Below are 71,747 nucleotides of genomic sequence, written 5' to 3' on the forward strand. Positions count from 1 at the left end.
AAAGAAAGAAAGAAAATGTTCCTAACATCGTTCAAGGTTTTTGTTGATTTTGTGTTATGTGTCGAAGTACTGGGGCTTGAACTCGGCTTAGCATTTTTAGCTCCTGGCCTGAATCCACCGTTCCAGGCTTCCTGCTGGTTATTTAGAGATTAACATAGACACTTAGCTGGGCTGGCAGATCTCAGCCTCCGGTGTAGCTACAGGTAGGAGCTACCACAGCCAGCCTTCTTTCAGGGTTTTAGTATGGAAACTAAGGGAGTCAAGTACCTATTTCCGGAAAGTATGGTAGAGACTCCTTAAGTAAGAGCTGTAAACTACTGGCAGAATCTGCAGACTTAATTTTAAATGGAAATTCTTGCTATTCTCTACCAAATCAGAATCAGAATCCTAGGGTGGAGTTTGAATTTGTGTTTTAGGCTAATGCACTACCTCTCCCTAGGGGGTTGCAATACAATGCTTACTGTAACTGTGGCCTTGGGATTTTTCTCTCTGGATGAGTCTTTGGGGGAGGGGTTGTCTCTGGGAAGCTCATGCTTTTCAAAGTACTTAAGGGAGACTAGCCTATAAAGAGGCTTGGACTGTGGGAGTTTATTAGTATTAAATGCCAGACCTTGAAGTGACTTAAGAGGAAAGATTGTGAGGAACGGAGAACAGTGTGTGGGGGGGAGGAGGACTCACAGAAATTAGTGTCCTGATGGGTGTGCACCAGAAGGGCTTGAAGTTTTTGGGTAACTGAGGAAATGTGAGATGAACAGAGACCAGTCATCTTGTCTCTAAAGAGAAACTTGGCTATGTCATTTGATGTCAGAGATAGTCTATAATTAACCTAGTTCAACTTTAAAGATTTTGTTTTTGACAGTTGAAATAACTAAATGTTCAAGGGCCCATTTGCTAAACTAGATTAGTAATTGGAGATAACAGGGCCATATCTTCTGTAAATCCACGTTTGTGTTTTCTAAGCCACAGCACCTGAGCCTTTCTGTTTCGATACATAAAAGTGCACCATAAGTGCTTCCCTGGGGCAGTTTACTTTGAAATTCCCAGGTAGCACAGAAAGAGAAAAACCTTTACTCTTGCTGTAGTTAACTGGGGGCTGGGAAAGGCACAATAAATCAACTCTGCATTCTTTAGATTAACAATGAGCCAGGCATATTGTTTGCCTAGTTTGTGGGAATAACTGTAACACTATTTTGTATTTCTAGAGTGTACTTTACTAGGAGTTAACATTCCAGGTAATTAAGCTCCAGGCATTTGTGAGAGGAACAATATGCACCACAATAAACTTTTCAGAGGTACTCTCCCCTACATCTAAAGGTTTTCCCCAACAATGCCCACGTAAATAGGACGTTTGCCTCGCACGTGTCTAAAAAGGGCTTTACTCAGGCATTGTCTAAGAAAGCCAGCCATGCATGGGTGTTCAAGCCAGTAATCCTAGCTACTCAGGAGGCTGAGATCTAAGGCTATTGGTTCAAAGCCAGCAGGGGAGAGGGAGTTGTGAAACTATCTTTAATAAAGTACCCCCTCTAATAAAGTATCCTCTCCGCCCCCCAAAAGCCAGACCTGGAGCTTAGGAGCTCAAGCTCAAGAAGTAGTGAGCTTGCCTCCAACAAAATAAGCTCTGGGACAATGCACAGGCCCTGAGTTCAAGCCCCAAGACCAGCACACACACAAAAAAAGAAAAGCAATTATAATCAGTACTGTAAGCCTAAGGCAAATACAGGCTAGAAATACCTTCTATAGATGGTAAGGAATAAAAGGTTTTACCAATGCTTTTTACTTCACTCTGTAATTTTTCTATTTTTACTTTTTTTTTTTTGGTTGTGGGGCTTGAACACTGTTTTTTTTGGTTGTGAGGCCTGGACACTGTTCCACTTAGCCGCAGTACTACTTCTGGTTTTTGAGTCGTTAGTTGGAGATTAGAGTCTCACGGGGACTTTTCTGCCCACTCTAGCTTTGAACAGAAACTAGGATTACAGGCCACTGACACCTGGCTTTTTTCCTTTTTTAAAAAAGTTATTGTTAGGTTTTTAAAGTAGGTAGCCGGTAAAGCAGACCGCCACGTGGTATTAAGGCAGGAGAGGAAAGTTTATTACCCAACTGCTGGCCTGTGGCCAAGATAATGCATAGCTGGAGAGAAGGGGCAACCCCCCATTGGGCCCTGCCTTATCTAGGGCAAGGGAACAGGGGTGTGGCCAAGTGGATTAGAATCTGACCTCAGGGAAGGGGGAGGTAACTGCCTCCAGGTCTGCTGGTTACCCAGGTAACTGGGTGGAGACTTAATGAGGTGGGGTGCATCTGCAAGGAGCACTCCTGGGGCAGACCTTACAGTTATAGTATATCAATTGTGCACAATAATTGGTCCCCTGGTGACACCCATGAATATACATACACCTTGCTTGCATAGAATTTACCTTTTGGGACTGGGAATGTGGTTTAGTGGTAGAGTGCTTACCTAGCATGCATGAAGCCCTGGGTTTGATTCCTCAGTACCACATAAACAGAAAAGGCCGGAAATGGCGCTGTGACTCACGTGGTACAGTGCTAGTCTTGAGCATACAAAGGTTTAGGGACAGAGCCCAGGCCCTGAATGCAAGCCCCAGAACTGGAAAAAAAAATTAGCTTGTATAGAACTTATATTAACTCCTTCAGTATGTTCATTCCCTAATCTTCATTGAGAGGACCTCTGATAATACAGACTTGTGAGCCACCTCTTAAGAGCATTTCCTGAACTCCTAAGGTGGACCGACTAAAGGAGTCAGATTTGTCTTGCACATATTGCAAAATGACTGTAGATGAAAAGATATGCTTCCAGTATGCCCCTCTTCTGGTTTGTGAGCGTGCTCAGAACAGAGATACTATTTGTAGCCCCAGGTCCAGCACAGAGCTAAGACTCTTGGTTTTTATTAAATGAATAACTTAAGTGAATGAATAAATTAATTAGTAAAGGAGCTGGTAATGTAGTTCAGTGGTAGAGCTCTTGGCTAGCATTTATAAGGCCCTGGTGAGGCCTTGGGTTTGATCTCCAGGATTGCAAGAAATAAATATTAATTTTAATCAATGATCAGTTGTCCCTTGTGTCTTTCTACCCACTGACTCCATTCCTTAGGGCAAACTAAAGAGCAACAATTCATTTATCACAGAAATGGAGGGACAACGTTGAACAAATGGAGCAGTGGCACTCACTAGACATTATGTTGAAAATGAACTATACAACTTGTGGGCAGGGATGGAAAGGAACAACTGGGACAGAAGGGGTGACACTGACCAAAAAGAAATACACTCATTACCTGACTAATGAAACAGTAACCCTGCTGTACATCACCTTCATAATAATAATAAAATTATTTAATTAAAAAAGAATTCATTAATATACCTGACTAATGAAACAGTAACCCCTCTGTCCATCACCTTAATAATAATAATAAAAATATTTAATTAAAAAAGAATTCATTAATACCTTACATTTTATTGTGAGATACTAAAGAGCAAACTGGGTAAAAATGGAAGCACTAAGTGGAAACATTGCTTTTCTTGTTGAAATGATTTTAGCCCATGATTTTCATTCAAAGGGTAAAAGAAAGTTTCCTGGGAATTAGAAGCAGTACCAAAATTAAATAAATAGGTATCTTGTGTCCTCTTATTTATTTATTTTTAATTTAATTTTTATTGTCAAAGTGGTGTACAGAGGGGTTACAGTTACATACGTAAGGCAGTGAGTACATTTCTTGTCAAACTTGTTATCTCCTCCCTCATTTTTCTCCCACCTTCCCTCCTCCCTAATCTTCCTCCCTTTGTAAATGTCTTTTTCCCACATAATCAGTTGGTTTCTTTAAAAAAAAAATAGCAGAAAACTGGTATTTTCAAACACTGAGCCTATCTCTACAGAGGAAAAAAAAATGTAGTTCAAACACAAAGCAACCACGAATAGAAGTTTTTCATTTGAAGGAAATGTTACTTTATAAAAAACAAAGTCAAACAGTATCATTAAAGAGCTTTTTTTGTGCCACACACAGGGCTTGAATTCGAGGACTGGGTGCTGTCTGAGCTTTAGCTCAAGGCTAGTAGTCTACCACTTGAATCACAGCTCCACTTTTTGGTGGTTAATTGGAGATGAGTCCCACAAACTCCCTTGCCAAGGCTGGCTTTGAATCACGATCCTCAGATCTCAGCCTCCTGAATAGCTAGGTTTTACAGGCATGAGCCCCCAGTACCTGGTTTAAAGTTGTATTAAAAAAAAACTTGAATCTGATCACATGGGTCTTCTTTTTAAAATTTCCTATTGCTGTTAGGATAAAATCCAAAATTTGAAAATTGTTTGAGCAATTAGTATATATTAAAAAAAGAATGGCATGAATGGAAAACAGGTCTTGTCAGGGTATGAGTACTAGTGTGTATGTGGGGGGGTATATGCAGAGAGAGGGAAAGAGGGTGAATATGGTCAAAATATGTCAAGTACATGTGTGAAAATGGAATGATGATGCATGTTGAGATTAGTTTGGGAAAGGGACAGGAAGGATGAGTAGGTGAGTCTGACAAAGGAATCTTTTTTTTTTCAAATTTTTATTATCAAACTGATGTACAGAGAGGTTACAGTTTCATACGTTAGGCATTGGATACATTTCTTGTACTGTTTGTTACCTTGTCCCTGACACCCCCCTCCCTCCTCCCCCTTCCCCTCCCCCCCCAGGTGTTCAGTTCACTTACACCAAACAGTTTTGCAAGTATTGCTTTTGTAGTTGTCTTTTTTTACCCTGTGTCTCTCAATTTTGGTATTCCCTTTCAATTTCCTGCTTCCAATACACGGTTTCCAATATACTCAGATAAGATTACAGAGATAGTGTAGGTACAACCACAGGAAGGTGATACAAGAACATCATCAATAATAGAAGCTACAGATACACATGGGACGTTCAAAGTAGTTATAACTGTGATATAACAATTGTTTCCATAACATGGAATTCATTTCACTTAGCATCATCTTATGTGTTCATAAGGGAATAGCTATTGGGCCTTGTGATGCTCTGCTATGACTTGCCTAAACCTGTACTAATTATTCCCAATAAGGGAGACCATAGAGTCCATGTTTCTTTGGGTCTGGCTCACTTCACTTAGTATAACTTTTTCCAAGTCCTTCCATTTCCTTACAAATGGGACAATGTCATTCTTTCTGATAGAGGCATAAAATTCCATTGTGTATATGTACCACATTTTCCTGATCCATTCGTCTACTGAGGGGCATCTGGGTTGGTTCCAGATTCTAGCTATGACAAATTGTGCTGCGATGAACATTGTTGTGCTGGTGGCATTACTGTGATTTTGTTTGTGGTCTTTTGGATAGATACCCAAAAGTGGGGCTGCTGGGTCATAGGGGACTTCTATATTTAGCCTTCTGAGGAATCTCCATACTGCTTGCCAGAGTGGCTGAACCAGTTTACATTCCCACCAACAATGAAGTAGGGTTCCCTTTTGGCCACATCCCCTCCAACAATTGTTAGTTTTCTTGGTATATGACATTCTTACTGGGGTGAGATGGAATCTCAATGTTGTTTTGATTTGCATTTCTTTTATGGCCAGTTATGTAGAGCATTTTTTCATATGTCTCTTGGCCATTCTCATTTCCTCATCAGAGCAGTCTCTTTGTAAGTCTTTAGCCCACTTGATGAGGGGGCTATTGGTTCTTTGTGGTTTTGTTTTGGAAGAAGGTAATTTTTTTAGTTCTGCATATATTTTAGATATGAGGCCTTTGACAAAGGAATCTTGTATGCATGTATAGACATGTCAAAATGAACCCTCTGTACAACTAATGGGTTTTAATAAAATTGTAGGGGGTATATGAAGGAAAAAAATAAGAGCCAGTCACTCAGGAGGCTGAGATCTGAGGATCGTGGTTCTAAGCCAGCCTAGGCAGGAAAGACCGTGGCACTCTTATCTCTAATTAACCACCAGAAAAACAGGAAGTGGTGCTGTGGCTAAAGTAGTAGAGCACTAGCCTTGAGCTGAATTGCTCATGGACAGCACCCAGGCTCAGAGTTCAAGCCCCATAACCTCCCCGCCCCCCACACACATACAAAAGATACAAATTTTTAACATAAGCTATATCATACTTCATTTATCAGTCAAGAAATACTGATTGAGTGACTGAGTGGCTATTAAGTATTTTAGGGGAAATAGGTGAAAGGGGGGAGCAAAGCTTCAGTTCCCCAGGAGGTTAGGATTGGAGATGTGACAGCTGGATAGCAGGAAATGTGCCTGAGTACAAACATACAAATAAAGTCAATAAACAAGAAAACAGATCAAGTAAATTCCAGAGAGTTGGGTGTCTGGAAGAAAATAAAATGGAATCTTTGCTGGGTAGAAGAGGCTTTTCATTCTGTTCCCCAGTTCCCACTTCCTCATCCCAGGTATTTATACAATATCATTGCATCTCTCCAGGTTCTTGCTTTATTCTCCTAGAGGATCATTCTTCCCTGGGGTCTCAGCTGTTTAAAAATGGCAGCTTTTCATAAAGATTTATATTAGGGCTGGGAATATGCACTGTTGCTCAAGTGGCAGAGTGCTAGCCTTGAGCAAAAAGAAGCCAGAGAAAGTGTCAGGCCAAGTTCAAGCCCCAGGACTGGCAAAAAAAAAAAAAAAGATTTGTATTATATATATATATTTTTTTTAATTTTTTTTTGGCCAGTACTGGGCCTTGGACTCAGGGCCTGAGCACTGTCCCTGGCTTCCTTTTTGCTCAAGGCTAGCACTCTGCCACTTGAGCCACAGCGCCACTTCTGGCCGTTTTCTGTATATGTGGTGCTGGAGAATCGAACCCAGGGCCTCATGTATACGAGGCAAGCTCTCTCGCCACTAGGCCATATCCCCAGCCCAATATATTTTTCAATTTGTATATTTCTTTCCTTAGTAATGTTCATTACAATAATAAATAGTTGACCTCCCCCAGTAGCCTAGTGTGAGGTCCTACTAAGGGAGCAACTGATATTCCTAACAACTAGCAGATCCCTGAAATGGACATAAGAAAATTCATTTTTTTTCCTAAAAGCTACATCATCAAGTAGGGCTAAAAAGTCTTTGGGATGATACACACAGAAAGCACATTGAGTAAACCAAGTATGGTGGAGCATACCTGTAATCTCAACACTAGGAAGCAGTGACAGGAAGATCAAGAGTTTGAGAGCAGTTTGGACTTAGATCTTGTCTAAAAAATGTATTAGCTGTTATAGGTCACAATGAATTTTTTTTGGTGCTAGAGACTGAACCCAGGCATTGTGAAGACAGAACAGTGAACACAGCAGAGGTTTCCTGCTTTCTTTTGCTCTTAAGAGGTGGGTTAAAAAAATATATTTTGATAATGCCTTACAGAAAATAAGCAGGTAAAAAAGTATGTGAGAAGTTGTTACGTGAGATTGAGTGGTCAGAGGTTGCTCTGGGACTGTGATAATGATGAGACTTGAAAGCAACGATCTGAAAGGAATAAGTTTCCTTTCCACCATACATCCAGCAGTTGAGGTAGGAAGAAGTTAAAATTAGTTGGGGGAAAAAATAGCAAGAAAGCTAGCCTACGTGCCGTTTCATCAGAAAACAGGAAAGAAATGGGAGTAAACAGAAGTATCATAAAAATCTAGGTAAAGTTTCTCGTCCACTAAACTGTGAGAACTGCAGTTGGTTCGGGGGCAGAACATTCTCCACATTCTTCCCTTCAGGCATTACCTGCCTTCTCTCACGGAGGCTCCCTTAACTTTCAGAATTCCACAGCTATCAGACTTTCCCATCCTGTTCCAGTCCCCGCCCCTTTCCAAGTGTCTCAGAATGACTACCTCCGAGAGACTCCCCCCCCCGGGGGGGCCCCGCATTGTAAGTACAGCAATTCCCATCTGGCCCCACCGGGGTACTGTCCCATTCTGAGTCTCCACTTTATCGCCTAGTCTTAAAAATCGCGCCTATGAAAGTTTACTTCCCCTCCTCCCCCTCCTCCTCCCTCGGTAGATTATTAAAGACTTCTTAAGTTTTGATTTCATTTCCTCATCACTTTCAGAAGGTTTGCCCCCCCAGTTGGCGCTTACGTTCCAAATTGGAGAAAATGTATGAGATGCACTGGCCTGGACTGAGAGTGTATTCCTGTCGGGTTAGGTAGATATTTCTTTTTATTAAAACAACAGCAACTAACTTTCCAGCAGCCAGAAGGTGACGTCCTTCAGTTTTTCAAAATGGGAAAGCAAAGATTCCCACAATTCTCCGAAGGCAAATTTCTCGCCCCAATTCAAAATGGCGGAGGAGGGTGGGGCCAGTCACATGGTGGGCGTCAGAGCAGCTTTCCTTTTCCACACCGTCGCCCGCGCCTGCCCGCCGGCGTGAGGCGTCTGCTGTTCCCCTCCCCCTTCGGAAAAAATTAAAAAAAAAAGTCTCTTCTCGGAGTTCTGTGGAGAAAGCAGCTCTGATTGGCTGGCAGGCCGTGCGGGGTGCTGTGGGGCCGCGGCGAGCGCCGCATCATCACTTCCTGTTGTGAGCAGTCGTTTCCTGTCATTGCTTGGTAACAATGGGGAAGATAATGGCTGCTTAAGCTACGCCTCAGAGCAAACGCTGGGCAAGAGGCGGGTCTCCACTGGCCACTCGGTCAGAGGCGGGCTTGAGAGCTGCTGCCGGGAAGACGTCCAGAAACCTAAGTGGCGTTGGGTCGAGCTGAGAGTGTCCGCTCCTGAGCCTCAGACCGGGTAAGTGAAGATCTGAGAGTCCCGAGAAATGGGTGAGGAAAGACGGGCCGCCGCCACCGTGTTCTCTCAAAATGGCCCGACTGAAGCACTCAGCGGCGGAGGCTTAATGCCGCCTCCGGACCCCAGGCCCGTTTCTGTGGGGGGCTCAGTGGCGTCGCCGCCGCTGCCATTTTACTTGGGTTTTTATCTCTTATGTATGTCTTTCTCGCTCTCGGTCTCTCTATGGCGGGGCTCACTGAAGAAGGGCACTTCCTCTTGGCGGCTCCCTGGAGCCCGAGCCCGGAGTATGTCGGGGAGACGCTTTTCCACTTTCGGCCTCAGGAGTGAGAATCATATTGTCCCAGGTTTTTCTCTCTTGCCTTACTGGGAGCTTTCCCTCCTTGCTTGGCATTTTTACATGTCGGAGCTGGATTTGGGGAAAGGGAGGAAGTAGGGCCATGTTCTTCTTAAGTCAGAGGTTGGGAACTCTTGGGCCTTTAGATTTCTTCCCCCAGGATTTGCCATACCCCATTTTGAACCCTTCTGTAGAGCACTGCCAATTAGGAGCCCCCTCCCCCCGGGACCGCGATGACATCTTCTCTTAAGATCTAAGGCAAATGTGGTTTTATTCCCTTGCTCCTATAACCCTGGGGTATCCTTCTCCCAGATATCACTGGAAGGATCCCCTGGCAAAGAGGGGGAAAAGCCGTTGCGTGTTGTTTTTCCCTGGTAAGGGTGGGTGGGACTTGGGCCAAATTATTTTCAAGTTAATTTCCGTGTAATCGGCCAGCAACCCAACCCCTCCTCCCTTAAAGAAAAAAAAGGCCTAAGGGTCTTGTGCGGGCGGTACCTGCCACGTACGCCATAGCTTAGTAACTAGTATTAACCGGTTGGGCTTCTGCTTCCTGAATACTCAGTCCCTTTTTCCCTTATGCTGATTATTTCAAAATGGAGGAGACAGCCACGTTCCTTCCCTGGACAGTTTCACCATACTTATTCCACAGGTTAGTGTAGGAATCCGAGGCCTAGTAGACTGATTATTTAGGTCATCATTTTTCCCCTTTGTTTCGGGGCAAGAGGGTTTTATGTCAGATTGTCATTCAACGTTCTCAAGGCCCCACCTTTTATAATTTTTTCTGTAAATAACGACCCCACAGTTGCTGAATCAGAATTAACCAAAATGCTTTTGGATGTTTGAACAGTGGAAGAAACATAGTATCATTTATTTGACTTGTCTGGAGAGCAAAAGAAACAGTTTCTTGAGTCTTAGTAATGACAAAGTAACTCTTCATATTCTCACTCAGTCCTGGATGATTTTCTGAGAGTAGAGGCAATTATAGGCCACCTCCCTGATAAAATTTCTATTCTAAGCTGAAAATAAGTGTTTTAAGTATCCAGGTAGATGAGTCCAACCCCTTTTTAAGATAGAATTTTTCGACAACCCCTCATACGAAAAATGTCACAAACATTCTTTAGCCTAAGATGCCTTAACAATTTGTAATACTTTAGTCCCTGCCTTAGGCTACTCAAATAAGTCCTTGAAGTCGACTGCCAGAATCTGCAAATTACTGCTCTGATAAGGGAAGGCCTATTTTAAAAGCAAGCTTATATCAAAAAGTAGATTACCTCTCAACTTTTAAAGGAAATTTATAGCTAAATCCTGATTTTTGTCTGACCTTGGTGCCCCCCCATATTCTACTACTAACTTAAATTAGTTTGAGTTTCAAGTTAAATTGTATGACTTTTAGAATAAGTAGGCTATGTATTTTTAAAAGGTAATGTCTTCAAAGAAAATATAAAAAGAGAAAAACTAATGGATTCTTTTTTTTCCTAGAACAGAGTGAAGAAACTAAAATCCAGTTTGTGTTTCAATACTATGTCATAACAGTCAGGTAATTGATTTTTTTGCATCTCCTGATTTATATAGAATATATGCTTACAAATATTTTACAGGCTCTGTTTGGATGGGCTCGTTGATATATATTAATATATTAGTTGGTGTTGGGTGTTTTTCATGATGAGCATGGGTGCTTTTCAAAGTACCCATTCGAAGGTTAATGCTTGTCAGTGCCTGGAACTCATCAGGGCATTACCTGTGAATTGTACTCTTTTTTAAAATTTTTTTTTGGTTGTGGGGCTTGAACTCTGGGCCTGGGCACTATTGCTGAACTCTGCTCAACACTCCATCAATTTGAGCTATAGTGCCACTTGAGGTTTTCTAATGGTAATTGGAGATGAGTCTCAGGCACTTTCCTGCCTAGGCTGAACTTGAGCCATGATCCTCGGATCTCAGCCTCCTTAGCTAGGATTACAGCTACCAGTGCCTGGCTGTGAATTTTACTCTTAAAATATTACCTGAAGTTTGTCAGACTTGTGACACATAGAACAATTTTTTTGCTGCCTTCAATCATTATTGCAATGACGTAGGTATAAGTAAATAAAATACCTTCTTTCTCTTTGGTGTCAGTAGTGGGGCTTGAACTCTGGGCCTGGGCCCTGTCCCTGAGCTCTTCAAGCTCAAGGTTAGTGCTCTACCACTTTGAGCCACAGTGTGACTTCCAGTTTTCTGGTTGTTTATTGGATATGAGTATCCCAGACTTACCTGCCTGGGCTGGTGTTGAACCAGGATCCTCAGATCTCAGCCTCCTGAGTAGCTAGGATTACAGGCATGAGCCACTGGTGCCCGGCAATAAAGTACTTTTTAATAGCTCAGTGAAAAACTAATCCAAATATAGGAATATTTTATAGGAACACCTTGCATAGTGTGGTGATTTTTTTTCAAAAAGGCGTAATTGTAATTTAAATTCCTTTACTATCATCACCATTGTTAAGGTAACCATGTAACCTGATTCCACTAACCAGGACACTTTTTAAATCAAGAGGAACTTTATTGATTCCTGGACAGCAAAGACAAACCTAGAGTTTAAATCAAGAGGAACTTTATTGATTCCTGGACAGCAAAGACAAACCTAGAGTATTCAAGGCAAGCTAGGAATGGATAGCCAATCTAAATTCATAGCTAACTTTTATTGAATGCTTATGTGCCAAGCCATATGTTTAATATGTATTAGTTTATAATCCTCAAAGCCTCATAAAGGCATTAACTTTCTTGCAGTGCACACTGAGATTTGGCGATTAAGTGATTTATCCTCAGTTAAACTAGTGGAGTCTTCATTTTGTATACCAATACTGGGGATTGAATGCAAGTCCTCATCTCATTTGGCTTGTGTGGTGCCCTAATAATGTCTAGGTAGGTTATTCTTGCATCAAAAACTTTCATTAACTCTTCAAAGTATTCTGTGTTCATGAAGCAAGTGAAACTGCCAAGTCTTCATAGATAGAATTAATTAAAATTATTTGGAAAAAATTATTTGAGGGCTATGAATGTGGCCTGGTGGTAGAGTGCTTGCCTAGCATACATGAAGCCCTGGGTTTGATCCCTCAGTACCACATAAACAGAAAAAGCCACCAGTGGCACTGTGGCTCAAGTGATAGAGTTAACCTTGAGCAAAATAAGCTCAGGGACAGTGCCCAGGCCCTGAGTTCAAGCCCCAAGACTGTAAAAAGAAAATACTTGAAATTTGCTATTAACAAATAGTAACACTTTTTGGTTTGTCAGTTTATGTTTTAACTACTAGTGCTCTTGTTTTAATTTTATAAACAACTCAAGTCAGAAATTGTAAAAAAAAAAACCAAAAAAAAACCTTATAATAAGTCGGGTGCAAGTGGCTTACACCTATAATCGTAACTACTCAGGAGCCTTAGATCTGAGGATTGAGGTTCAAAGCCAGCCCAGGCATAATGTCTATGAGATTCTAACTTCCAATTAACAAAAAGCAGGACATGGGGTTGTGGCTCAAGTGGTAGAGTCTCAGCCTTGAGGGGAAAAAAAGCCAAGCGAGAGCAAGAAGCTCTGAGTTCAAGCCCCAGTACCAGCACACAAGCACACATGCACAGACACACTCAGATACACAGGAATAGTTTAATAATATATCTAGAAATGTTAGGCTTATGGTTATCTTTCGGGTGAGTGAACATGTAATGAGGCCTTTAATATATTAGATCAATGGACATCTACACTTAAGGAATAATGAAAGTATGCCTTATATTTTCCTTAGCCTTGTGAATTCGGAAGTAGAACACATGACTGTTTTATTTTTTGTTGTGGTTACTGGGTATTAAACATAGTTTTGAGCGTGCTAGGTAAATCATTGTTCCCATGGTTTATATAGAGTTGATAGCAAATTAGAAAATGAAGTCTTTTTTTTTTTTTTTGCTAATCCTGGGGCTTGGACTCAGGGCCTGAGCACTGTCCCTGGCTTCCTTTTGCTCTACCTTTTGAGCCACACAGCGCCACTTCCGGCTTTTCCTATTTATGTGTTGCTAAGGAATTGAGCCTAAAGCTTCGCGCATGCTAGGCAAGCACTGTACCACTAAGCCACATTCCCAGCACTGAAAATGAAGTCTTAAACTGAACCCAGACCCATAAAATGCTAGAATTGGGGGCGACTGTTGAGTTTTTCTTTAGTATTTCTAAGTCTTTAACATTTTTGTGTTACTCTTAAGATTCTGAAAACCTTCTGACCCATTGATTTTTTTTTTTTTTTGGCCAGTCCTGGGCCTTAGACTCAGGGCCTGAGCACTTTCCCTGGCTTCTTTTTGCTCAAGGTAGCACTCTGCCACTTGAGCTACAGCTCCACTTCTGGCCGTTTTCTATATATGTGGTGCTGGGGAATCGAACCCAGGGCTTCATGTATATGAGGCAAGCACTCTTGCCACTAGGCCATATTCCCAGCCCTGACCCATTGATTTTTAAAAGTATCCAATTTGCATAATCTTTTTTTCCCAGCTGTGGGGTTTGAACTCAAGGCCTGGGCTCTGTCCTGGACCCTCTCTGTGCTCAAAGCTAGCACTCTACCACTTGAGCCACAGGGGCACCTCCAGCTTTTTCTGAGTAGTTTATTGGAGATAAGAGTCTCATATACTTTCCTGCCCGTACCTGCCCCAGCTGGCTTTTGAACTATGATCCTCAGATATCAGCCTCCTGAGTTGCTAGGGATTATAGGCGTGAGCCACTGGCTACCTGGCTTACTTTTAAGTTTTGATAGTCAGTGTTAAAGTAGCAGTCATAGTTTTGCTTTTTTTTTTTTTTGCTTATTTCTTTTCTTCATTTTTTAAACCTTGAATATAGAAGTTTTCCATATACTAAAACCTATACATGAAGCCCTGGGTTCGATTCCTCAGCCACATATATAGAAAAAGCCAGAAGTGGCACTGTGGCTCAAATGGCAGAGTGCTAGCTTTGAGCAAAAAGAAGCCAGGGACCGTGCTCAGACTCTGAGTCAAAACCCTAGAACTGGCCAAAAAAAAAAAAAAAGTGTCATGGACTTACCTTCCTGGCCTGGCTTCAAACTATGATCCTAACATCTGAGTAGCTAGAATTACAGGTGTGAGCCACCAGCACCCAGCTAGCAGTTCATTTTTTGTTATTTATGTTTTTTAAGGTATATCAAGATACATTTAAGCTAGGTTCCTGTGGATGATGCTTATAGTCCTACCTACTCAGGAAGCTGAGATCTAAGCAGCCCAGGTAAATAAGTCCTTGAGACTCTTAACCTCCTGTTAACTAGCCAAAAAGCTGTAAGTAGAGGACTATCAAATGGTAGAACACCACCAGTGACTGGAGGAAAGTTAGAATTCAAGTTCTAAGTAAACACAGGTACATGCATTTGCACACATGGATGTATGCACACACAAATACCTCGATTTGGGGTATGTATTTTTTTTTTGCCAGTTCTGGGCCTTGGACTCAGGGCCTGAGCATTGCCCCTGGCCTCTTTTTGCTCAAGGCTAGCACTCTGCCACTTGAGCCACAGCGCCACTTCTGGCCATTTTCTATATATGTGGTGCTTGGGAATCGAACCTAGGGCTTCATGTATATGAGGCAAGCACTCTTGCCACTAGGCCATATTCCCAGCCTGGGGTATGTATTTTTGAACTTGTGATTTCCTCCTGAAATATATAGTTGGCATTTTTGCTCTAGATTTTCTCATACTGACACAAGCCAATATTTTAATTTCAGTAGTCATAATGCCACAAAGATATGCATATTTTTTGTTTCTGGAAGGAAAAAAATGTTTGTTCTCCACTTGACTGTAGAAAGAAAATAGCTACAATTCTTTTTTGGTCGGTGGTGGGGCTTGAACTTAGGGCCTGAGTGCTGTCCCTGAGCTCTTTTGCTTAACTTGAGCCACAGCTCCACTTCCAGTTTTCAGGTGGTTAATTGAAGATGAGTCTCAGAGACTTCCTGCTATGGCAGGTGGCATCAAACTGTGATCAGATCTCAGCCTCCTGAGTAGCTAGGTATACAGGAATAAGCCACTAGTGCCTGGCATTTTTTTTATTGGCTAATGTTCCCTTGAAAAATCACTTACACTAAATTTATTGTAAGTTAAAATGAGATGTTTAGTACAGCCAATATAAACTATTACTCTTCTGTGTAAGCCAGGGATATATCGCATCTGATTATTATGATTTCTGTGTAGGAATGCTGGTTCAGAAAGGACTGTTGTCTTCAGGAATAGTTATGCAAAATTATCTTCCTAGACTTTGACTTTTCATATTGAAAAGAATGTTAAGGGGGGCTGGGAATATGGCCTAGGGGCAAGAGTGATTGCCTCATATACATGAAGCCCCAGGTTCAATTCCTCAGCACCACATATATAGAAAATGGCCAGAAGTGGTGCTGTGGCTCAAGTGGCAGAGTGCTAGCTTTGAGCAAAAAGAAGCCAGGGACAGTGCTCAGGCCCTGAGTCCAAGGCCCAGGACTGGCAAAAAAAAAAAAAGTTAAAGCACAGAGGAGCTCTAAAGCAGTAGCCAAATATCCCACTTCGTAAAAGGACTCTTCTTAACTGAGACAGGAAACCACTGGGGAGGCCTGGGAACCATAGGGGATTGTTGCCTCTTACTGCTAAATCCTGGTCAATTTTTTTAAGGTGTTTCCTCGCTACCCTGTTTATAGAAATACCAGGACCAGTTTATGTTTTTGGTTTGGGGGAAAATTATTTGTTTGGGAGAATGTTTTGTGTGTGGGGGGGGGGGGGGTTGAGTTGCAGGGTTATTTTCTATTTTTTTTGTACATTTGGGGCAGTGACAATAAATAAACCCTCTTTAAGACAAAAAAAAAGAAAGGACAGTTATCAGCATGTCTGGTTTTTAAATACAATTCAACAAATGCAAAATGGATGAGAAAAGCATAGCTTCTAAACTTGGATTCTAGATACTCATTTCTTTCTTTCTTTTTTTGCCAGTCCTGGGGCTTGGACTCAGGATCTAAGCACTGTCCCTGGCTTCTTTTTGCTCAAGGCTAGCATTCTTCCTCTTGAGCCACAGTGCCACTTCCTGTTTTTTCTGTTTATGTGGTGCTGAGGAATCGAACCAAGGGCTTTGTGCATGCTAGGCAGGCACTCTACCACTAAGACACATTCGGATCCTCTCTTTACTAATCTTTCTTTTATTTTGCCAGTCTTGGGTCTTGAACTCAGGGCCTGAGTGCTGGCCCTGAGCTTCTTTTGCTCAAGGATAGTGCTTGAGTCACAGTGCTGCTTCTGGCCTTTTCTGTGTATGAGGTACTGAGGAATTGAACCCATGGCTTTATGCATTCTAGGCAAGCACTCTACCACTAAGCCACATTCCCAGCCCTCTTTCCTAATCTTATACCAAATGGATAAGGTTATGTGTTTATTTGGATTAGAGTTCTCTATCATATTTGGCACATTTTAACTTTTTTTTTGTGGATCACGTCTTGGACTCTGGGCCTGGGTCCTGTCCACTACCACTTGAGCCATAGCACCATTTCTGGTTTTCTGATGATTTATTGGAGATAAGAGTCTCTTGTCCTTTCCTGTCCGGGCTGGCTTTGACCCTCGAGCCTCAGATCTGAGCCTCTTGAGTAGCTAGGATTACAAGCGTGAGCCATCAATGCCTGGTATACACTTTAACTTTTAAAATGTTTTTTTTTTCACTTACCAAATAATAGTAGTATTACATCTAGTAGGCAAAATTCTTGGCTTAGATTCATTTCTTCATTTTATGCCATTTAATTTGTTATTGCTGCTTAAAGTGAGAGCATGCTCGTTGAATATGTGAGTGTAAGATTAGTTTACAAGGAATGTGAGAAAAACTGCTTTCTGAACTTCTTTTTCTTTGAAAATGTAATTACTTCTGGTTGTGGGGATCTCTGAGGGTCTTGGAGCCATAGATTACCTCACAACTTAGGAACACACTGCTTTGAAGGGAGCTTGTCATTACCTTAGCAAAAACTTGTGTTTCTGAGAAAATATGTTACAGAAATACCATATGGAGAAATACTTTTCCTAATTTTTCTCTGCCGTAAGAGGGTAGGGGAAAAGTAAAACTTTCATTATGGAAGTAACACTGCTCTAGAGCCCTAGTGTACTAAGGAGGCTGAGGCAGGAAGATTTCAAGTACGAAGCAAATCTGGGCTACATAGTGTCAGACATCCTGTACATCTCAAAGGACGGGCAATTTGTATGTGTTAACATGTTATCTATTAGTATGCCTGATTAAAATTTAGATTTAAATGAACTATAAAATAGCTGGATACAGTGGTGTGCACCCGTGATGTTTGAGAGTGTAAGGTAGAACAACCAAGAATTTGACGCCAGTATAAGACTCACAAATAAACAAAAAAGAATAAATAAGCTACTCCCCGATGGATCTGAGGATTTTAGTTGAAAATCAGCTGGGTCAGGAAAGTTCATGAGACTCTTATCTCCAATTAGCCAGCAGAAAGGCCAGTGGCAGCGTACTAGCCTTGAGCATAAATGTTCGGGGACACGTAGACCCTGAGCTCCAACTCTAGGACTAGCCACAAGAAAAGAATATTGCATTTTGCCTGTATTGGAATCCAGGTAGGAGCTGTTGAGAATCATCACTAGAATGAGATGCTCAGGAAAGGGTGTGTGTGTGTGTGTGTGTGTGTGTGTGTGTGTGTGTAGTCACACTCCCAGCCCTATCAGGAGAGTTTTGAATACAGATATAATGTTTTGTCTCTAGTTTCCAGGTAGGAAATTATAGGAATTCTAAACAGTCAAGAGTAAATCTTGGGCTGGGGATATAGCCTAGTGGCAAGAGTGCCTGCCTCGGATACACGAGGCCCTAGGTTCGATTCCCCAGCACCACATATACAGAAAATGGCCAGAAGCGGTGCTGTGGCTCAAGTGGCAGAGTGCTAGCAGGGACAGTGCTCAGGCCCTGAGTCCAAGGCCCAGGACTGGCCAAAAAAATAAATAAATAAATAAATAAATAAAGAGTAAATCTTGAAGATTGATGATCATAAGGAAGAATTCTCTCACTCTTGCTCTCTTCTTTCCTCTCACCTCTCACCTTCTCACCTTTTTGGAGGCAAGGTCTAACTAGCCCATGCTGGCCTTCAACTCATGATTCTACTTCCGCCTCCAAGTGATTTACAGATGTGGCCTACCATACCTGGCCGTTAATTTTTTTTCCAGTGTAGCTGCTGAAAATGCAAGAGTATATATATTGTTTATATTGTGTTTCTTCTTCACAGTGTTACTTCAGACATAAATTATTAAGGAATCTGAACTAGGGATTCACTCAAGATTTGATTTGGTCATATATATGATGTGTATGGTAATATTGTGCTTAGTGACTTTCAGGAGAGTTTTTAAGGGATTGCAATTCTGATTCTTTAAAGGAATCTACTTGAGAAGACATTTACCCACTTAAACATATAAACTTCAAGCAGAAATTGCCACTCTAGTGGCACAGACAAGTGCTATATGCAGAGATGGAATAGTTTTTTAGATATTAAGCTAGCCTGGGACCTGAAAGGATGAGTGAAATAGAGTAAGAAGGTCTCCAAGAAGTTCATGTGTGAAGGAACTAAAGCACAGGTGTTGGAGGGCAGCACAAAAGGATAGTCCTTACCAGGAAAGCATTGTAATTTTGTGTTGTTGGAACATAACCTTAATATTATCCTATGTTCAGAATGGGATATTTAGTCCAGAGAGTATTTGGAAATCAGTCTATGCCAGATGGCCATGATTCATCCTTGTAATCCCAGCTGCTCAGGAGGCTGAGATAGGAGGGTCTTGGGCAGAAAAGTCCTGGTGATTCTTATCTCCAGTTAAGCAGTGAAAAGCCGGATGTCAGCTGTGACTCAAGTGATAGAGCTCTGGCCTTGAGCAAAAAAACCTGACAGTGGCCAGGCCAGGCCTTAGGGCTAGATCTGTTTAAACTCCTGTCCAATATGGAATCTCTCTTTTTTACTTTGCCAGTCCTGCGGCTTGAACTCAGAGCCCTGGAATCTCTTTAATATCCAGTCTTTGCTTGAAAATTTGCAGACAGGTAGTTTGCTTGCTTTAAGAAGCTAATTGCATTTCCATTTTCAAACAGTCATGTTATATTAAAATAAGGTATTTTTTTCAACTCTTAGCTCTAGTTTGACCCTGTGGTTGTGTTGCTCTCTTATATTATGTCTCTTGATAATTGAAGATGGTAATATGTTCCATTTTTAGTGTTTAGTTCAGGAAAACCAACTCCAGGTAATTCAGCCATTTCTTTCATATTTCCAGGCTTTGCATCATCTTGGTCAGTCTAGAAACTTCTCAAATTTATCAGTTTCCGTTGGGGGGGGGGAGTTATTTTTTAAATGCTTCAAATACATCAGGGAGTCTTAGCAACAGATTTCAGTGGTACTATTGCTTCACTTTATTTGAACACTGGTCTTATGACTTTGTTAAAGTTACTTAGCAGCCATGACAAACAGGTTTATTTATGTTGTGCTAGCTAAAAACTCAATTTTTTCCTTGTAGACTGCAAGACAGCTTCCTTATTCTATACTTTTACTAAGGGTTAGTTTACACTGTTCACTCTAACAAGAGTGTAGAGTTAGCACTTTTATTTCAGTCCATTGTGACAGTCTACTGAGAATTCAGAATATATGTATGTGTGTACGTACATATGTGTATATATATATTATATCTGTTCTCACTATTTTGAGTTAGTGTGCATTTGTATTAGAATGCTTTTGGCCTCTTCATCTAGTTAATTTTTTGAGAAAGAAACCTGAAACTCATGATAATCCTGTTTCACCATCCTGAGTACTAAGATCCCAAGGCACACACTATCATGATCATGCCTAGCAGAAATCATGCTCTTTACTCTGTTTGAGAGTCTAGCTTTAGCAACATTAGCATCATTTGGAGGCAGAACCTCAGGTCCCACATCAGCCTGCTGAATCAATGTGTTATTTTCACAAGATTTTTCAGCTCCAGTTCCAGTGGCTCACACCTGTAATAGTAGCTACTTGGGAGTTAGGAGGATCAAGGTCCCATCAGCCCAACCCAGGTAGACAAGTCTGAGAAACTTATTTCCAGGCAACCAGCAAAAAACTGGAAGTGGAAGTGTAGAGAGTTAAGTTCAGCTGTGAGTGAAAACACTAAGCAAGAACACAAAGCTCTGAGTTTAAGCCCTAGTACCAGCACAAAAATTGTTTTAAAGAAGCACTGATTTAACTCTACATTTCTCCACAGTGGTAGGATGGGGAAACCCCAGATCCTAAGTAGGAAGCAAATCAGTAGTCAGCAGTGTTATCCTATAGAATTAGCTGTGTAATTTTTTTTAAAGTTCATGTCTGGTCAACCTCAAGTTCCCAAGGTGATTCAACTGTACAACCCAAGGTTGAGAACCAATTCATTGTAAAGCCAATGAGATAAATTTGGCAATGAACACCACTTCTGGTGGCCCTACTTTCTTCCATATGTTTTCAGTGATCCGAGAATCTTTTACAGAATTTTCATTTTTAATGGACTACCTGTTTTGCAGGATGAATCTCTTTTTGACAGGGTCTTCTATAACCCAGACTGGCTGTAAACTCTGAATCTTGTGACTTCCTCCTCAATGCTGAAATGACAGGCACTTGCCACCAGGCCTAGTGCTAAATCACTTTTTAATTTAAATTTTATTGTAAAAGTGATGTACAGAGGGGTTACAGTTATATAAGTAATGAGTAGATTTCTTTTGGGACAATGTCACTCCTTCCCTCACACTTCCAGCTTTGATGCTATTATCTTAAAAATGTAATGGATATCACTGTAACTGATTTCGGTACCCTGGATATAGTATATATGTGTATTGGAATTAGGGAAGGGACAGGGAATACTAAAATCGAGAGACAAAGGATAAAAAGACAAACAAATCCAACAGCAATACTTATAAAACTATCTGATGTAAACCAATTGTACAACTCATGGGGGGGAAATGGGGAGGGGACAGGCGAGGGAAAATGAGGGAAGAGGTAACAAGTTGGATAAGAAATGTACTTACTGCCGTACGTATGAAACTGTAACCCCTCCATACATCACTTTGACAATAAAGAAATGGAAAAAAAATAATGTAATGGACTGGGAATGTGGCTTAGTGGCAGAGTACCTACCATGCATGAAGCTCTGAGTTCGATTCCTCAGTACCACTACACAGAAGAAGCCGGAAATGGCATTGTGGCTCAAGTGGTAGAGTGGTAGCCTTGAACAAAAAGCTCAGGGACAGTGCTCAGGCCCTGAGTTCAATCCCCAAGACTGGCAAAATAAAAAAGAATGTGATAGTATTGTAACTGTTCTTATCATATGAGTTTTCTACTAATTTTGGCTCATGTTCTTTTGGGTTAGTGACATTACTTTCAATATCAAATTTTGAGCAAGTTTAATTTCCTCTGGACGTATTTCTACACAGACCCAATTTCATTTACCATAATTAAACTGCTTTCCTTTGTGAGCAGAAAATGAGCCACTTGAAAACTTTGGTTAGAATCTTCCTTAAATTTTCTTACTTTTCAGACTGTAACACATACATTGTAAGTGTTGTGATGTATTTAGTCTAATAGTGTCAATATGTATGTACATATGTGTTAAAGTGCATTAATTTAGCACATTTATAGTACCTTAATAACCACAATCTTTAACATCTAATTGGATGAAGGTACCCTCTGCTGTGTCTTTAATTGTGACATCTGAAGTCCATTTTTGTCTTCATTTGATGTGAGTGCATATACAGGTCACAGTATGGTGATATACATAGCCCTTGACATATTGTCAAGTTTGCATATTTTTTTTGCCAGTCCTGGGCCTTGGACTCAGGGCCTGAGCACTGTCCCTGGCTTCTTTTTGCTCAAGGCTAGCACTCTGCCACTTGAACCACAGCGCCATTTCTGGCCATTTTCTATATATGTGGTGCTGGGGAATTGAACCCAGGGCTTCATGTATACGAGGCATGCACTCTTGCCACTAGGCCATATTCCCAGCCAAGTTTGCATATTTTTCCTGACAGTTTATAGTGCATACAGCAGTAGGACAAAGCAATAAGTACCACTTACAGTCTGTCACAACTCAGCTCTGCTACAATATAACAATAGTCATACATTCACAGTGAGACCAAAAGAGGATAATCTAAGGAGAAAATCATAAGGGCTCAGTAGCTATGTGCATTTGGTTATACAAAATGATATTTATCAAAATGACTCCAAGGAATGGAAACAAGATGTTTTGATTTTCTCCATCTTTTGTCTTACATGTAAGTTTATTTGTTCTGGGGAGCTAGGATAATAGGTGTGAGACACAAACTCTTGGTGCTTATATGATTCTTTTTTCTGCTCACAAAATATTCTCTTTTTTCTCCCTTTAAAAAGTCATACTATGGAGATTCCTCAGAAGGCTAAATATAGAAGTCCCCTATGACCCAGCAGCCCACTTTTGGGTATCTATCCAAAAGACCACAAACAAAATCACAGTAATGCCACCAGCACAACAATGTTCATCGCAGCACAATTTGTCATAGCTAGCTAGAATCTGGAACCTACCCAGATGCCCCTCAGTAGACGAATGGATGAGGAAAATGTGGTACATATACACAATGGAATTTTATGCCTCTATCAGAAAGAATGACATTGCCCAATTTGTAAGGAAATGGAAGGACTTGGAATAAATTATACTAAGTGAAGTGAGCCAGACCCAAAGAAACACGGACTCTATGGTCTCCCTTATTGGGAATAATTAGCACAGGTTTAGGCAAGTCACAGCAAAGGATCACAAGAGCCCAATAGCTATACCATTATGATCACATAAGATGATGCTAAGTGAAATGAACTCCATTTTATGGAAAGGATTGTTATATCACAGTTGTAACTACTTTGAACGTCCCATGTGTATCTATAGCTTCTGCTATTGATGATGTTCTTGTATCACCTTCCTGTGGTTGTACCTACACTATCTCTGTAATCTTATCTGAGAATATTGGAAACTGTGTATACTGGTATTAGAACTAGGAAATGGAAAGGGAATACCAAAATTGAGAGACACAGGGTAAAAAAAAGACAAACAACTACAAAAGCAATACTTGCAGAACTGTTTGGTGTAAGTGAACTGAACACCTCATGGGGGGAAAGGGAAAGGGGGAGGAGGGAGGGTGGCATGAGGGACAAGGTAACAAACTGTACAAGAAATGTATCCAATGCCTAACGTATGAAACTGTAACCTCTCTGTACATCAGTTTGATAATAAAAATTTGGAAAAAATAAATAAAATGACTGTGAAGTATAAAAATAAATAAATAAAAAGTCATACTAGTGCCAGGTACCCATGAATCAATGTCTGTAGTCCAGGTTACTCAGGAAACTTATGATATAAGGATTGTGCTTCAAAGCCAGCCTGGGCAGGAAAGTCTGTGAGACTCTTATCTCCAATTAACTACAAAGCTACAAAAAAAACTAAAAAACTAAAAAAAAAAAAAAACTAAAAAGCTACAAGTGGAGCTGTGGCTCAAGTGGTAGAGCACTAGTCTTGAGCAGAAAAGCCCAAGGACAGTGTCCAGGTCCTGAGTTCAAGGCTCAGGACTGGCATCGAGAGAGAGAGAGGAGAGAGAGGAGAGTGTTTGAGGTCATCCTGGACTACCTAATGAAAGTTTGTCCTTAAAAAAATCAGAAAGGAAAATATAATCTAAAGGCTGAGAATATAGCTCTCAGCTCAGTAAAAGAGCACATTCATGTAAGACCTTAGGTTCAGAACTTAGCAATTCTCCCCAAAATATAAAACCTATTATAAGATTAAAAATGAACAGCATTGCTGGGTTTGGCCCAGTGACTATAGTCTGCCAACTTCTTTTTTTTTTCTAATATAGGCATCTTCTCTGAACTTTTCCTGTTTATTTCAGGTATTAAAAACTATGTCTCCACCTGTTTTCTGGATTTTCACATACTTCAAGCTGTTACATAGAACACTGAGTGACCTCTATTTTCAAGATAGGTCTCATTTCTTTTAGGTAATTTTCCACTTGTTCATCAAGATGGAAAACTCAGATTCTAACGATAAAGGAAGTGGTGACCAGTCTGCAGCACAGCGCAGAAGTCAAATGGACCGCCTCGATCGGGAAGAAGCTTTCTATCAATTTGTAAATAATCTTAGTGAAGAAGATTATAGGCTTATGAGAGATAACAATTTGCTAGGCACTCCAGGTATGCTACATGTAATTTAAGGATTTCCATATGTAAATTGATGTTTTTTGTATTTTAATCTGTTTTAGTTATTATAAAGTATGATAAATGTAGAACAGCATTTACTACTATACTTTTACTTCGGTGAAATATGTGAAATTATTCTATATCAGAGACTTAATTCTGTTGTGAATTTTGAGTGACATCTGCAAGAATGGAGCTGAATAGTCACTTGGTTCTTAATTAGCTTTAACTATAACATGAATCCAAATGTGGAATAACTAATGAGAACTTTAGCTCCTAGGACATTCCTTACTCTGTTTTGTCATCTGTGATTCTCTGATTTTGTCCCAATTACAACCCACCAGAGTTAGTCAAGGGTAAAATGACAATCAGAACCTAGTGCTTAGTCTCTTTACCCTTTTATATCTCACTTGATCCTAATTAAAACAGCATATGCTGTATGCAGTCTCATTTCTACTGAATTCTTGTAACTTTTCAGGTGATTACATACTTCTCCAAAGGTAAAACTTTAGCATGACTTTTAAAGGAAGTACATTTTGAGCCAACAGATCTGATTTCAATCAGAATACTTTAGAGTTCTGGCCTGGCTATTACTCAGTGTAGCTTTTGGCAAGTCAGTCACTGAGTTACTTTATTTAAAAATGAAAATAACAAAGCCAGGCATAGCAGTGCATGCTGGTAATCCCAGCTATTTAAGAGACCAAGGCAGGAGGACTTGAGGTTTAAAAGTAGTCAACGGTTTGAAAAAAAAAAAGGATATTATATGCAGCAGTACTTTGTAAACAGGAAACATTTGTTTTAGTGCTGGAGATTGAACCCAGGATTTTTGTTTGTTTTGTGTCATGGGGCTTGAACTCAGGGCCTGGGCGCTGTCCCTGAGCTTTTCTGCTCAAGGCTAGCACTGTACTACTTTGAGCTACAGTTCCACTTCCGGTTCTCTGGTGGTTAATTGGAGATAAGAGTCTCAGGAACTTTCCTGCCCAGGCTGGCTTTGAACTCCATCCTCAGATCTAGCCTCCTGAGTAGCTAGGATTATAGGCCTGAGCCACCAGCACCCAGCTAGACCCAGGATCTTATACATGTTCAATTTTACCAGTGAGCCACACCTTCATCTCTTCAAAAGATGTTTGTATAAATGCAAGTTTTAATAATTGTACTCTCAAAGGAATGAATATTATATAGGTTTCTATTCAATCTTTGGTTTTTTTTTGTTTGTTTGTTTTGTTTAGTTTTTTTGCCAGTTCTGGAGCTTGAACTCAGGGCCTGAGCACTGTCCCTGGCTTCTTTTTGCTCAAGGCTAGCACTCTGCCACTTGAGCCACAGTGCCACTTCTGGCCATTTTCTATGTATGTGGTGGTGCTGAGGGATTGAACCCAGGGCTTCATGTATACGAGGCAAGCACTCTTTCCATTAGGCCATATTCCCAGCCCAATCTTTGGTTCTTAACATCAGAGTGTTAAGAATCACTAATTTTCTCTTGCCAGTCCTGGGGCTTGAACTCAGGGCCTGGACACTGTCCCTGAGCTGCTTTTGTTCAAGGCTAGCATACTACCACATGAGCCACAGCGCCACTTCTGACTTTTTCTGTTTACGTGGTACCGAGGAATCAAACCCTAGGCTTCATGCATGCTACATAAGAACTCTACCACTAGGCCACATTTCCAGCCCAAGAATCACTAATTTTCTTTGTGTAGTTTTTAGAATTTTTGCCACTGGCTGGCTATTTTTTTTAACATAACATTTTTTTTCTCTATTATTATGTGTGAGACCACTGTAGGTCACTGATGAAGTATTTGTCACTCCCCTAATCTCATCTTTACCCTATAATGTTTGTTGTAAATCATAGCAGTGTGTACCTATAATTCTAGCACTCCTGAGGCTGAGGCAGGAGGATCTTGAGTTATAGGCCTGCCTAGGCTACATAGATATATAAAGAAAAAAACAAAGAATCACTGGTTTTCCTTTTTAATTTGGCAAACATTGTTAAACTTCCAGGTGAAAGTACTGAAGAAGAGTTGCTGAGAAGACTACAGCAAATTAAAGAGGGTCCACCTCCTCAAAACTCAGATGAAAATAGAGGTATACTTTGCTTTGGGTGGTGGGTATAAGATTGGAATGATAGGAAATTCGTAGTAGTGAGTGTCAGCCAAACGTTATCCAGAAATGCCACAAATTAATTTGGTGCTAAGTAAACTGTTCATAAAAAAGAAAGTGACTTTTTTTTATATTTGGGATATTTGGTGAGAATGTCAGCATGCTTTTTTCTGCCTTAACAGAAGTTATTTGTGTTAATTGGGACACAGAGAAATGGCCTATTTAAATTAAATATGTGGGGTTTTTTTGGTAGGTTGTGGGGTTTGGACTCTGAGCTGATGTACTGTCCCTGAGCTTTTTGCTTTGTTTTGCTCAAGGCTAGTGCTCTACCACTTTGAGCCACAGCACCACTTCCAGTTTTCTGGTGGTTTATTGGACATAAGAGTCTCATGGACTTGCCTGCCTGGGTTGGCTTTGAACCATGATCCTCAGATCTCAGCCTCCTGAGTAGCTGGGATTACATGCATGAGCCACTGGCACCAGGCTTTAATGTGATTTCCCCCCCCCCCCCCCCACTGGTTTTCCACCTTCATTAATATTTCCTTCTACTTAATTCCTTATCTATAAACATGTGATTTCCTCAACCAGTGAAGATAAATGCTGAGATTGTCTGTCCTGGTGATTCTTAATAAGGGGTAATTTTGTTCCTCTTGGGAACATTGGCAATATCTGGGGACATTTTTGGTTGACACAACTAAGGGTTTGCTACTAGCATCTAGCAGGTAGATGGCAGGTATACCACCAAACACCCTGATATTGCATACCTTAGCCTCAGAATTCATTGGCTCAAAATGTCAGTAGTACTGCTGCTGAGAAATCCTGCTGTAGAACCTGAGAGCTATGGCAGTAGTTTGGTCGTGGAACATGTCATTCATATGCTATGCTACGTACAGGGTGTTTGATTTACAGGTTTATGTCAGTTTAAAATTTTGATGGTTGACAAATTTTGATGATTGACCTTGTTTATGTTTTTGCCATGACTATAGTATCCTTTCATTTTAAAATACATCTTAGGTGTTATTAAAGGCAGACTTAATGTTGTTGGGACTAAAAAGTTTATTGGAACCAAAATACTATCACTGCCTTAACTAGTACAATTCAATTACATTTAGTATTTTGACAGTAGATTGAAAAAAGTTGTTACAGTCTGTCCCACAGTGTCAGCGGGACTCCATATATCATGAAGTACTGAAAATAGACTTCTCTTGAAAATGCTTCTAAAAACAAATTCCCTAAATTTCTCTAGGATTAGCTTGTTTTGTGATGTAACTTGCAAAGATTTGTAAGTGTGAGCCAGGTGGTGATGGCTTACACTTGTAATCTTAGCTACTGAGGAGGCAGAGACATAAGGATCCTGGTTTGAAGCTAGCTCATGTAGGAAAGTTGGTGAAATTCTTCATTCCAATTAACAAGCAAAAAGCCAGAAGTGGAGCTGTGGTTCAAGTGGCAGTGTGCTAGCCTTGAGCAAAGAAGCTCAAGGCCAACACCCAGGCCCTCAGTACCAGCACCCACCCCTACCCCCGCAAAAAAAAAAAAAAAAAGATTTGTAAATGTGAAATTTATTCAGAGATTTTAAGTTCTTTAGTATATTTTCTGAACACTATGATATGATGTCCTAATTTTAGTAGTTCCTTTTTCTCCCTCTGCTCCTTCTTTGTTTTAAACAGGTGGAGAAGCTTCAGATGACGTATCTAATGGTGACTCTATAATAGACTGGCTTAACTCTGTTAGACAAACTGGAAATACTACAAGAAGTGGGCAGAGAGGAAACCAGTCTTGGAGAGCAGTGAGCCGGACTAATCCAAACAGTGGTGATTTCAGATTCAGTTTAGAGATAAATGTTAACCGTAATAATGGAAGCCAAAACTCAGAGATTGAAAATGAGCCATCCACAAGACATTCTATTGGAGAAAATACAGAAAACAATAGCCAAAGGCAAGTGGAAAATGCACAGTCTGAATCAACATCTGGAAGACCATCTAGGTCAGAACGAAATTCAACTGAAGCATTAACTGAAGTTCCACCTACCAGAGGTCAGAGGAGGGCAAGAAGCAGGAGCCCAGACCACCGGAGAACCAGAGCAAGAGCTGAAAGAAGCAGGTCACCTCTGCATCCAGTAAGTGAAATTTCACGAAGATCTCATCATAGTATCTCATCTCAGACTTTTGAGCACCCTTTGGTAAACGAGACTGAGGGAAGTTCCAGAACCCGGCACCATGTGACATTGAGACAGCAAATAACCGGACCCGAATTGCTAAGTAGAGGTCTTTTTACAACTTCTGGAACAAGAAGTGCCTCTCAGGGGGCAGGTTCTTCAGACATAGCCACCAGTGGTGAATCTACAGGACCGGGACAGAGGCCTCCAACCATAGTCCTTGATCTTCAAGTAAGAAGAGTTCGTCCTGGAGAATATCGTCAGAGAGATAGCATAGCCAGCAGAACTCGGTCAAGGTCTCAGACACCAAATAACACTGTCACTTATGAAAGTGAACGAGGAGGTTTTAGGCGCACATTTTCACGGTCTGAACGTGCAGGCGTGAGAACCTACGTTAGCACCATCAGGATTCCGATTCGTAGAATCTTAAATACTGGCTTAAGTGAGACTACATCTGTTGCAATTCAGACCATGTTAAGGCAGATAATGACAGGTTTTGGTGAGCTAAGCTACTTTATGTACAGTGATAGTGATTCAGAGCCTAGTGCCTCAGTCCCAAGTCGAAATGTGGAAAGGGTAGAGTCACGGAATGGAAGAGGGAGCTCTGGTGGTGGTAGCAGTTCTGGTTCCAGTTCAAGCTCCAGTTCCAGTCCTAGTTCCAGTTCCAGTGGAGAAAGTTCAGAAACTAGCTCTGAGGTGTTTGAAGGCAGTGTTGAAGGAAGCTCATCAGGTGCCAGGCGGGAGGGTCGACACAGGGCTCCAGTTACATTTGACGAAAGTGGCTCTCTGCCCTTCCTTAGCCTGGCTCAGTTTTTCCTCTTAAATGAGGATGATGATGACCAACCTAGAGGACTCACCAAAGAACAAATTGACAACTTGGCAATGAGAAGTTTTGGTGAAAACGATGCATTAAAAACATGTAGTGTTTGCATTACAGAATATACAGAAGGCAACAAACTTCGTAAACTACCTTGTTCCCATGAGTATCATGTCCACTGCATTGATCGCTGGTTATCTGAGAATTCTACTTGTCCTATTTGTCGCAGAGCAGTCTTAGCTTCTGGCAACAGAGAAAGTGTTGTGTAATTATGATCTGAACTCTAAGCTGTGTAGCTGGAATAGTGATGGGCAAACCGGACTCGCTTGTTTTTGTCCACTTTTTGAGTGGTGGTTCAATGTAAAGTGACAACCTGAGTTCAATCATTGCTTTCTAAAGAAACCTTGTCCATTTTCAAATGTTTCTTATAGAATAAAAGAAAATATTTAAAAGGCAATGTTTTAGGGCTTAAAAATTTGATTTCAATAGCAAATGGTTTGATAGTTTCTGTTACTGATAATTTAGTTACATACACTCATAAGTTTTTCCCTTTGTTACCTTAAAAGATCTACTTTAGCAACGGTTCCCATCTGTTTCATGTTGATATTTTACAGATTGCCACATCATAGAGAAGCAAAGAAAATTCCTGGTGAAGGCTAAGTTACAGTATGTGTTTCACATTTGGTTACTTGGCTATGCCATTTTCAGCTATTAGTTGACACTTAAGTAAATCACTTTCTGAATATTGTTTATTCACCTTTCAGACTAGGTGATGCTGGACACGTCAGTGTAAATAACACTAAAGTTAGGATCTTGTAAGTGTATAACTGTCCTCAGCCCATCACTGTGGCACACTGTAGAAGGACTTATAGTTTAATTGAGCTATTTATCTTGTGGAAATATTAAAAAAGCTTATGCTTGTGTAAGTGAAAAAACCACATTCATTTGTTTAAAATTATGTAAAGCTATTTTGTAGAGGCTCAGTACTTTTCCAATGCACTGTTATATTAATGCATTAAAAATTGTAAAGTACCTTGCTTAGAAATGAGAAAACTGCTTTTTGTGAGCCAACATAGTCAAAACAAAACACACCAAACAAAGTACGAAGCTGCTTTTGTAAGTGTGTAGATGTCAAGAGCAGAACATATCTATATTTAATATATCTGAACAGCTACAGTGACATGGAAAAGAAGAATTGTGCAGAATCAAACTGCATTAAAGATCAATGGAAAGCATATCATTTAACTTGGATTTAGGCAGAAGTGAAAGATGAGAGAAGAGAAAACTGCTCTGAATTTTTCATGAAGATCTTAATACATATATGAAGTGGTTTCATATATGAGAGCAGTAGCAGCTTGAACCTAGTATTCTTCTTGAGTAGGTGAGGCAGATCAGCAAATTTGTCAGTGCTTTATTAGGTTTAAGAAAGGTCACTACCACGTAGCACAAGTTGATTTTTTTTTCAAGGCGGCTGCTCAAAAAAGGTGTGGTAAAGAGACAGAAAGTCACTTTTAACAAGAATTGCAGTTGGTACAGATTTATTTGTGTGCTAATTGTTAAGCCTTAGATTTGCTTTTCAGGATTTATAGTGCAAGGTACTACTGCACACCTGTTAATATTTCATTACTATCTAGCACAGATCTAACATGTCACATTTAAAGACCTGTTGAGAGGGGATCTTTAGAGAGAACTCTTGGTAAGGATATCTTTAAGGACAAAACGTTGTTAAAAATGAACCATGTTGGGTTAATTGAAATTCCAAGTTTAATTGTGCTGCCCATATATCAAGATGACACTGCTAATAACACCATCTATGGACTGCATTTTGTTTTCTTAGTAGTAAGAATGCATTCATGATGACCCCAGTCCTCTTGCCTAATTTCTCTTTTGAGGCTAGTTGGGGTTAGGATTAATCTGGATGTGGAGCAGATACTTGTTTTTCTGGGAAAAGCTAACCACAGGTCAGAAGAGGAATTGAACACATCCTAGGCCTTTAACCAAAAGAGCTAACTACCCAGAAGTAGTCAAATACTCTACACACTAAAACAAGTCTGCTCTAGCAAATTATCTGGCTACTGTCACTGCTACCACCGTAGCTGTAAAGATTATTTCAAAGCTCATTTTTTCATGTTTTCTAGCTTTCAATCCTACCTAAGTATCAAGGAGATTTGACTTGTAAATATGGTAGTTGTTTACTAAGGATATGTACTGCTCTTGCAAGAAAATAATGTCCAAACAAAGCTTCACTTATTTTTTTTAATATAAGCAGATTTCACTGTTTATGGCGCTTATGTAATACATTTATCTTTCTAAAAGAATTGTTTGTGTATAAGCCAGGATTCCTTTATATTTGTGAGCCTCCTTGTCCCCTTTCCTAAGGTATAATGGTTTCCAGATCTACGGGGTAGTCCCGATTGACTAAAAACAAATCAATTTGGACATGTTTCATTATTATAGGGTTATTCATTTTAAAACAACTGCAGCACATTGTAAGTATAAAAGAAAGCTGTTGACAACAGGTACCTCCCTAACCTCCCAAAATTTATGAAGTATTCAAGTAAGAGGTAACTCAAGCAGAATGCTGGTTTTGAATGTAGATGATGAAGCTATTAATAAACACTGGAAGTAAAACCTTTTAAGTTTTTAAGTCTTTCAGTAGGATGCACATAATTGATTTGTGCACACGGACACCTGTTTCAATAGCACTCATATCTATTGGATTGTGTAGATTGCTACTTTTTGTTTTGCAAAGTCCATGACTGATACATACTCACTAGTATTGTGGACATTAAAGACAAGGTCATTTGTACATGTCAGATATACGATGGGAAACAAAATTTTTCCCCCACTAGTGTCCAAACACCTATTCTTGAGGGAACATTTTCTTGCAAAAGACTTTACATTTCATTTTTTTATCTTTGCACTTTTTATTATGGAAAAGTTCCGTCTTTAAAACCTAGTTTGAACTTCATGCAGTAATAGGAGCAAAAAATAGACAATTTTGGGAGATTACATTGTTCAAAGCATTGTTTATAACATAGGAAAGTATTAAAAGCTGAATTTCATTGAATATTTTTGATGGTTTTAAAAATTGGCTTACTAGTGTGAAACATTTGCAGTGGGTTTTTTTGTTGTTGCTGTTTCACTTTAAGCTGACATGGTTGAGCTAAGTACTAGAAAAAAAATTGAACAAGTTAGATTTAAGTTTGTGATTATGTTAACACTTGTAAGAGTTGTGTTGCTAATTTGGCGTAAAAATGATAGTTATACCTCAATGGTGTTAATGGAGATAGAAATTGAGAAAACTGTTCACATTAGTGTTGGATGTAGTCTACTGTACAGTTCATTAAAAGAAAAAAAAAAACAACCAAACCTTTAGCTCCAGGAACCTGCTACACACAGTCTTTAAGAATATGATCATTTGAATTTATTCAGACATTAAGATTAGGAAACTGGTTAGCTGTGTTATCTCAAATAATGTGCTCCCCACCCCTCTGGGAAAATGTCCTTTTTGTGCCAAGTACTCTCTCCTATTGTCTGTGTCTCATTGATGAAGGGTTATCGTTTACTATGCTTTGTGTATAACCACCTGCTTCCCAAGTATCCACCGCAGAAAATGGGTTGACCATCAGTTGACTTTCAGTATGCTTCCCAAACACTCATGTGATAGGAGGTAAATGTTGCAAAATGCCTCTTGCCAGGGCTGTTCTTAACAGCTTGCTAGAATACAGTGGCACCTTGTGGTTGTTACTTTTATTTTACAGATGGGATGGTATTTTTGTCCACTCTGATTTTTTTTTGGGGGGGTGAACAGAAGTAATTTGGAATTTGCCTTATTTGAATTTTTTTAAGTTTTCCCATTATGAATAGAAGCCAAGCTTGTAGGGCACTTTTTTTTTACTAGTCTCATGAGACTATACTGATCACTACTTTCTGAAGTATTCTGTACCTTAGTAATAAAAGGTTAATAAGGCATGTGTTAAAATGTTCCTATGTTCCTCTTCCTTTGGTATAATTCTTCAGTATGTTTAATATTGAGTAACAGTGTTATAATTCATTGAGTTAACTAGTAAATTGTTTTTTTCTAAAACATTTGGAAATGTAAACTGATGTAACATGCTTCAGTTGGAAAAGTGTGAGGTCTAAGGAACTAGTGTCCATTCATTTTGGAAAGCAACTGTAAACAGCTGTGAGTTAAATGCCTGTTCATGTTTTTAGCATTCTGAAGTTAAGAATTCCCAAGTAGGGACATTTAAAAATATTGTCTACTCATTTAACCCTAATTTGTATCTAAAAGTCCACAGCATAGGTTAGAACTGTTACCAGGGTGATAGAACTTAAGAGAATAAAAGAACTAGGCATGTCATTGACACTCAATTATAGTGATGGATTTGGTTTTGATTAGGACTTTTTAGAGTTCCACAAGCTGCTGTGTAGTCATTTGGTTGAATAGTAGTTATCTTAAAGACATGCAGTGAAAGTGAACTCCATCATGCCACTGTGCCTTGTTATTTCAAGGTTCCTCTCAATTTCTGATCTTGCATATCAATCCTAATAGCAAGTTATGGCTGAACCAGTTGCCCAGCCTTATGTATTTAGTGCCCTGTTAGTAACGTTCTTTTAATTGACTTGATTTGCAGCTGTGTTAACTGTCCAATGTTTGGATTTTACCTCTTGATAGCTCCATTTGTACCTGGTGCTGCTTTTAAAGATGTTAGGGCCATGTGATCAGATATCAAGTTGAGTAAGGTACGCAATTGGCCTGGGTATGTATCTGTGCCTGTTTATCTTCTCCCAGGAAGAGAGCTGCTTTGGTAGATGTTTACGTGGATTCATGAAAAGAACTGGGCAGCAGTCTTGGAAAGCTTTCTGATGCCTGTAAGAACCTAAAGGGATTTGGAAGGAGAATAATAACAAAGGCTGCCTTTGTGTCCTTGAACATGAAGCACAGAAATGTATGCTTTGTAAAGACTAAAGTGATTGTTATACCAGGGCTTCCTGACCTCTGGGAGAGAAACTTCTCAAAAAAATGGGAGAGGAGCACAAAATGAAATCTGCTTTATCTGGTGTCTCATTTTCTTTCGATCTAAACCTGAACACAACACCCTTCTCCAAAATATATCCAACAAAACTCCTGGTTAGGAAGCCCTGTAATTAAATTTTGAGAATGTATCAATTTTCCTTTTTTGTACAGTGCTTTACACCTGCTAAAAATAACTTGTTTAATGCGAAACAAGACCTTGAAAGGTCATTTAAAAAAGTCAGTTTGATAATTAATAGTTCTTTTAGGAAGAAGCTTTTTCCCTATGTAAGATGTCATACTGCAGATTTAAAATATAGACTATCAATAAAATGCATGAAGTGATTATTTGTGCTTTTTCATCTCTCCTTGGGATTTTCTTTTATTAAAGGGGGACTTTAATAAAGGTTTTATATGTTTTTATTGCTTCGGGCCAATGTCACACAGACTTGATATTTTCGAATCAAGTGGAATTTCCATGCAACCTTGATTTTAATTTCCCCTCTGCTATGAGTGTGGACGGGTACCATTTTTGGGGACTTCTTAAATTTTATCTGTTGTGTAGTTGAATGGCTTAATCTCTGGTAAAATAAAAGATTGTATTCCAAGAATCATGAGAATATTTGTATAAATGGCATTTTAGGTAGGTGCATCTTTGACGTTTCTTGTATTTTTGCTCTTAGCTTCGTCCATGTGCACAAAGCTCTTTGGGATGTGCATGCATGCGGTACAGCTTGAGACTTCCTACATCCAGCCTCTTAAACATGTTGCCCACGCCACTAAGATGCCTTTGTCTCTAAGTAGGGTCATCGCATTCTGATCAGACTTTCTGTGGTATGCATTTAGCTGGTGGTCAGATTTTTAATACTTTTTTATTTTTAATACTTTTAAAACAGCTAGGATCAGGGCTGGGAATATGGCCTAGTGGTAAAGGGCTAGCCAAGCCCTGGGTTTGATTCCTCAGCACCACATAGAAAAAGCCAGAAGTGGCGCTGTGGCTCAAGTGGTAGAGTGCTAGCCTTGAGCAAAAAATAGGCCAGGGACAGTGCTCAGGCCATGAGTTCAAACCCTAGGACTGGCAAAATACAAACAAAAAACAGGATCCAGTTTTTTAGGTTTTGAATTAAGCAAGATGCAAATCTTAAGACCTTATCAGCCATATTACAGATAACTTTTCCTGTATAGATCACTTAGTTACAATGAGGTAGGAGTATTATGGTCTATTTTATAGATCATATTGCTAAGATACAGATGTTTGGCAATGCATCCAGGGACACGTAAGTTGCAGAGTTATTTCCACTCATACCTTTGATTCCAGAATTCTTGAGCTCCCCCCCCCACCCTCTTTTAAAATATTGCTAAGTCTCGGCTAGGTTGTTTATGAGGTTGATTTCTTGGAGTAAATACCAATTTGAGCTGGCTGGCCAAGGAAAACTTAAAAGGGCAAGTTAAAGAACATACTGTCCATTTGGTAAGTCGCTTTGGACACTACCAAATAAATACACCATAGCACTATAGTTTTTCCATTTATTTTGCTGTCAAGGTGTTCTAACGGGGGATTACAGTTACATAAATCAGTGGAAGAGTACATTTCTTTTCAAACAATGTCACCCCTTCCCTCGCTGTCTCCCAGTTTTTCCCTCCCATTCCCACCCACTGGTTGTAAAGTTCATTTTCAATGTAGTGTCTCGTGAGTAGCACTGCTGCATTTCATTCACCCTTTGTCCCACCATTTCTGTGCCCCTCCTTACCCTCCCCCAAACAGATAAACAAGATTTTTTTTTTACCAGTCCTGGGGCTTGAACTCAGGGCCTGAGCACTGTCCCTGGTTTCCTTTTGCTCAAGGCTAGCACTCTACCACTTGAGCCATAGCGCCACTTTTGGCTTTTTTTCTATATATGTGGTGCTCAGGAATCGAACCCCAGGCCTTCATGCATGCTAGGCAAGCACTCTACCGCTAAGCCACGTCCCCAGCCCCCTGATAGAATTTTTTTCTCAAATGAATGGAGGTCTGCCACAAAAGCATATTTAGAAATGTTCTACAGGTTCTAAATTTGATTGCAAACATGTGAGTGATGTTTAGTGCTACAAGTACTGAAAAAAATATGCCCTGCTCAACATTAGGAGCACAGAATAGATACAGTGCCCACTCCAGGAAATAAGCCAGTAGGAAGATGTCTAATAAAATAGTAACAAAGCTTTAAGAAGTATGCACACTCAGCCTGATGCAGGTGGCTCATCTCTAATCCTAGCTACCAAGCAGATTGAGATCTGAGGACCTTGGTTCAAAGCCAGCCTAAACAGAAAAGTCTGTGATACTCATCTCCAGTTGACCACCAAAAAGCTAGAGCAGAGGTATGATTCAAGTGGTAGAGTCTTGGTTATAAAAAAAAAAAGCCAAGTGAGAGCATGAGGCTCTGAGCTCAAACTCTAATATTGGCACACACAGAAAAAGTGTACGTTATTATACCTCCACCCAAATGCATAACTGCTAGAGCTAGTATGATACTTGAGTAGAACAGTGAGAAATACATAGATGAACAGGGCTCATCTGAATTTCCAGGTTATTTCCTCAGCATTTAATAGGAGATAAGTGTGTAGGGCTCTAAACCCATCCTAGTTAAGATTGTGGTGTTCTGAGGTTTTTCTTTTTGGCAGAAGGAACTTAAAGCCTCTGAAATATTAGTAATTTTATTACTATGTGGTCTTGGTGACTGTGGCATGCTTTCCTTTATAAAAGATTCATAATTGGACCTCTTGGGGGGGGATAAGTTGTGGGGCTTGAACTCTGGGTCTGAGCACAGTCTCAGTTCTTCAGCTCAAGTTTAGCACACTACTACTTTGAGCCACAGCACCACTTCGGCTTTTCTGGTGGGTGGTTAATAGGAAGATCAGTTTCATAGACTTTCCCGCCAGGGCTGGCTTTGAACCAAGATAATCAGATCTCAGCCTCCTGAGTAGCTAGGATTACAGGTGTGAGCCACTGACACCTGGCACAATTGTCCCTCTATATGCACCAAATAGTCTAGAATAGTGCTGTCCAGTAGATATACAAACCATGTAATTTTTATTAGCCATATTGTTAAAGGTAATGTCAAAATGTTTTTATTTAATTCAACAAAGTAAATATTTCAGCATGTAACCTGCATAGAAATTGTTAGTGAGACACTACATTTTCCCCAAAACTTCAAAATAAGCATTTTATACTTGAAAAGTACCTCTCAGAGCCAAATGCCAATAGCTCACACCCATAATCCTAGTACTCAGGAGGTTGAGATCTGAGGATCCCAGTTCGAAGCCAGCCCAGGCAGGAAAGTCTGTGAGACTCTGATCTCCAATTAACCACCTTGAAACTGAAAGTGGAGCTGTGGCTCAAAGTGGTAGAACACTACTAGCCTTGAGCAAAAGAGCTCAGGGACAGCACTCAGGCCCTGAGTTCAAGTTCTAGGACCGGCATATGTGCCCCCCCCAGTACATCTGTTTGAGCAATACACATTCCAAATACTCAGTAAACATGAGTGGCAAGTGTATTGTATAATTCACCTTTAATAATATGAGGGAAAAGATTAAAAGTACGGGGTAGCGTGTACATGGTGATGAGATTTAAAGGTGCACCTGTGGATATGTGTAGCTACATCTTACCTACTGGCCTTTGTTACCCCTGAACTAAATAGAAGTCATTTGAATTGTGTCATAGTGAAACTATTCTATTGGTTTAGAGCGTCACAAAACTCTATGTCTCTGTCTCTCTCTGTCTCTCTCTCTCTCTCTCAACACACACAATACCTTCTGCCCTCTCCTCTTTTGAGCTTCAGACCTTTCCTACCAAAGACTGACATCTGTTAGCAAAAGATCTTAAATGGTTAGAGAAGTCCATTTCAACTACAGCCTTATGTGGCAGCTGATAAAAACAAGCACCTAAAGTTTACCTAGAGTCTTTCTAATAGAGTCTTGCTAATAGATGTTAAATCATCTCCAGAAAGTTTGTGTGAAATGGTTGCATTTGGGTATTATTATTATTATTATTATTATTATTTTGGCCAGTCCTGGGGCTTGGACTCAGGGCCTGAGCACTGTCCCTGGCTTCTTTTTGCTCAAGGCTAGCACTCTGCCACTTGAGCCACAGCGCCACTTCTGGCCATTTTCTGTATATGTGGTGCTGGGGAATCGAACCCAGGGCCTCATGTATATGAGGCAGGCACTCTTGCCACTAGGCCATATCCCCAGCCCCATTTGGGTATTCTTTTTTTTTTTGGTTTGTTTTTTGTTTTTTGTTTTTTGGCCAGTCCTGGGGCTTGGACTCAGGGCCTGAGCACTGTCCCTGGCTTCTTTTTGCTCAAGGCTAGCACTCCGCCACTTGAGCCACAGCGCCGCTTCTGGCCGTTTTCTGTATATGTGGTGCTGGGGAATTGAACCTAGGGCCTCGTGTATCCGAGGCAGGCACTCTTGCCACTAGGCTATATCCCCAGCCCCATTTGGGTATTCTTGACATGTGTTATAAACAGTTAATCTGGACTTATAATGTTCCTAAGTGTGTGTGTGTGTGTGTGTGTGTGTGTGTGTGTGTGTGTGTGTGTGTAGTTATATAAGTTAAATGAGTTTTCTGAGTTGCAACAGGAAAGGTAGACACAGGAGAATAGTGACTACCAGATCTGACTTCAACCCCCATGAAAGCAAATGTTTCTCAACACCCAATCTGATACCATTGCTGCAAGTTTGGAAGAACCTTTGGAGTTAAAGTTTTGGAAGAATTTCGATTTATTTGCCTTGGCTTTATTTGGACTTTCTGTGTGAATATAATGTAATATTCTGTGGCTTTTTAACATTTAAATTAGTACTAAAGGATAGATGATGTTTTCTAGCATGTGACTCAGTCTCTCTCCATGTGAATCTGACTGTTTATTTGTGAGAAGCCAGAGAAACTCATCACCCAGCCTTAAAAAAATGGAGGCAGAGAAAAGATTAATTTTAGCTCACCCAGAATTTCTGTCAAAATCTTGAGTGTAGCCCCTGTAGATTAAATGGGGAAAAGGCAAGTAAACATATTCACTGTGTTTTGCCTAAGCCTTCCCTGCCATTTCCTGAGTGAAAGAAAGCTGAAATGATGTCAGGTTCTGTTAGCAGAGAGGTATAGAATTGTTCCACAACTGAGTAGCTAAGCCCTAATTCTGCCTTACTGTGCCGATGAAAATCCTTCCCTTAGTAATTAAGCTATCTTTTTCAGTAAATGAATTCATCTCTTTTCTCCCCATTTGAAGCCCAGTAGCACCTGCATTTTTTGTGCCAGTACTAAGGCTTGAACTCGGAGCTTAGGAGCTGTTTCTGAGCTTTTGTGCTCAGGGCTGGTGCTCTAACACTTGAGCCATACCTCCACTTCTGACTTTGTTGGCTAATTTTTTTTTTGGTCAGGGGGGCTTCAAACCACAATCCTCACAGCCTTCTGAGTGGTGTGGGCCACTGGCTCCCAGCTAGCATCTACATATTTTCAGTCTTACAAATACCTCCCACCTTCATTTTAGTATACACTTCCCAACAACCTTTGTATATACAAGGACAATGACTGAGTCCTTTCTTTGAATTTTGTCTTTTTTTAAGATTTGAGTAAAAAACCTCTGGCAAAAAATGCCAGAGAAACTTTTGTTCTTTCCCTTCAATCTACAGCAAGGTGTTCCCTTCAGTTTATACTATTGGCATGTTTGATTTTTGAATACAAGTTAGCTCTCCAGCATGTATTACCTAGGCCTGGCTTAAATCTTTATACCTGCTCAAAACTGCGACTTTAAAAAACAGAGCCTAGAAACTTGAGTAAGATGGATTCCTGACTGACAGATGAATAGGCCATATCCCAGAATATGTTACATACTTATTAGCTACCAAGTGTTTTCACCTTTGTCTTTTTAATTGGCACAGATAACCTTTGGGACTGGATACTAGCATTTTATAAGTGAAATAGAATCAGAGGTTAAGCGACATGTTCCAGGACCCACTGCCAAAGTATTTCTTAGCTGGGCACCAGCAGCTCACAGCTATTATCCTAGCTACATGGGAGACTGAGATCCAGACGACAGGTTCAAAGTCAGCCTAAGCAGAAAAAAATCTGTGAGACTCTATCTTCAAAACAATCAGCAAGAAGCCAGGCTTCTCAGATAGTAGAGTGCCAGTCAAAGAAGCAAGTTGGGCAATCATAAGGCATTGCAATTAAACACAGGTACTGGCCTCCAAAAAATGTGTGTGCTTGTGTGTTTCTTGAAATCTATATCTGGAGCACTATTCTAAGTGAAAAAATTACTGTGGTCTACAAAGTACAAAGACCGCTCCCCAACCTTAATGGAGATTACTTCTAATCAGGAGAGCTACATACTATATTTGTAAATAGAAATTCAGCAAGTGCTGAGAAGAAAATAAAAAATGATTATGACTGAGATGGAGGTGCTTTCTGAGGAGGTGACTCAAAATGAGGAGGCAGAACATTGCAGCCTCAGAGTGAACTTGGCTCATTATCTGGAGGGAGGAAAGGAATACTATTAAAGAAGAAAAAGCAGTTAAGAGGTAAGGAAGCCAGGTGCCAGTGGCTCACACCTGTAATCCTAGCTACTCAAGGAGGCTGAGATCTGAGGATCATGATTCAAAGCCAGCATGAGCAGGAAAGTCTGCAAAACTCTTATCTCCTGTAAACCACCAGAAAACCAGAAGTGACACTGTGGCTCAAGTGGTAGAGTGCTAGCCTTGAGCTGAAGAGCTCATGGACAAAGCCCAGGCCCAGAGTTCAAGTCCCATGACCAACACACACACACACACACACACACACACACACACACACACACACACACACACACAGAGAGAGAGAGAGAGAGAGAGAGAGAGAGAGAGAGAGAGAGAGACCACCACAAAAAGGATGAAGGATTTTATTCTGAAATGAAAAAAACTGTTGGAAAGTAGTATAAAATGGAAATGTTCTGGCTTAAGGAACTATTGAATGGCAAAATCAGAAGAGAGCTAAAGAGACCCGACTCTTATCATGCATGACACCTTACATGTCCTTTTCCTCCTCTAAATCATGGTACTGAAGCACCCTCTGGAGATGGTTTTGAAGTGCTCTAGGGTCTTGACTTCTCTTTCCAAGATTCCTCACTTTCCCAGGAAATTTGATTTGTAGAATTCATATACATAGTGAGGCAGTTCTTTGAGTTATTTTCTGTGCTGGTATTGGGACTTGAATACAGGGCCTCATGCTCTAACTTGGCTTTTTTTCTCAAGGATGGCACTTTACCCCCTTAATCTTTAACTCCACTTTTGGCTTTTTTCTGATTAACTGGAAATAAGTGTCTCAGACATTTTTGCCCTGGCTGCTTCAAATCTCAATATTCAGATCTCAATTTCCTGAGTAGCTGGGATTAGAAGTATAAACGACCATTGCCTGACTTTGAGTTATGTTAAATCTGATTTGAATGATCTTTTCCTGTTATTACTGTCATACTGTGATTTGAATTATCTTTTTCCTGTCATTCTCAGATAACAGGACTCTTTAAAACAAATAAAATTAAGCAAACTTGTCACTGATGACTGGCGCCATCCTTACTGGCTTTTCTTTACTAATACCTGTAGGGGGCAGGATTGCCCAGATAATGAACCAAGGGACACTAGGTTTTTAATTTGTTTGAAAGAGCTAGTAGATTTCACAAGTCCTTTTAATTTGATGCTTATTGGCGATTACTTTTTAGTGACTTACAAATGATTTAAATTTGACAATATATGATTAATCCAGTAAATTGAACAATTTTTTTTTGTAAAATAGATTATCTTATAGCCTTTGACATTTTAAGTTTGGCAATCACCCGAAGCAGCTGCTTGCATCTTTAGCCTAGGTAAGCAGATCCATCTTGCAGACCTGTTTCATTTCTCCACCATGTCACCACTTACTGTTGGCATGGGTCTGGTGATGCCTTCATATTACAATTCTTCTGACTCCAGCAAAGTCCAGGGATTTCAGGGCTTCCAGTGAGTATACAAGGCATCTGACTCATGTGCAGGATTGACTTCTCAGGCTAAGTGACAAGTTTTGGGAAGAAGTCTTAGTTTAATGGTTATGGAAAGAATTACTGGTACCAACCTTGTCTTTGAGTCACTATGATCAAGGACTCACTTGTCCTGTATAAAACACCTAGAAAAGTTAATGCATAGTAGCTGTTCCAGCTCTCACATTTCCTTCTGTCTTTGCTCCTTTTTTTTTTTTTTTTTGCCAGTCCTGGGCCTTGGATTCAGGGCCTGAGCACTGTCCCTGGCTTCTTCCTGCTCAAGGCTAGCACTCTGCCACCTGAGCCACAGCGCCCCTTCTGGCCGTTTTCCATATATGTGGTGCTGGCCACTAGGCCATATTCCCAGCCCTGTCTTTGCTCCTTTTAATAAACCCAATTCACCTGGAAATCAACTGAGCTTTTCCAATTGTGTCCAGATAAGGACAAATATAGTTCCGTAAATTTTAAGAGACAATTTAGGGCTAGGTCTTTATGTAGCTCAGTGGTAGAGCACATGCTTAGCATGCCTAAGAACCTAGATTTGATCCCTAGCACCTCCCTCCCCACAAAGAAAGCAATATAAGGATACAAGGCCTTAAAGTAGCAAGCAACAATTACCTTATTAAGTAAATAGTCCATGGAGAAGTGAAATGGGACCTAAAACTGTAAGGAAAGGAAAAATGTTGAACAGCCAGTCAGACTTAGGGTAATACGCCTCTTAAAGCTTTCATGGTATTTGTGTATTATGTATGTATATATTTTGTTTTACTTATTTAAAGTACTGGTGATTGAGCCCAGGGCCTTGGTCAGACTAAGTACCTAAGCATGTACTGTACCACTGGGCTATCTTTGCCACCCATATGGTTTTATTTTGCACTGATGCTAGGGTTTGAATTCAGGGCCTGAGTGCTGTCCCTGAGCTTTTTTTTTTCTCAAGGCTAGTGCTCTAGGACTTGAGCCACAGCTCTACTTCTGGCTCTTTGATAGTTTATTGAAGACAAGAGTTTCATGGAGTCTCCTGCCCAGGTTGACTTCCAACCTTGACCCTCAGATTCAGCCTCCTGAGTGCCTAGGATTACAGGCATGAGCCATCAATGCCTGGTTACTCATATGATTTTAGACAAGAAACTTTACCCTCTATGGATCTCAACTTTCCCTTTTTTTTGCCAGTCCTGGGGCTTGAACTCAGGGCCTGAGCACTGTCCTTGGCTTCTTTTTGCTCAAGGCTAGCACTCTACCACTTGAGCCACAGTGCCACTTCTGTTTTTTTCCATATATCTGGTGCTGAAGAATGGAATCCAAGGCTTCATGTACATGAGACAAGCACTCTACCCTAGCACTCTATTCCCTGCTCATCATCTCTCCTTTTTGCAAAGAAAAACACACATATATATCCTCTAGATCTATAACAGTAGAGACTTTGTAATAGAGCTTTTATTAATAATGTAGAAAATCAATACTCCCCAACGGGAGGAGGAGGCTAGGCATCTTTCAATGATTTTGAGACTTTTTTTTAAAAGAAGCCTAAGTACGCTGGCTTATTTGTTTCAGTAAAAAGCGAGTACTTCTGGCCAACAGTCTTTGGATATTCAAGTTTGTGTGATGGTACAGGAAGAGACAGGTCAGATTATTCCGGTTACTCTAGAATAATGCCTCTCCATTGTGAGACAGTAAGGAAAAAAAAACTTCTAAAGCCCATTATAACAGGCCCCTTTTTTATTAGGTATACAGTACTAGGATTAAACCTAATTGCCTGTGAAGCAACAGATCAATGATTGAGCATTTGTTGCTATGGCAACCTTTCTGCGCCGCATCTAGTCACTATTTAGAGGCTACAACAATAGCTGGATAGAGTTAATTTGATGTACTAGGTATAAAACAAACAACTCCCTGAAATCTGTTGGTGAAATAATAGTTGGCAGAAATGCCTTATGACAGTTCTTTATTATTTCTTTATTGTTCGTTTTGTGGAACTCAGAACCGAAGTCAGGGCCTAACTCTTGTCCTCTACCACATGAGCTACATCCCCAGTCCACAAAAGTTCTTTTTTTTTAAACTTGCAGGTATCTCAAAAAAGATTTCCTACATTCTGAGTGATGATGAAACACAGTCATTTATATGCCTGGAAAATATAGACAGTGAAAAGTGTATATCTTAGGCCCAAGGAAAGCTCTAGTCAGAAGCAAGGAACTTTCAGAATCTTATCTAGAATTTCCCTTGTTTCCCCTCCTCTGCTTTGGGTGTCATCTACTGTTAACAGCAGCTCCCCAATATTCTTCCTTTTTGTAAGATTCTTTATTAGCAAACACTAATTTGGGGAGTTCATTTTGCTTATTTCCATACAATGTACCCCCATCATCACCTCCTCTAGCTTTCCTTTACACTTTCCTCCCCTTAATACAATTTCAACAGGTTTCGTTCTATTTTTTACATATAAGTTGCTTCAACTATTCACCCTCATTCACTCTCTCTATACTTTCCCATACTTCACTTCCTATTATTTAACAGCCTTCAGTGAGATTTCTTATACCAGATGGTATAGAAATATTACTCACCCTCCATAATTCTTTTTTCTCTGCCCTTCCCATCGTCCCCTTAAATAATCCCACAGTTACAATATGTGAGTATATGTATGTCTTTAAAGTCTGGATTCCAAAGAGATTGAAAACATAGTGTTTGGTTTTTTGAGGTTTTTCTCTTTTGTTGCCAGTCCTAGGGCTTGGGACTCAGGGCCTGAGTACTGACTGACCCTGGCTTCCTTTTGCTCAAGACTAGCACTCTACCACTTGAGCCACAGTGCTACTTCCAGCCTTTTCTGTTTATGTGGTGCTGAGGGATTGAACCCAGGGCTTTATGCATACTAAGGCAAGCACTCTTGCCACTAGGCCACATTCCCAGCCCCCTTTTTGAGCTTACCTTCTTTTGGTTCAACATGATGAACTCCAGCTCCATTCACTTTCCTTCAAATGACAAATTTCATTTTTTACTATCTGACTAACATTACCTGGTTTATCTATACCATATTTCCTCTATTTATTTGTTGTTGAGTACCTGGGTGGATTCCACAGTTGGCTGTTGTGAACAAAACTGAGGTAAAGCTGGATATGCAGGTGTTTTTCTTGTACTTTGACTTAGAATCCTTCAGATATATACACAACAGTAGTATGGAAGAGTCAAAAATAGATCTCTTTCATGAAAAACATTGAGGGGTTGGGAATAAGGCTTAGTGGTAGAGTGATTGCCTAGCACGCATGAAGCCCTAGGTTAGATTCCTCAGTACCACATAAACAGAAAAAGCTAGAAGTGGTGCTGTGGCTCAAGTGGTAGAGTGTTAGCCATGAGCACAGAGAGGCTCAGGGACAGAGCCCAGGCCCTGAGTTTAAGCCCCAGGACTGGCAAAAAAAAATTGAGGAGTATTGTTACTAGTTCATTTTTTAAGGGTCTGATAGAACTCAATAGTGAATCCATTAGGTCCTTTGTTGGGAAATGCTAGGTTACTGCTTCAAAATCATTCCCTTTGATAGATCTGTTTAAATGGTTCATATCTTCTCAATTCAATTTTGGTAGAACAAATGCATCTAGAAATTGAACCATTGCCAGGTGTCGTTGGCTCATGCCTGCAATCCTAGCTACTGAGGAGGCTGAGATCTGAGGATTGTGGTTCAAAGCCAGCCTGGGCAGGAAAATCCGTGGCACTCATCTCCAATTACCCACCAGAAAACTGGAAGTGGCGCTGTGGTTCAAGTGGTAGTGTGCTAGCCTTGAGCTGAAGAGCACAGGGACAGCTCCCTGGCCCAGAGTTCAAACCCCATGACTGACCAAAAAAATGAACCATTTCTTCTAGATTGTCTAACATATTTGAATATAGGTTTTCAAAATATTCTCTCATAATTTTCAGAGTTTTATTGGTATTTTTCCCTCTTTTCATCTCTAACTTTATTAATTTGGGATATCTCCTGCTTTTGGTCAGACTGGTTACAAGTTTGTCTCTTCTAGTTTTAGTTTAAAATTTTCTTTTATGAAACCTATGTACTGCTACTTTTGCCTAATTGTGGGGGACAATTAGCTTGGAAAATCTTTTTCCATCCTTATGTATGCTTTGTCAGTGAGATGTGTTTCTTCTAGAAAACAAATGATCAGACCTTTTAAAATCTAATTTGTTGCTCTCTCTCTTTCTCTTTCTCTCTCTCTCCTCCCTTCTCTGTATGTTTGTGTGCGTGTGTGTGTGCGTGTGTGTGTGGTACTGGGGTGTGTACTCAGGACTTGGGCAGGTTTGCTCAAGACTGGTACACAACCACTTGACCCATAGCTCCACTTCTGGCTTTTATAATGGTTAATTGGAGCTAATATTCTCACAGACTTTTCTGCCTGGGCTAGATTCAAACTGCAATATTCAAATCTTAGCCTCTTCAGTAGTTAGGATTACAGGAGTAAGCCACCAACATGCAGAACTATGTCTTTGGATTAGAAAGTTGAGATCATTAACATTCCAAGTTGATACTGACAAGCATGTTGTACCTTCTATCACTTTGTTGTTTCTGTTATGTTACTTTCTTACCTAGTTCTCATGTGCTACTTTATTGACTAGTGTGGCTTTTATTGTTTTCTGTTTTTGTCTTTGTTTTCTCTGTGTAGGACTCCTTTAAGCATCCTTGGCAGTGCTAGTTTTGAGGCCATAAATTCTTTTTTATTGTTGTTGTTAGTCATTAGGCTTGAATTCTAGGCCTGGGCGATGTCCATGAGCTCTTCAGCTCAAGGCTAGTGCTCTACCACTTGAGTCACAATACCACTTCCAGTTTTCTGGTGGTTAATTGAAGATAACAGTCTTATGGACTTTCCTGCTCAGGCTGGCTTTGCACCTCGATCCTCAGATCTCAGCCTCCTGCGTAGCTAGGATTAGAGACATGAGCCACTGGGTGCCCAGCTGAGGTCATGAATTCTTTTAGCTTTTGCTTATCATAAAAATTTCAGTTTCTCCCTCAATTATAAAGGAAAGCTTTTCTAAATAATCTGTGTTGACAGTTATCTTCCAGGTCTTGGATTATGTGCTTTCATGTCCTCGTTGCATTGAAAATTATGTTGCAAAATCTGTTATTCTATTGAGCTTGCACATTACCTGATACTTCTCCTTTGAAGCTTTCATGATTCTTTTGTTTTAAAGCTCCAATACGTCAAATCTAGCAGTGTTTTAATTTTTTCTCACATTTTATTTTATTTTATAATTTATTTATTAATTAAACAATTTTTTTTGGCAACATGTTGTGCAAAAGGGGTACAGTTACATAGTAGGGCAGTGTGTACATTTCTTGTGATATCTTACACCCTGTTTTTCTTTCCCTTCCCTAGGTCAGGTAGACATATATACATTACACAGTGTACCAAAAACATATACAGTAGTCACGTGGCCTACGCCAAAGGAAATTCACCTAGGGCTTTAAATGTAATGTTGTCAATAGAGTTTGCTTATCCTTATCTTATATGAACGTACATACATAGCTTTTGAGCTATTGTGATCCACTGAAAGGTCTATTTTTGACTTTTATATGTTGAGTAGTTGTTTGGTTTTACTTACATAATGTAGGGTCGCTGACCCAAACCTGTGGGAAATACCATTTGACAAGAAGTTTTTGGTTTCGCAGACCTGGTCTCTACTGTCTCCCCACTCCTCCCACCTTAACAGTCATATATCAAGGAGATCATGCCCCTTTGTTTTCTGTGTTCTAGGCTTGTCTCACTCAACATTATTTGTTCAACTTCTGACCATATCCCTGCAAATACCAACATTTCACCATTCCTAATTGCTATGTAGTATTCTAATGTGTATAGGTACGATATTTTTTGGATCCATTCATCTGTGGAGGGGCATCTGGGTTGATTCCATATTTTGGCTATTGTGAATTGTGCAGCGATAAATATGGAAGTGCAAATGACTTTTTGATATCTTGGGACCTGCTGTTCAGGATAGATGCCTAGGAGTGGTATGGCTGGGTCATAGGGTAGGTCTATATTGAGCTTTTTGAGAAACCTCCATACTGTTCTCCAAAGTGGTTGTACTAATTTGCACTCCCACCAACAATGGAGAAGGGTTCCTCTTTCCCTGCACCCCCTCCAGCATTTGTTGTTGCCTGAGTTCAGAGTATAGGCCATTCTAACTGGAGTGAGGTGGAATCTCAGGGTTGTTTTTATTTGCATTTCCTTTACTGCCAGGGATGTTGAACATTTCCTCATATGTTTCTTTGCCATTTTTATCTCTTCTCTTGTGAAGTCTCTCTTTAGCTCCTTTGCCCATTTCCTAATTGGTTTACTGGGCTTGGAGGGGCTTAGTTTTTTGAGTTCTCTGTGGATGACAGATATTAGGCCTTTGTCTGTTGCTGTGCTGGTAAAGATCCTTTCCCATATGGTTGGCTGTCTTTCTGTTTTGGTGGCTATGTCCTTAGCTGTGGAGAAACTTTTTAATTTGTAGTAGTCCCATTTGTCGAGTCTCTCCCCTATCTGTTGTGCCCTTGAGACTCTATTCAGGAAGTTCCTTCCTGTGCCTATAAGTTCTAGCGTCTTTCCTACTCTGTCCTTGAGTAGTTTCAAGGATTCAGGTCTGATATTGAGGTCCTTGATCCATTTTCAGTTGATCTTGGTGCATGGTGATAGGCTTGGGTCTACTTTGAGTTTTCTGCATATGGCTGCCCAGTTTTCCCAGCACCAGTTGTTGAAGAGACTATGTTTATTCCATTGTATGTCTTTAGCTCCTTTGTCGAATATCAGCTGACTGTAAGAGTGCGGTTTTATTTTTGGATCCTCAATTCTGATCCATTGGTCTTCCGGTCTGTTTTTATACCAATACCAGGCTGTTTTTGTTATGATGGCCCTGTAGTAGAGCTTGAAGTCTGGTATTGTGATACCTCCTGCACTGCTTTTTTTGCCTAGAATTGCTTTGGCTATTCTAGGTCTTTTGCTGTTCCATATGAATTTATGGATTGCTTTCTCTATTTCAGTGAAGAATGTAACTGGGATTTTGATAGGTATTGCATTGAATTTGTATAACAATTTGGGCAATATGGCCATTTTCACTATATTGATTCTGCCTACCCATGAGCATGGGAGGTCTTACCATCTCCTTGTGTCTTCTTTGATTTCCCTTATTAGATTTTTATAGTTCTCATTAAATAGGTCCATCACGTCCTTGGTTAGGTTAATCCCTAGGTACTTTTTTTTTTTTTTTGGCTACTGTAAATGGAATTGTTTCCATAATTTCCTTTTCTGCTTGTACATTGTTGGTGTACAGAAAAGCTGCTGACTTTTGTGGATTGATTTTGTATCCTGCTACTTTGCAAAAATGGTTTATTAGGTGTAGGAGTTTGGGGACTGAGTTTTTGGATCCTTCAGATATAAGATCATGTTGTCTGCGAATAGGGATAACTTGATTTCTTCCTTGCTGATGTGGATCCCTTTGATGTCCTCTTCATGCCTTATTGCTATGGCTAGGGATTCCAGCACTATGTTGAAAAGAAGTGGGGAGAGTGGGCATCCTTGTCTTGTTCCTGAGTTTAGGGGGAATGATTTTAGTTTCTCCCCATTTAATACGATGTTAGCAGTTGGTCTGTTGTATATGGCTTTTATTGTTTTGAGGAATGTTCCATCTATTCCTGTTCTCTCCAGAGCTTTTAATAAGTATGGATGTTGTATTTTGTCAAAGGCTTTTTGGGCATCGACTGAGATCACAATGTGATTCTTGATTTTAGTTCTGTTGATGTGGTGAATTACATTGATTGATTTACGGATGTTGAACCATCCTTGTGTCTGTGGGATGAAGCCTACTTGATCATGATGTATAATTTTCTTGATCAGTTTCTGGATCCTGTTAGCTAATATTTTATTGAGGAGATTTGCGTCTGTGTTCATTAGTGATATTGGTCTGTAGTTCTCTTTTTTTATTGGGTCTTTGCCTGGTTTGGGGATGAGTATAATATTAGCTTCATAGAATGAGTCTGGGATGTCTCCCTCTGTTTCTATTTCGCGGAAGAGTTTGAGGAGTATTGGTATTAGCTCCTCACTAAAGGTTTTATAGAATTTGTTGGTGAATCTGTCTGAGCCTGGTCTTTTCTTTGTTGGGAGGCTCTTGATTACCCCCTGTATTTCGCTGTAAGTTATTGGTTAATTTAGTTGATTTATTTCTTCTTGGTTCAGTTTGGGCAGTTTATACTTCTCTAAGAATTGATCCATTTCTGTAAAATTATTGTTTTTTAGTGAGTAGAGGTTCTGGAAATAGTTCCTTATGATTGTTTGAATATCATGTGTACTTGTTTTTATTTTTCCGGTGGAGTCCCTGATTTTACGTATATGAGTCTCTTCTTTTTTTTATAAGTCTTGCAAGGGGTCTGTCAATTTTATTTATTTTCTCAAAGAACCAGCTTTTAGTCTTATTTATTTGTTGAATGGTCTTTCTATTTTCAGTCAGATTTATCTCGTCTTTAATCTTTGTGATCTCTCTCCTCCTAGTCATTTTAGATTCGATCATTTCTTGTTTCTCCAGTTGTTTTAGTTTCATTGTGAGGTTATTCACCTGCTCTGCTTCCATTCTTTTAATGTGAGTGCTGAGGGCGATGATCTTGCCCCTCAGTACTGCCTTAGCTGTGTCCCATGCGTTTCTTTTTTATGTGTTTTCATTGTCATTGTGGCTTATGAATTCATTGATTTCATCTTTGATTTGGTCTGTGGCCCAAGTGTTGGATAACAGTGTAGGGTTTAGCCTCCAAGAATGTGTATAGCCTCTGTGGTAACCATTGTTATTGAGGGTTACCTTTAATCCACTGTGGTCAGATATAATGCATGGGATGATGTCAATATGTTTGTATTTGCTGAGGTTCTTTGTGTGGGCTATGACATGGTCTATTTTGGAGTATGATCCATGGGCTGCTGAGAAGGTGTATTGGGGCTCTGTAGGGTGGAAGATTCTGTATAGACCTGTCAGATGCATTTGGGATATGGTGTTACTTAGGTCCTCAGCTCCCTTGCTGATCCTCTGGGTGTTGGATCTGTCTCTTGGAGAGAGTGGGCTATTAAAGTCCCCCACTATGATTGTGTTTGGGTCTATCTTGTTCTGTAGTTCTGTGAGAATTTGCTTGACATATGTAGGGCCCTTTTGTTCGGTGAGTATACATTTATCCACCGTGATGTCTTGATTCTGGATTTTTCCTTGTATTAAAATGCAGTGTCCTTCTTTGTCTTTTTGAGTTGATTTTAATGAGAAGTCCAGCTTGTCTGAGATCAGGATCGCTACTCCTGCCATTTTGGTAGGTGCGTTTGCTTGGAAGATCTTGCTCCATCCTTTCATTTGGAGCCTGTTTTTATCACTTGCTGTAAGATAGGTCTCTTGAAGATAACAGATGGCAACTTTTTGTTTGCGGATCCACTCTGTCAGTCTGCTCCTCTTTATCGGAGAGTTTATACCGTTTATATTCAAAGCGATCAAGGATAAGAGTGTTGTTTCCCCTTCCATTTTCCTGTTAGGCTGTTTTTCCTATCCTTTTTTTTTCTTGTCTTTAATGAGCTGCTCTTTCTGTTGGCCTCTGGCTATTGTAGTTTCTTTCTGTTTCTGTCTGTGTGTCCTGTACGATTTCTCTTGGGTGGGATTCCCCTCTTAGAATTCACTGTAAGGCTGGTTTTTTATTCACGTACTCCTTTAGCTCCTCTTTGCTATGGAAAGATCTGGTTTTTCCCTCGAATGTGAATTGTAGTTTCGCTGGATATCTAATTCTGGGTTGGCAATTGTTGGCCTGTAGGACTTGAATTGGGTTCTTCCACACTCTTTGTGCGAGGTAGGTTTGTGTGGAGAGGTCTGCTGTGATTCGGATCCTTTTCTCGTTGTAATATAGCTCTTTCTTCGCTTTGGCTGCATTCAAAATTTGCTCTTTATTGTTGATATCTGAAGTCTTGATTATTATGTGTCTGGGCGAGGATTTTCTAGGTTCTGGTCTGCCAGGCGTCCTATAGGCTTCGGTTACTTGGGTGAGGTCCCTTGTGAGATTGGGGAAGTTTTCTGCAATAACTCTATTGAAAATATGTTGTAGGCCTCTGCTCTGGTATTCGGCTCCTTCTTCTATTCCAATTATGCGCAGATTATATCTTTTGTCTTTGTCCACTAGCTCCTGGATTAGTCTGCCCTGGAGTTTTACCATTTCTTTGAGTGTGGTAATTTTCTGGTCCTTATCAGCTGCATTGTCGTCCAAAAGAGAGATTCAGGATTCAATATGATCAATTCTTTGTGCTGTGGTTTCTAGTGTGGAGTTTATGGATTGCAGCGAGGTATTTATGGTTGTCAGATCAGCTTTCATCATGGAAATTTCTTTGTTTATAGAGTTGTATTTTAAATCTATTTTTTCATGCATTTCGCTTCTCAGGATGTTAAGGTCTTCTTTAATGGATGATTGCACTGCATCCATTTTTGCTTCCATTTCTTTCTTAACTTCCTGAAGGTCCTTCAAGACTTCTATTCTAAACTCCTGGAATTGTTTTCTGAATTCGTTCCTGAGGCTTTCCATCATTTCTGCTATCATAGCCTCAGTTTTTTGTTTTTTTAATTCTCCATTTCCTCTTCAGTTGTACTACTTTTTGGAGTTGGCGATTTGGCTTGACCTTTCATGAAGTTTGTAATATTTCTCTGTGATGTGTGCATCAGGAGATCTATAGGTGGCGCCCTTGACTTGGCTTTGTGCTGGTTCCCGCTGTTCCATCAGTGGAGACTTGTTTGTGTCCTGGCTCTGGGTTTGAGTTTGGCTGTTGAACCTTACTGCCCAATGGGTGAGCGTGACCATCTTGGTTGTTGCTGGGGTGGTCACCCTCACTGCACTTGGGAGTGGGTAGGTTCTGTGTCTTTCTCTGCAGGATAGTGTCCTGCCACTGTGTTGTGTTGACCCTAGCGTGCCCCTGGTGGGGGTTTGCGGGTCGCTGATTCAGTGTGGCGTGGAGACTTTTCTCTTCTTTGATTCTTTTTCCCACTCAGTACTGTGGTCAGAGGAGCTCACCTCTCAGATTGAGATTTGCCACTGAGAGGCAGCTCGCCCACCTGTGTGGATTGCTCCTGTCAGAGCAGGTGTTGCTGTTGTGGGGTGGCCCGCCCACCTGTGTGGAGTGTGCCTATCAGAGCGGGCACTGCCACTGTGGGGCCCTGCCCAGCTGTGCGGAGTGCACCTATCAGAGCTGGCACTGCCACTGGGGGGGCCCTGCCCACCTGTGTGGAGTGCGCCTATCAGAGTGGGTGTTGCAGCTTTCCCACTTGTGCGCTCCCACGGGGGGATTGGGCAGGAAATCCTCCTATTGGAGGGTTACCACGCTGGCCCACGCTGGCCCTCCAGGGGGCATGTGCATGTGCACTCTAGTGCTTCCTTTGGGGACATGCTGCCTGTAGTTGTTGGGTGCTTGTGCCCTCCCGCGAGTCTTCTGTGGGGGGCTGTATGCGTGGACCCCAGCAGGTTCAAGTGTCTGGGCGCGGATTTGTGCCCACAGACTCTCTGCGCCTGTACTGTGAGGGGTGTGTGTGTTCAGTCCCAGGTGTCCCTGCTGGGCTGGTATTACACACCAGCAAGCCTGTGACTGTTGTTCAAAAAGTCCGCTAGGACCAGGCACCTCAGGTGGTGTTCCAAGGCCTACCAGTCCCTGCACCCCTGCTGGGGAGGGAGGCGGGGCTGGTGTGGCCAGGTTCAGGCTCCTCAGCTGGGGCTTTGGGGGGACACCTGACTAAGGTGTTTCCTGGTTACTTTGTTGGGTGCTGCTCCGCCTCTGCTAGCTCCCGTGTCCTCCCAAAGGCTGTAGGGTCCTAGAACCGTAAGATATGGGGCTCCTTTGTTCCCTCGGGGTAGGAAGGGGGAGGGAGGGAGCTCTAGCTTCTTTGTAGGGTTTGGGTCTCTGCTAGAGCTGGTCTCCCGTTGGGTCGGGGGCAATGGGGAACTTACTGGTTCTGGACTGTGTGTATGTCCCGGGCTACTGTGGGCTTTTCGGGGCTGGGGTGCTGGGGTGTGGCGATCAGTCATTTGGTGGTGGCGGTCCTGGCTCTCCCTGTCCAGCTCTCCCCGTCTGTGCCACCCGGTTCCCCTGGTGTTGTTGTCTATTCCCGGCCATTCGGTCCTGCACCTCAAGTCCTGTGCTGCCGTCTGTCTCAATCTGCACTCCATCTGGGGTCCGTGGTGCTCCTGCTGTCTGGACACTGCACTCCTGGCGTGACTTTTCGGCTGTTGCTTCTCTGGTTGCCGACGGTCTGCAGTCCTGTTTGCTGGCACCGGGTCCCCTTTCTCAGCCTGGCCCTGTTGGGGCTGGGGTCCGCAGGGTGGGGGGGGAGGTACCCTGAAGATTTTCCAGCTCCGTGCAGGTTATAGGCTCTTCTTTTTTTTGTTCTTTTTCATTTCCTGTGTTTCTCTGTTGCTTCTGGTTGTTGTGTTTGATGGATTCTTGATGGGGTGTTGGGTGGTGGAGTTCCCAGCTCACTATTCGGTTGGAGCGACTTGGGGTGCCTCCCTATTGTGACGACGCCATCTTCCCTCCTTCCATTATTCTTTTCTTTATACATATAATGTGTGTGCTGATCCTGGGGCTTGAACTTGGGGCTTGGGTGTTGTCCCTGGACTCTTTTTGCTCGATGCTAGTGCTCTACCACATGAGCCAACAAAGCTCTAATTCCAGCTTTTTGGTGATTAATTGTAGATAAGAGTCTCACAGACTTTCCTGCCCATGCTGGCACTGAACACCAAACCTAAGATCTCAGTATCCAGAGTAGCTATGACTATAGGCATGAGCCACCAGTGCCCAGCTTCTTCTATGTATATTTATAATATGTTTGGGTGGGAACCCATGCCCTCTGAGGCTCACACCTGGCCAGAGGCTATAACACAGTGTTCCACACTTTGGGAAGTAGAGGCCAGTCCAGGAATTGAGTGGGAACAACCTGAGGGAACCCGCTTCTTCTGAGGCTCACACCTGATCCAGAGTCTGAAACACAGCTCCCGACCTAATGCAAGGTAGACACAAGTCCAAGACATGAGTGGGGACAACATCTTCACCCTGCCCTGTAGAAACCTGCCCCCTCTGTGACTCATACCTGATCCAGAGACTGCAATACAGCTCCCCACTCCTTGGGAAGTAGACACCAGTTCAGGACTTGAGTGGGGACAACATCACCATACCACACAGTGGGTTTCTGGCCCTTCCAGGTCTCAAATGAGGTCTGGATTCTAGAATGCTGCTTCCTGACCCTCTTGAAGTAAACACTAGTACTAGACTCCAGCCAGGAAGACCTCCCCACTACAACTAGGGGGAATCTGCTACTCCAGACATATATCCAGGCCAGGACACCAGACTTCCTCACCCACCACAGAGCCCTAACACCTGGCCAGGACCCATTACACTGTTTGCACCATCCTGAGCTGAAAGCTGCCAACTGCAAAGTCCAACAGAGATCCATCCAGTGAATCACACCCCACCACCCCTGAACTTAATACACAAGCTGAACAACTCCAACAATTCCTGACCCCAAATGTGTAAATCACAAGGAAAGATTACAAAATTCATGAACAATCAAGTCAACACACCAAATTCAAAAGACAACAACAATCTAGGGAAGGACCCTAGTGAAAATGAAGAGACAGCGGACAAAAGGACCATTAAAGCAATGATGAGAGACTCAGCTGAGGGAAAAAGGGGGGATACCCCAAAACAAATAGAAGAATACAAGGAGGAAATACCAAGCATATACAGATTACCCAAAAAGAAATTAAGAGAAAGATAGAAATTCTACACACCTCACTAAAAGATGAAATTAATACCCTGATAACTGACATTAACAAAGAGCTTTGGAAGCACGAGAGGCTCAATTTCCCTACTGCAAACCACAGTTGAAAGTATAGGCAACAAAATAAATGAAATAGAAAACAGGGTATCAAAAAATCAAAGGCATGGAAAAAAACACTCAGAACATAGCAAAGGGAAATCCAAGATTGGCAGATTCAGCCCAAAGATCAAAGCTACACATAGACAAGGGAGAAGAATTAAAAATTGAAGGTGTTGAAAATGTGTTTAACAAAATAGAAGCAAAATTTCCTACTCTCAACAGAGAGAATCCCACCCACCTGACAGAGGCATACAGAACTAGTAGACAGGATCCAAGAAGAAATACTTTTAGACATATCCTAGTGAAAACTCTGGCCTTACAAACAAGGAATTTTAAGCAAAAATCAAAGAAGGCACTATATTATAACAAGAATGTCAGAATTACTGCAGATTTCTCCACACAAGCCCTGAATGCAAGGAGAGCCTAGAATGGCAAACAATTGAAGGTCAGCAACTGCCAACCCAAGCTGGTTTACCTAGTGCAACTATCATTCAGAATTGACAGTGAAACTTAAACATCACATGACAGACAAAAATTGAAGGAATTTATGAATATACAACCAGCATTACAAAGAATACTAAAGGGAAGTATACAATCTGAAGAAAACAATCAAAGTCAAGGAAACACAACACTGGACAAAAATCAATAGAAGACTAGTTTGGTAAACACAGGAAGTGGAAAGAAGCAAACTACATGAAAACAAGGGTGCAGGGGAGGGTGCAGAACTTGACAGGAAAAGTGAAATGGTACAGCAGTGGAACACACTGGGACACACACATCTCATGGGTGGAGACAGGAGGGAGCAAGTGGGAGAGCATGAGGGAAGGGAAGACAGACTCTGTATGAAAGGATATGTACTCATTACCTGACTCGTGTAATTGTAATCCCTCTGTACATCGCTGTTATAATAACAATAAAATAAATAATACTATTATGATATGTCTAGTGTTGTTTATTCTATGATCTTGATCGTTTGATGTTCCATAAGACTCTTCTACCTGGGCAATTATCTTTTTCTCAAGTTTGCAGAAGTTTTATGTTATCTTTTTTTTTTTTTTTTTGCCACTCCAGGGGCTTGGACTCAGGGCCTGAGCACTGTCCCTGGCTTCTTTTTGCTCAAGGCTAGCACTTTGCCTCTTGAGCCACAGCACCACTTCTGGATTTTTCTGTGTATGTGGTGCTGAGGAATCGAACCCAGGGTTTCATGTATATGAGGCAAGCACTTTGGCCACTAGGCCATATTCCCAGCTGTTATCTTTTATCGAATATTTTATCTATGCCTTTTGTTTTCATCTCTTATTCTATATCCATGACTTATCAGTTTGGTATTCTGATGGTGTCTCAGATGTCTAGATTTCACTCATATTTTCTGATATTTTTTTTTGGTCATAGGGCTTGAACTCTGGTCCTGGGAGCTGTCCCTGGGCACTTCAGCTCAAGCTTAGTGCTCTACCACTTGAGCCACAGAGTCACTTCCGGTTTTCTGGTGGTTAATTGGAGATGAGTTTCACTGTACTTTTCCTGCCTGGGCTGGTTTGACCATGATCCATAGATCTGAGCCTCCTGAGTAGCAAGGATTACAGGCATGAGCCACTGGCACCTGACTTTTCACTTCTTTTACTTGGTGTGTGTGTGTGTGTGTGTGTGTGTGTGTGTGTGTGTGTGTGTGCAGGAAACATGTAGAGAACTATAATTGCATGTCTGCAGGCCCACAGGGACTCAGGTCTTCTCTGATTGGTCAGTTTTCTCACATACAACTAACCAATTTAGGTGCCCAGCTTTGTGATTGCTTTTACAGTGTCATTGACCGAGTGATCTAATTCTTTCACTTTAAACCCTGTTCTCAACTTCTTCTGTTGTATGAGCTAGGCTGTTTTTTTTTTAAATTTTTATTTTTAACTGGTCCTGGGGCTTGAACTCAGTCAGGGCCTGGGTACTGTCCCTGAGCCTCTCTGGACTCTACCACTTGAGCCACAGTGCCACTTCTAGCTTTTTCTGTTTGTGTAGTACTGAGGAATTGAACCCAGAGCTTCGTGCATGCTAGGCAAGCACTCTACCACTGAGCCACATTCCCAGTCCCTAGGCTGTTCTTGATTGAGGTTTTTATTTGTGCTATTGAGTACTTCATTTCCTAGATTTCATTTTAATTTTTTTCATGACTTCCTTATTGAACTCTTTCATCTCCTGCATTCTTCTTTATTTTATTCAGCTGTTTGAATTTTTTTTGAGCTCAGTGAATCATACCCTCTTTGAATTCATTCAGCTGCTTCTGCATCACCTCCCCAGTTTCATCAATCACTTTTTCCATTGTTTATTTGAATTCATAGTTTGGAACTTCACCTCCAGTCTATTATTATGATTTTGTTGGCTTGTGAGGGAAACATGTTGCCTTGTTTATTTACCAATTTTGTCACTTTTCTCTGGGGTTATTTCTGCATCTGGGTGTATGTCCCATCTCCATCCTGCATAGTTTGTCATAATCTTAGTTAGGAGAAAGGAGATGCTGGAGGCAGACCTAGTTGAGAACTACCTAACTGCAGTTTCAGATTTGCAGACCTTTAGTGAATCAACCTATCTTCTTTGTTTGGTGGTTGGTTTTCCTATACCTCATTTGCATAGGCATAACCAATCAGAGCATAGCCTGAGGAATAAAAATCCCTAGTCTTAGAGCCACCAACACACACAAAGGACTGGGAGAATATATATGGGTAAGATAGTAGAGTTCTTTTGTCAGTCTTCCTCTGAATAAAGGTCGTTACATTTATCTCCCTATTGTCTTGCACTTCATTTGTTGAAGTTCTAAGACAAGAGCCCAAGGAGGCAACAATGGAGCTCCAACACTGGCAGGCATTCACTGGCTGGCATTGCGTACCACTGAGCTCCACAGATGGCACACTAATCACTGTGAAAGGGGGTGTTAATCACCATAAAAGGGACATCTAAGTCCAGATACCATATATGGGTTGCATCCTCCTTATAGAAAGATGGAGGGAGCATCTGTGCCAATGTATGGGGATGGGATGGAGGTAAAGGAGTAAATGACAAAGAGAACATTTAGAACTGGCAGGAGGAAACTGATCATTGCAAAAAACAAAAACAAAAACAGTAATGCAAAAGTATCAGCAAGGCTTCTGTCACCCGAAGGCTTCCATCAACCCATCCAGAAGGATCCATCTTGGAAGAAGAGCAGTGTCTGTATCAGGGGTGGAAATGCTGCTTGCCTTGGTGGAAGGGGAGAAGAGGTGGAGAGGAGAAGAGCAAAATGAGGCAGACTAATCTCTCTCTCTCTCTCTCTCTCTCTCTCTCTCTCTCTCTCTCTCTCTCTTTCTCTCCTGAGCTTTTCAGCTCGAGGTTAGCGATCTAACACTTGACCCATGATGCTCGTATCTCAGCCTCCTGAGTATCTAGGATTACAGGCACAAGCCACAGGTGCCGAGCTGGCAGGGTGTTTTTCGAGTGTGGGTGGCCCTACCCACTATGGCCAGGGCTCCATGCAGGTTTGGACAAAGCTACTTCAGCCTGGGCAGCCAGCCCCTCTTGTTCATCTTTGCCATCTCACAGTAGCTTCTGGGGGGTTCATCTGCTCCCCAGGTGGCTTTGGGTTGTCATTGTAAACCTCCCAGCCTGAGCTAATGATATAACCTGGGAGGGTGGGGGGTCACGAAAGGCGGGAAGCCCGGCCCCATGTTGTCATCATTGCCATGCCCCACTGCTGAGTGTAAACAGGGATCCTGCCCTCACATTGAGGGGACCAGAACCACCACCCCTCATTGCAGGGGAGGATATTAAGAGGGCGGATTCCCGGGAGAAGAGGTGCAGAGAAAGGAAGGAGCCAGGAGGTGCCTTGTGGACCTGAGGAATGCCTGGGTTTTTGAGTGACTCTAAAAACATGAAGCAGGCAACACCAAAAGACAGATTCACAGACACTTCAGACACTTAATGCACATGACTTTTTCAGGAGGCCCCAGATGGCCTCTCCAAGCCCGAGGAGGCGGGGTCGACAGTCAATGTCTCTTCCTGGCCTCAGACTCTGGAAGTAGTGCTGCGTCCAGCCTTCCACTGAGTACCCCACATGCAGGCCTACCAAGACCAGATGGCTTCTCAAGGAAGCCCCACATGACCTCCCAAAGAAGTCCCAGATGACTTCTCAGGGAAGTCACAAATTGTCTCCCAAAGAAGCCCCAGGAAGCATGGGAAGTGTCTCATCCAAGCCTCAGACTCATCCCTGAATGGTTGCCAAATGACTCCTGACTCCTATCCACCTTGGTCCTTGGGAAACAGATGCTGGAGGGAGACTCTCTCCTACCTGAGGGCTGAGACACCTATGAGGAGGTTTCCCAGGGGCCAAGGCCCAATCCATCTAGACGGAAAACCTTGCTGGTCACAGCTCTGTGCTCAGTCTCTAGGCTCTTCTTACCACCCTTGAGGGTGGAGACATCCCAAGATTGTTCAACCAGATTCCTCTTGTAGACAATAATCACGGGTTGGCTGAAGGTGTCTTCTTCCAGCCTCTTAACCTCCACCACAAACTTCAGCACCAGCTCCTTTGCCTATGCATCCAAATTCACACAGATCAGAGCCCTCCTTCTTCAGGTTGGTCTTCAGCCTGGACTGCAACAATGCTATCTCACTGGGGCCTCCATCTGTTGATCCACCAAGCATTGTTAAAGGTGACAAATGAGGTTTATTAGTCAGTTTGCAACTGCCTTGCACAGGTAGGAGCAGTTGCAGCCTCCAGGGGGCGAGTTTCTTTCCTTTCTTGCTTTCCACAGGTTTCTCCTGTCCACAGGCCTCTCTCCAGGCCTCTTGTTCTTCACAGGCCTCTGTTCTCCATAGGCCTCTCCCCTCTCCAAGGACCTGTTTCCATGTGGCTCTCCACGGGCCTCTGCTCTGTCTCCTCCACTTCAACAAGCACCAGGTTCTGGACTTCTCACAGGCCTCAGGCTCCGGGCTCCCTTGCAGGCCTCAGGCTCCACTCCTCTCCTCCACAGGCTTGGCTCAGCTCTGCTCCCTTCCTCTCCACTCTCTGTCCGCTCTCCTCCAGCCTCTAGTTCTCTGCAGGCCTCTTCTCTCTTCCAGCCCAGAGCTAGGCCGCTCAGGCCTCCATTCTCTGCAGGCCCGGACTCGGGCCTCTCTGCGCAACTTGACCAGACTCGGACCTCCCTCCGCCACTGGCCCAGGCTTGGGCCTCTTCTGTCCACAGACGCGGGCTCCCCTCAGCTCCACCTTTCTCCATGCCTCTTCTCCCGGAAATCTCGCCCTCTTATATTCTCCTCCTCCAGCCGCCTGTAGTGGGGGTGGGGGTGTGTGGGGTGGCGGCAGTTCTGGTCCCCTCAACGTGGGGGCAGGATCCTCTTTTACGCTCGGCAGTGGGGCATGGCAATGATGACAACATGGGGGAGGGGTTTCCTGATCCTCCCTCCCCCCCCCCCCCAGGTTATTACACTGGGCGCTGCCTCCAGAAAAGTTGACCCCTCAGTATTCTGGAGCGGGTGTCCCCGTCCCCGACTTCAGTGCTTTAGTTTAAACACAGGGCAACTGAATGCTTTGCACGTGCTCCAGGAATGATCTAGATCCTGGGTGTGAGACAGGGAGGTTGGGCTGGGGGAGGAGGAGGGATGTCCAAGTCCTTGGTAGAAGCAGTCCCACTGAGCTGACCTAGGAGGAGGCCAGAGTTGGAGGTTGGGGCCCAGGGTGAAAGAAGATGGCTGTAGAAGTGGATTTAGTTAAAAAGTTTAGTAGATTTGTTAGGGCCCGGGACGCTTAAAGGATATTTTGCAGTGGAAGGCATTGCTGGCTTGGCGAGCTGAGGCCAGAATGTGGAAAATGCAAGATTGTTTCAAACGTCTCCATTGTAGAAAATAGAACGTCTGCTTCCATCCTTCCTAGTCTTTCATAATTTAGTTTGAGGTGTGTGTGCAGGATATAGACCGACTGGAGAATTAAAGTTTCAGGTCAGCAGGCCTACAATGACTCAGCGGATCCACAATGACTCAGCAGTTCTTCTCTGATTAGTCAGCCATCCTACACCTAATTTGCATATGGCCAACCAATCAAAGTACAACCTAGGGTATAAAAATCCCTAATCCGTGGTAAAGAAGCCAACAGGGCTGACACAGATAAGCTAGGCAGGAGGAGAGGATTCTCCCCTACTCCCCCCTCCCCCCTCCCCTGACCAGTGCAGAAGTCAAAACTAGGAGGAGAGGATTCTCCCCTACTCCCCCCTCCCCCCCTCCCCTGACCAGTGCAGAAGTCGAAGCCGCAGTTGAAGAAGAAACCAAAGCCAGTGCAGAAGAAACTGCTAGGGCTGGCTGTTGCAGGCTTCAGTGTTTTGTTTTGTTTTGAACTTATGAGATGCAATACCTGGCAGGCAGTGCCCTCTGCCTCTGAGCTGCAACGCTAAGGCAGTATATCGCCCACTGTACTACAGCACTGGCATAGACACCATGCTGGAGCAGAAGAAGCTGGAGCTGAGGTAGACATCAATCTTTAGATGAGCTGCAACACTTGGTAGGCACTGCCACCTGCCACTAAGCTGCAACACTAAGGCAATATATTGCCTCCTGGACTTCATTATTGGCACAGAAGTTGAGCTGGAGGCTGAGGTGGACACTTCAGGCCAATACCACCTGCTGCTGAGCTGCAACACTTAGGTGCTACCGCCTGTGAATAGTGCCAGATTGTTTCAAAAGTCTCTATTGTCGAAAATGGAATGTCTGCCTCCATCCTTCCTAGTTCATAATTTTACTTGCTGGTGTGTGCGTGCTGCACAGGTGCAGGAAACATGCAGAGAACTACAACTTCATGTCTGCAGGCCCACAGTGACTCAGCAGGTCTTCTCTGATTGGTCAGTTTTCTCACCTAATTTGCATATGACCAATTCCCAAAGAGTGTGGAAGGCAGGACAATGGGCCTGCAGAGGACTATATTGTCTTGAGATGTTCACTTGGGGAAATTGTCTGTTGTCAAACTGCAACACTATGCAGGCTTACAGGGCTGCAGCCCTGTGGGTCCCTGCTGAAAAAAAAGAGTATGTGAACTCTACCCACTACTTAACAAATTGCATTTTAGAAACCATACTGTTAAAAGTATACTTCTACCAGGCACCACTGGCTCATTGCTATAATCCTAGCTACTCAAGAGGCTGAGATCTGAGGATCGTGGTTCAAAACCAGCCTAGCTAGGAAAGTTCATGAGACTCTCCAATAAATCACTCAGAAAAGGCTGGAAGTAGTACTGTGGCTCAGTGATAGAAGTACTAGCCTTGAACCAGAAGCAGCTCAGGGACAGGGCCCAGGCCCGAAGTTCAAGACCCAAGACCAGCAAATATACATATATATATACATACATATATGTATATGTATGTATATTTGTGTGTGTGTAGTCTTTCATAATTTAGTTGGAGGGTGCATACAGGAAACAGGCCAACTAGAGAAATACAGTTCCAAGTCTGTAGGCCCACAATGACTCAGCAAATCTTCTCTGATTACTCAGCCATTTTATACCTAATTTGCATATGACCAACCAATCAGCACCACCCTGCACCTAATTTGCATACAACCAACCAATGATATATATTTCCTAGAATGAAGGATGGCTGTGGAGCTCATTCCTGCTCTAAGCTCCTTGTTCCTGTGGGTCTCTAGTGGGCGCAGGGGGCCCCTGCTAGAGAAGTCAAGGCTGAATGAATGCAGAAGGCAGGGCAGTTGAGCTGTATCAAGGACAGACCTGCAGCTGCTGCTTTTTCCATCTGACAGCCCCAGCTAGAGAGAGGTCAGGTCCTCTTGCCTTTTTCTGCCCTCTTCCTAGTAGAGTAGCAGGGCCAAGTCCATTATGCAGCATGACCCCACTTTCCCGGCTTTGTTGTCTGACCTGTCAAATGGAGACCTGCAGAGGGGATGGGGATAGTATTCCTGACAAAGGAAGGCCATCGCACCACATGTGGATGCACATGGGTAGCTTGTGTGGGTGGAGACAGGCAGGTAGGTTCCCAGCACCATCTTGACTCTAAGTTGGTCCTAGTGTGCACAGTGTTGGAGTCTGGGAAATGCTGCTGATTAGTTTCCCATTCCCAAACCCTGGAGCCTAGAGGTGGTGAGGACATGGGAGGTGTGGAAAAGAAAGAGCTGTTGTCTCTTCCCAGTTGGTCCTAAAGTGGGGCTCGGGACCCCAGAGGCTCCAGTCAGCAGGGTATCATTTGTCCTGTGGAATGAACCGGGCACTCGGGAATCTCTGGACCAGGATGTACAACAGATGTCAGTGCAGGGGTCCGACTGGCTTGGGTAGGCAGGAAAGCAGCCTGGCTTGGCTGGGCCCTGTCTCCCCTCCCCCCATCCCCACCCCATCTGTACTCGCCTGTGACACTTGTTAGATGTGAGCCATCGGCTAATTTTATCCGGCTCGGGCTCAGCAGGAAACCGACACCGAGGCGCATAGTTCTTCCGGGCGGGCGACTCTGGCCTGCGGGAGGCCAGGCACGGGGAGGGAGGTGGGGAGAATGGGAGGGGTCGAGCTGCTGGCATCACCGCAGGGGCCTCTCTCCTGCCCTTGCCCAGCCAAGTAAAGAACTGAGTTTGGTCACCAAGGTCAGTACATTCCAGGCCACTGGGGCCCAGAGAAGGAAAATGTAACTTGAAAAGATAGTATGAATTCCTTCTGGTGTTCTTCACATTGTTGCTAATTTTGTTCCTTTCATTTCTGGTTTCTGTTCCTGGGTTTTAGCAGAGGCACAGCTTGAGACACAGCAGGTCTTTAAGAAACATTGCTGATGTAACATGAAAACCAGGCATGAAGCTCTCTGGTGACCACTTAGAGAGCTGAAAGGCAGGAATTCAAGGGCCTTTGCCACACAGCCTTCTCAGTCCTTGGGGAGCTAGGTACCCAATTCTTTTCCTTGCTCTTGGGGGGGGGGGGGAGTGTCCCTGCTACATTTAAATTTATTCAAATTTCAAAACTTGCTTCAAGCATTTTTCTTCTAACTGGCCCCCACCCTTTCCAGGCCCCAGCTGTCAGACACTGGGGGAGTGTGTGTGGGGAGTAATCCTTGTCAGCTGGCCTGCTCTGCTACTATAAAGTGGCAAGGAGCTGATGGTTCCCTTTGCAGACATGAAAAGGCCCTGGAGGAAAGCATATGGTAATAAAAATTATGGGATTCCATAGCTTTGAAATCTAATGATCCTGAGTGATCAAACACAGACTGAGCCTTGGGGGATACTGGAGGAGGGATTGAGGGGGCAGCAGATCTTGGGTGGGAGAGCCTGAGGCTTGGCAGCAGGACAGAGTAATTAGCTTCAGTGGGAGGAGAGGAGGCCTGCAGCCCGAGGGTGTTCGCACTCAACTGGAAGAAACAACAATAGCCAAGAGCTGGGTGGCAAACCATGCTCTCCCAAAGGAAACCAGCCCCTCTCTTTGTCCCTGGGCATCCCCGTGCATGGCCAGGAGTTGCTGGGAGTAGAAAGGCAGTTGGTGAAACCAGGATGCCCAGGCCCTGAGTTTAAGCCCCAGGACTAACTAAACAAAGCCAGACCCAACAACAACCAAGGCAGTGTAGAGTGCCTGGGAGAGAGAATAAAACAGGTGTGTGGGTTGAGATTGAGTATAGCTGTAAAGACATGGGGTATGTCCAGTCAGATTTTTTTGTTCAGCTTTTATTTTTATCCGGAGCTGGTTCTGCTGACACCTTTTGGAAATGGACTTTGCTATGCAATTGATGAATGTCCTTTCTCCATCCTAGGGGCAAGTTTCTTCATCTATAAAACATGGGATTTGGACTGAATTGCAAGTCAATTACTTGAGTTCACATGTTGTCTTTGTGTAAACTCCAAGCCTGTTTCCCCCGTTAAATTCAATGCAGAATATGGATACAGAGGACTCTTAAGGTTACCCATAGCTTTGTCCTTCTTTAGGCCTTTCTCCTGTAGCCTCCTCTGTTCCACCAGTTTCAGTCACTGTAAGATTGTGTAACAACCACATGAAACCCTCGAAGTTCCCCAGCAATAACATAAAAGTGGAGAGAGAAGGGGGCTGAACTAAGTTATTGCTAAAGTCTTTGCCAATTTTCAGTGTGGCACATGTGTAGCAAGGTAGAGTAAGCCTGGCCTTTGAGAGGCCTCCCCTCCAACTCAGCTGGTCACCGTGTTTTCATTCTGTCAAGTAAGCATGTTTCTGCTTCAGAGCTCCCTAAAAGTATTCAGTCTCAAAACAGTCCACTCAAGCCCAAATCTCCTTATAGCTAGTCTCTGTTCTCACAGAGAGCACAAACCCTGGCAGAAATCTGATTTGGAATGAGAGTTCCACTCTGAAGCCAAACTTCCTGCTGTTATCCAGGTTAAGATTATGTCACCCTCATAAGCAACATACATACCAAAACCAAACATTTAGATCTGTTTATTTTTGTTCCAAACCCCTTGAGGATTTAAATATCCCAGGTCTCAAGCTCTGAAATTTTGTTCATTCTCCTAGATTTAACTGTGGTGCATAAGTCTGCATCCTACTCTAAATATAATACTGTGCCGCTTAGACCAACCAGCATTCTCTCCAAAAGCACACAAGCCCACACATGCACACACACACACACACACACACACACACACACATGTGTAGAAGTAAATTGACACCTTGCCAATGGTATGTGACACCTGAATGGGCATATTTGGGACCTGTAAATGTCTTTCCTTCATCTGGAGAGAAGTAGGTGACAGCCTGATTCTTAAGAGCTATCCAGCCATGAGCAACAAAGAGACCCTGCAGCACCACCCTCCAGTGACTTGGTAGGGGTGTATCAGGGAAGAATAGAAGTAGGGGTATTGTTGCTTCAGTACTTTCAGTGGCCTCTCCTGGGAGTTACTGGAAGCTTAGGGCCCAGCTTCTCCCATTCTAGTGCTGTGAGAGCTGTCAGGCTAGTAACTCGGCCCCTTCCTGCCCACTGAGCCAAGAACCAGTGGGTTTTCCTTTGAGTAACTGATAAGAGCTGGACTAGGACCAGCGGAAGGGGGCTTAGGCCTTTGGCCTTGAATGAAACCATTAGAGGCCAACCCATACCCCCAGCTGCCTGTTTGTAACGGAAAAACTCATGTGTGGGGACCATTGTCTTCTTTGGTGCCCCTCAGGGCAACCTCATCCTCCTGGCACTGGGATGACCCTGGCTTGGGGTGGCAAGCTACCATTGGCTCCAAATAACAGCCAAGGATGCCTGGCAAAAAGATAATGGAAGGTTGGGTGACAAGAACACAATAGACAAAGGCCCAGAGAGGAGTGAAAAAGACACAAAGACAGAGTGAGGGGAGGGGCTGAGCTCCTAATGAGGTGAGCTGTGCTATCTGAACACAGCCTGGTAGTGCCCTGTGCCTCCAGCCAGGGGCACTTGGAATGCTCTTCAGTAAGACTGTTGCCCAGAGCCTGGGTACAGGGAAACATCTGGCACCGACTTCACAAGGATGAAAAATGGGCCAGAGTCTGCCTCTCCTGGCACCTTTAATGCCCACTAACAGGGGCCCAGAATGTCCATCATGAGGGACACACTGGGTGGTAAAGGCTAGGGTGGCTTCTCCTTCCTAAAAGAAGCTGTCCAACCCTGTGTGTGTGCAGCTGCTGTCTATACCATTTGGGGATCCAGGTGCAGAATGAGTTTTTCTCCCCTCAATCAGTTCATTTCCTAGCCTGGCCCAGGTGGAAAAATTGAGCTGTCATGGAAATTGAGAGATGGTCCTTACCCATGTCAATAACCACTGCCCCTCCCCTACCACATCAGCATACTGTCATCAGTCCTTCTCTGCCTGCTGAGATGAAAGGAAGTTTCTTCACATTTTGACATAATGGATACAAGGATGGGGAGTTGGGAAGGCTTTCTGATTTATGCATTGACTTGGGAAATCCATACAAATCTGTGAATGAAATATGGAACTCTGTGAGGGTTGAGGTCACTTCCCTGTGTGATATTCTACTTTTCCAGTCTATGATTGTATCAGTTTGAGCCAAAAAGTGAGATGTGACTGAGCCTGAGATAAGTGGAATTAATGTCAGTGTCAGGGGGGTGGACTGGGCCAAGAGGAGGTTGATTGGCCCAAGCTCTGGGTCCTTCCTTTATCCAAGCACCTATTTATCTATGACAGACATAGAAAGAAAGTGGGTGGGGGAGAGGATGAAGAGGAGGCAGTAGAGGAAAAATAAAAGGCAGGGAAGGGAGGAGCAGATTGTTAACCAACTATATCGTGGGGATGCTGCACACAGCTCTTGGGAAGCCACTGGTCTCAAGAATGTGAGGCTAAACAATACTTTTTGTTTCATCTTTCCCCATTCCCAAGTGGCTCCCAATGTTGAATGGCAATGAATTCCTCAGCATAGAGGCATGGGTCTCCCCAATAGGCTCTTGGGAACACAGTAGCACCTTTGGCAGTTGACTTTAGTAGGTGACTAATAAGCTGGGATCAGAGGTCCAACCCTCCCCCCGCCGCCCCCCCCCTAAGATTAGAAAGTATATGGAGAGAATCCAGAAGCCAGAGGGTGGATCCCAATCTTTCCCAGGAGGTTGGGGTGGGGAAGAAGGGCTCTGGCAAGTTTAAAGGCATTCACAGGGAGAATTTGGTTAATGAGTTTGAAACACCTAGAGCTTCGGCTCCAAGGGGATGGTCAGGTGGCTGAAATTCTGTGTGCACAGGTTTGGGAACAAGTGTGCTGGTGGCAAAAAATGTAAATGCTGAGCAGGGTGGGATGAAGGGTAAGGGCTGGAGAGGAGCACACAATGGCAAGGAAGAGGCATTAAATTGGTTCCTCAGGGGTGGGGGAGCCTGGCAGCAGCTCTCCATTGGGATCTGGATCATGGGCCAACATCTTATCCTTGCTGGAATCCCTCTGCTCCTTCTTGAACATCCTTTGATGCATCAGAGGGACGAAGAAGAGGATTACAGCTCCAATGATGGGGGGCACACCGGCAAAGTAGAAGGCCACATGATAGTCACCAAAGCAGTTGCGAAGGAGGCCTTAAAGAGTTAAGAGACACAAGTTAAGTTCAGCTCTGTCCTGCCGTCCAAAGGGTGTCTCCTAGAAGCCATCCCAGACCTATCCAGAGAGCCTGGGCCTGCACTGCCTTGACTCAGATGCCCCCTCAACTTCAATGCAGATGGCTTTCCCCTGTGGTTAATGAGGCTACTGGCCCTTAGGGTGAATGCTCATTAGGAGAGAAGCTTTCATCAAGCTACAGGTATCTTCTAGTCACTTCTAGGGATGGCATTGGGAAGGAACTAGTTTAAAATAACTCCAGAAGATGACTCAAGCCTTGTCTTGGTTCACAGTGATATTCCTCACTCCTACTCCCTCCCTCCCTCCTTCCCTCCCTCCCTACTGTACTGATGGAACGAACAATTCAGTGGAGTTCCTGATGGCTTTTGCTCTGAAGTTCCGAATGCCCTAAGAAGTTGTATGTGCATATCTTTCTTCCAGTTACAGATATAGTTTTCCCCTCTGAGACCTCCAAACTGCTCTTACCATCAACATGGAGGGCATAGGATGCAAGGCCTCACCTCCAGAAGCTATTGTGAGATATTCCGTATGGCAGGCTCTTGGCCCTTTGCTTACTTGGGAGGTAAGAAAAATGGAAAGAGTTGTGGGTTCTGGGGCATGTTGGGATCAAAGGCTAGGTCAAGGCTCTCCTCCTACCATAGACAGTGTGGTTGTTGTACAAGAGCCTTCAGTGAAAGGTTTGCCATTGTTGCATGGTGCCCTCATAAAATCTTGTACACAGATAACATTTAAGAAGTTTTTGTTGAATTAGCCCTGAAGAGCCAGACTTTGAAGTCAGGCCCCACTTTACCACGTGAACCCCACTTTACCACGTGAACCTGAGATAAGCAGGCCCTGTGAGCAAACCCACGACAAGCTTATTAGGGCCCAGCCGGTCAAGAACTCTAACCGCTGGGAATGCTTAACTCTAACTGCCCCCAGAATGCCTCAAGCCCTGAGCTAATCAGATTTGTACCCGTGTCCTAATCTTGCTTGCTTAAACACCTGATTGCTATAACTTTGTTTTTTGTCTTGCTTGAACACCGGATGGCTGTAACTTTGTTTTTTGCCTTTATAAGCCCTGTGCAATCGCAGCTCGGGGCTTCCTCCTAACCTCCGCTGTGTCGGTGGGTAGGAGGAGGCCTGAGTTGCAGCTCACCTGAATAAAGCCTTGACTTGCTTTTGCATTTCAGAACGTCTGTGTCTCAGTGGTCTTCTTGGTGGTCGTTTTGCGACTTGGCATAACATTTGGGGTTTTGTCTGGGATAGCCCCAGAGACCTCTGAGACCCCAGACTCCGAAGGTAAGAAAACAGCGCTGTTCATTTGTCTTGTCCTGTAATTTGTCTGTTTGTCTGTCTGTTTTGCTTTTGCTTATTTCTTGAAGGGGTTATCGAAGTGGACGCGCTTACTCGGCAATCCTGGGGGACGCCCCAGACTCTCCACCCTTGAAGGGGGACCCCTGGAACCCTGCCTTGATACTTGTAGGGCTCAAGTTAGTTTGGTTTTTGGCCGGAACTGACTGGGAGGGCCTCCTAACCGAGACTCAACCCGCCCACCTTGTACTTGGGTCTGCTTCTTCTGCTTAGCTTGCTGGAGGTTGTGGGCCAACTTGGGAGATCTCCAACTCGTAGCTTTTCTTGTTCTCAGGCCTGTGTGTTGTATTGTTATAATTGTTTTGTTTTTTGTAGCCTTTTGGACTGAACATCTGATCAGAGCTATGGGTAACGTTCTATCATGGGAACCTCTATCTAGCCCCCTAGACTTGATCCTAGCTCACTGGAGGGATGTTAAGGAGATAACTCAGAACCAGAGTGTGGCCCTTAAGAAGGAAAAGTGGATTACCCTGTGCAAGTCAGAATGGCCCACCTTTGAGGGAGCTAATTGGCCACCTGAGGGGAGCTTTGACATAGTTAAGATCAGGACTTTACAATGCCTAATCGACGCCCCTCGTTCAAGCTATCTAGACCAGGTTCCTTATAGACACCTGGAGGGAACTAGTTGACAGGGACACTGCAGCTTGGGTTCGGCCTTTCTTACCAACTCCCTCCTCCACTCCTTCCCCTACCCAATATTCACTCAAAATTGGGCCCACCTGTCCTCCAGGGAGGAAGCGTGGAGGAGGAAATGTTTCCTAACTCTACAAGAGCAGGACTCTGAGGAAAATGTTTCAGCTGTGCCCTCTGCTCTGGAGAGTCCTGCTCAGTCAACTCGCCGGCGCCGGCAGCCCAGGACACGGATGCATTGGCCCGAGTCCCGACCCGCAGCCACCGACAGGGGCGGACACGGGGCCAGCCCAAGCCACCCGCAGGTGGCAGGGAGTGACCCCACCGCGCAGCGCTGTTGTCTCTGTGTTGTTTCTAAGTCTGACAGTCTCTTTTGTGTCAAACCTTCATAGGTCATTGGAAAGATGTACAGGCGACGGTTCACAATCAGAGTGTGAGTGTCCACAGAAAGAACTCTGGGGTGACCCCCATCCAGCCTTCTTAAGCAGAAAATTATTTGGTGTGCTAAAATGTTTTACTAAAATGTTTTACTA

The 71,747-nt window shown here is 42.5% G+C and overlaps 2 protein-coding genes across 3 annotated transcripts in view; one reads left to right on the plus strand and one right to left on the minus strand.

Moving 5' to 3' along the window:
* Positions 1–8,507: 8,507 nt before the first annotated feature.
* Positions 8,508–34,937, plus strand: Rlim (ring finger protein, LIM domain interacting). 2 transcript variants are annotated; one of them, XM_048335781.1, is made up of 5 exons: positions 8,508–8,708; positions 10,522–10,579; positions 24,045–24,237; positions 26,236–26,319; positions 28,002–34,937. In XM_048335781.1, the coding sequence occupies exons 3-5, from the start codon at positions 24,069–24,071 to the stop codon at positions 29,573–29,575; spliced, it is 1,827 nt and encodes a 608-aa protein (XP_048191738.1). In that variant the 5' UTR covers positions 8,508–8,708; positions 10,522–10,579; positions 24,045–24,068; the 3' UTR covers positions 29,576–34,937. The 2 variants fall into 2 exon arrangements, with proteins under 2 accessions (XP_048191738.1, XP_048191739.1); XM_048335782.1 differs by having other exon boundaries at positions 10,527–10,579.
* A 31,648-nt stretch (positions 34,938–66,585) lies between these two features.
* The window catches only part of Slc16a2 (solute carrier family 16 member 2), a gene marked incomplete at its 5' end in the record, with an annotated part of 113,083 nt that continues 107,921 nt past the window's right edge, over positions 66,586–71,747 (minus strand). The window contains 1 exon segment of the mRNA XM_048335365.1: positions 66,586–69,191. Within this exon segment, the coding sequence (XP_048191322.1) occupies positions 68,971–69,191 (221 nt within the window).

The sequence above is a fragment of the Perognathus longimembris genome, chromosome 28, assembly GCF_023159225.1.
Source record: "Perognathus longimembris pacificus isolate PPM17 chromosome 28, ASM2315922v1, whole genome shotgun sequence".
Classification (NCBI taxonomy): Eukaryota; Metazoa; Chordata; class Mammalia; order Rodentia; family Heteromyidae; genus Perognathus; species Perognathus longimembris.

Coding starts and splice junctions, on each gene's coding strand:
- Rlim (XM_048335781.1), top strand. CDS start 24,069: ATGGAAAACTCAGATTCTAACGATAAAGGAAGTGGTGACCAGTCTGCA. Junction 24,238..26,235: donor CAATTTGCTAGGCACTCCAG/GTATGCTACATG, acceptor TTAAACTTCCAG/GTGAAAGTACTGAAGAAGAG. Junction 26,320..28,001: donor AAACTCAGATGAAAATAGAG/GTATACTTTGCT, acceptor TGTTTTAAACAG/GTGGAGAAGCTTCAGATGAC.